Genomic DNA, 72,089 nt, shown 5'->3' with positions numbered 1-72,089 from the left:
TCCTTTCGTAGTAAGCTATGGATACATTTCCTTTCATATTCAGTTTATATAAAATTTTAACTAAATTTCAATTTCAATATGCTTTATATTAAAATGGATCAAAATGAGTTTTTTCTTTTCAAGGTAACTAAAAAAATCGACTTAGCTGAAGTTAATTTCTTTTCATATTATGGAAATTTTCATAACTAATCATAAATTACCATTTCATATTTTCCTTAAGATATGTTGCAACATTTATATAATTGTTAGATGAAATTCTATGTTATTTATATGATTTTTAGATGAAATTCCATGTAAAATTAAACGCAAGCAACACCCAAACAGCAAATGATAACTAACTCTCATAACGAACATTTATATGCTCCTACAACCGCCCACTATCATTCTGAGTTGTAATATATTTTTTCATTTTGTGTTTATGTATGTGTGTGTTTTATATTATTTTACTTTTTTATTTTAAATAAAAGAATGGTATTACCATGTATGATTTTTGTTTTCTTAAGTCTATTAACACTTTTATATTTTATTGTATAACATGATAATTTTATCATTAATCTTTATTTGAAAAACATTACTAATGTTTTGATACCATTTTATATGTTAATAAAAAATAACGATGATCGTCTTACGAACAAAACATCTAATGTTGTATGAAAATAATTATTTACAAGTTTATGATTGATGATTATGATATTTATAATCTTTATAATATTTTACCTTGTCAACCGTGTAGCACGCGGGTTATAACCTAGTGATAATATAAACATTCATTAACTTATTATTTTTTACATTAAATTTGATGGGAAGAATAGAATGCCAAATTTGGTGTTAAAGTTTTATTCGTTTTTTAGTTTAAGTTTTAATTTACGTATTTTAAGTAATTTAATTGTATAATTATATTTTAAATGCAATTTCAAATATATTTAAATGTTTTTTAATGTAACTTTTTTGTTTAATTAAAGAATATTATCACCAATACAACGATTAACTATAACTAATTATATACGAAATATTTGTTTGATTATACTTATTTAATGATATAATTTTTAAAGTTACTGTAACATGAGATGTAAGAAAATTTTAGAAAAAGATTTTATAAAATCTAAATAATTATTATATATATATTAAAGTTGTGGAAGAAAGAAATAGTAAAGTTGACATACTTTGTCCACGTTTGGCCCTTGATTTACATATCCGGTCCCTGTACTTCTTTAATTAATTTATTCATGTCCTTTTGTTTGTGTTCCATTCAACTTCCCATTTTTTTGGCAGAATTGGTCCCTGTATTATTGTTGGAAGTTAGGAATACTAAATTTGGATGTTTTTTGACAACTTTGCTCATTATTCTTTACCCATTTTGACATTTTTGGTCCTTGCAATCAATATTTTTACACTTTTTTGGAACCTTTTAATATTTAAAGTTTGGCCACAAAACTTTAACGGTTTGACAACTTTGATCCCTTTTCTAAAAAGTTGCTAATTCCTACCCCTTTAATTCTTTAGCCATTTTCACACTTTTGGTCCTTGCAGTCAAAACTTTCAAAACTTTTACATTTTTTGTCCGGGGCAAAGCCCGGACTTTTCATCATTGCACTTTCTATGTCTGTCATATTTATCAATTCGGAAACAACATTGAAAGCTTCTGGCCCCCGCGTAGCGGGGGTAACCTTTCTAGTTTATAGAAAAATAATATATATATATATATATATATATATATATATATATATATATATATATATATATATATATATATATATATTTGTTATAAAAAAAGTGCAATAAATAATAGAGAACGCATGGTCGGGCACAAGATTTCATAGTAGGTATGACACGAGAAATTTAAGTAGTGACACGATAGTTGAAAAAAAAATCGAAATTTTTTGCACTGCATAAAGAAATATCAGGCGTTGCCGGTGCCACTACGGACGCCATAACAAAACCGCCCCTGAACGGGATGAATAATAATTCCCATATTTTTTACAAAAGTTGTGCTCGGATTGGTGGCGGTTATGGTTCCATGAAATATTAACAATACAAAATCAGTTTGGGTTTATATTTGCATGAATTATAACAGCATCAATATGTTAAAGAAAAGTTTAATCGTTATGTTTTATTTAAATAATATGGACTAATAAATTGACTAAAGTCATGAGAGACGACTATAAATTTCATATTTACACTATTTGGTTTCATAGGCTTTATCAAAGGTAAGTGTAAGGAACATGTTATGCATCGACTATTCCTGCCGATTGCCATGGTCAATATTAAACAAATTAGAAAATTCAAGGCTTCTAGAATCAAACGATTTTATTGTTTTCAAGCTTTGAAATTAAATCTTTTTAAAGGTCAAATAATTTTATATATCTTCTCCAATTTACTTCACATATGAAGAATCATATTTAAACAAGTTCGAATAATGTAAGCAAACTTAGTTAGCAACGATTTTGATGGTTTCAATCGCAAAGTGGCCATCTATTTATGGAAGTTTATTGGGAGATGGTGTGATGTTTACATTCTTAGCTTTGTCCTCGTGGATGATGTTATTTCATGGATTGATTCTCTTCATAGTTCTATTGTTAAAATGATGGTTTTTGAGTCAACTGTGATGGTTGATTTGGACTTTCTGAAATGGTATTATTTTTCGGGATCCTACTTTTAAAATGAATTTGTTAATCGACAAATTGATTGACCATTCCTACAATTGGTTTGTTTTTAGAAATACTAAGATTAATATTAGTCTTTAAAATGAATTTGTTAATTGACAAATTGATCGACCATTCCTACAATTGGTTTGTTTTTACAAATACTAATATTAATATTAGTCAGATAGCGTGGTTTTTAAATCCTATTCTTTCGGTTTCTTTGTAATTCATTAACTCATTGCCAACTTTTTATTTATAAACATTTTAAGCTTATCAAAAAAATAAATAAAATAAAATTACATGTTAACAAAATGTAATAATTTAGAATCTTATAATCGATTATCAGATTATCAAACCAAAATTTATAGATTAAAAGTAAAAGGTCAAATTAAGAAATTTTAATAATAAGGGGTTGTTTGATGATACATCTTTTAATGAGTGGTAATAGTTAGGGACAACAATTTTCGACACGACCCGCGATACGACACGAACATAAATGAGTTTGTGGTGAGTTTTCTCTGACCCTCAAACTTGTTTATTATACGAATTGTGTTCGGATTTGCAAATAATTTGGTGGGTTGACCGTGAAGCCGTTTATATATATATATATATATATATATATATATATATATATATATATATATATATATATATATATATATATAGAGAGAGAGAGAGAGAGAGAGAGAGAGAGAGAGAAAGAGAGAGAGGTAAGTTCAATTGAGAAAATAAAAAAAATTGAGAATGGGAGAATCGTTCTCAGTCACTCATTTATTTTTTCCGCAAAAGCCTTTGTTGTACCAGCGGAAATGGATAAGGAATACACATGTGTTTCCAACAAAACATGTTTCTTTAAACTATGTTAATCATTACCTTAATATATACAAAAACATAGTTTTTTTTTGTTTTTTTAATTTTTAAGAAGCTATTTATATCGAAAAATGATTTTAAATATACCAAAATTTATGATTTTTTATTCTCTACAAATAGACATCCATAGTGATATACTTTTAAGATAAAATAAAAAATTTATTTTTTTTATATTTTCAGCTATCGTTATTCATAAGTGAATAAAAATGCATCAGATTTTTGCTACAGTACATTCGTTATTCACTTATGAATAAAAATATATAATTAATTTTTTTTACAGTTTAAGTATCATTTATACTACTTATTCATATATGAATAACAAATTAACTATAACAAAAATCTGATAAATGTTTTATTCATATATGGATATAAAATATGACGACAACTAATACACGTTTTATTCATATATAAATATAATATATGATGAAAGATGATGTAAAAAATATATTTTAAGTAAGAAAATTTTATTGCGTGTCATATTCATATATTAAAGGTACTTAAACTATAAAAAAAGTTATGCATACGTTTTATTCATAAGTGAATAACAAATATACTGTAATAAAAATCTGATAGATTTTTTTATTCACTTATGAATAACGAGAGCTGAAACTCTAAAAAAAATAATTTTTTTATTTTATCTTAAAAGTATATCAATATGGATGTTTATTTATAGAGAATAAAAAATTATGAATTTTGATATATTTAAAATAATTTTTCGATAATAATGGCTTTCTAAAAATAAAAAAAACGAAAAAAAATAGGTTTTTGTGTATATTAAGGTAATGATTAGCATAGTTTAAGGAAACATGTTTGGTTGGAAAACACATGTTTATCCGTTATCCATTTCTGACGGTACGTCTAAGTGTTTTGCGGCAAAATAAATGTGTGGCTGAGAATGATTCCCCCATTCTCAACTTTTTTTTTTTCAATTGAATATATATATATATATATATATATATATATATATATATATATATATATATATATATATATATATATATATATATATATATATGTTAAATAAAGTTGAAATTAAGGACTAATAAGTAAGTAAATATGTGATATTTAGACTTTTTTTTCGTGACCCACAAACCCGATTATAACCTACAAATCTGAAGTTGACTCAACAACCCGTAAATCCGTAAAATAAAACAAGTTACACAGGTTGACCCGTTTATGGCTAATCGAGGTTAGTGTTGAGCAAAATGACGCGAATATTCATATCGGTTGTATCCGGGTTGAGTTTTTTTAGACCCATCAAGCCGACCAGATAATAGATTGGGTATGACTTGATAAGCTTTTACTTAATCAGATTTAATTCAATTAACTCCGATTAAACGGCATAACAGAACTTCTTACAATATTTTAGAAGAGACTAAAACTTGGAAGTTGGAACTATTTAAAAGATCGTAGGTCCTTTTATTTTACACATTAATTTTCCCCATTAAAGAAGCCAACAAGAGTCAAACCAAACTCACGTAAAAGTCAAGATGCCGAACCATGAATTTTTCAAAACTAATTCCAAACCATATAACCGCCCCGCTTCTCTCTCTCCGTCTGTAATCAAGATTCTTGCCGAAGAAGAAGGCTCCAAATGCCGCGATTCGATCATCACAATATCATCCTCGTCATCACCATACTTTGTATATTCCAATTCTCAACATCTCTAAAGGTCTGTTTTGATTCTTCTCTTCATTTTTTTTAATTTCCCGAATTCATTCATGGCGCTAATTCCTCCACAATTTGGAACCAGATCGGAGAAACATGTTCCATGGACGACGACAAATGCGACGGCGGGTTGCGGTGTGGAACCTGCCCTGCGAGTGGCAATACCCGCCCTAGATGCACTCGAATCCAACCAATCAATCCTACTTCGAAGGTCTGGAAGTTAGTTTCTCTTTGTTAAACTCGTATTTGGGGAAGAATGAAGATGAACAGAGTCTCAAATCCGATTGTTGTTCTAGGGTTTTTGCGTAACTTTTTTAATTTTTGAACAGGTGAATGGGCTCCCGTTTAATCGGTATTCATGGCTGACGACTCATAATTCATTTGCGCTTTCCGGTTCAGAATCACCTACTGGTTCCCCTGTTCTTGGTCCCGCCAATCAGGAAGATGATGTTGCCTCTCAGTTACGCGTGAGTAAGATTTTAAAGCGAATTCCTTATAAAACTTATCTGGTTCATCTCTTCTTCATTCATTTGATGTGTTATTCGTCTACGTAGAATGGAGTTCGAGGATTAATGTTGGATATGTATGACTTCAACGACGATATCTGGATGTGTCATTCCTTTGGGGGAAAGTGCTATAATATCACAGCATATGTAAGCAAATCTTCTTCTTTCTATCGTTTGTATGATTCATGAATCATGTAGCTAGCTTCAGCTTCTTTATCGTTGTTCTTTTACTGTTAGCAACCAGCCATCAACGTGCTAAGAGAAATTCAAACGTTTTTAGAGGAAAATCCGAGTGAAATCATCACCATTTTCATCGAGGATTATGTGACATCAGAAGATGGATTGCCGAAGGTGTTTAATGCATCCGGGCTTAGTAAATACATGTTTCCTTTGAATCGAATGCCCAAAGAAGGTGGCGAATGGCCAATAATCACCGATATGATCTCCCGGAATCAGCGCCTGATTGTCTTCACCTCCAAATCTACAAAAGAAGCATCTGAAGGTTTCGCATATGAATGGACATACGTTGTAGAAAACCAATGTAAGTTTAGATAAATATCATTCATATTTTTTGATATCTGTTTTTTCATAGAAGATTGATCGAAGTTTTGCAAACCCTAATTTGGTCTTAGATGGAAACGAGGGTCAGATTGCTGGTTCATGCCCTAATCGATCTGAATCTTCTGCAATGAACACAACATCCCGAGCGTTGGTTCTTCAAAACTACTTTTCCACTAACCCTAATGTAACCGGAGCTTGTATCGATAACTCCGCTTCACTGATCTCGATGATGAACACATGCCAACAAGCAGCAGGCGGACGGTGGCCGAATTATATCGCGGTTGACTTTTACCAGAGGAATGACGGCGGAGGAGCAGCGGAAGCCGTTGATCAAGCAAATGGTCATATGACGTGTGGATGTCCGAATATTGCGTATTGCAGGGTGAATGCGACGTTTGGGAGTTGTGATATTCCGGTACTTTCACCGCCGCCACCAGCACAGCTGCCGCCGGACGAACCAATAGGAGGTTTTGGCGATGGTTTCTTAATAAGTGCAGCGGTTCAGCCACGGTGGTTCTACGGAGTATTTTTGTCTGCATTGTTGTTGTTGTTGGCGTTGTAAGTTTATGCACCACCAATGACTTAAATATTTGATGATTCATTCATGGCTTCTTTTTTCTTGTAGCGAGTTGTGTACATATATTCACTTCCTATCTGGTGACTGGTTATATTCGTCTCATTTATAACATCTCGACAAATTATTTTTAATGATGTAGTTTAATCAATATTTTATTATGCATTTATTATAAATAAAACTAATATACTAAAATAGTGGTATAAAATAAAATAATAAAAGAGAGGGTATATAGTGAAAATATTACGGCCACCGTCCAAGAATTTAAACCTCTTTGGATCCAACTACAATTTGATACTCATGTTAAAAAAATATAAATTCTAGGCTAATCAACTTTAGTAATCTAATTGTTGAATCAATTGACCCTTTATGATAATTCTTATACCCCATATTGCTTTAATCCTAATCTAATTGTTGAATCAATTGATCCTTTATGATAATTCTTATAACCCATATTGCTTTAATCCTCCCCATCACTATCATATTTGAATTCTTTGTTATGTTTGATATACTATTTGAAACGGTTATTTATTGATAAGTTATTTGATAAAAATAATGCGTGATAAAAATTAGTTGATATTTTTAATTGTATTATATATTTAACGTTGTTTGAGATCTTTTTAATGTTATAATATTATATCTCCTTTATCTTTGGCCAAGTCAAGTAATAAATGATATTATAAATGTTTGGATGCATCTAGTTTAAAATATACTTGTATTCGTTTTTATATAAAATGGAAAACAAATTTGATTTTGTTTGGACATAATTAATTTAAAATATATAATAAGTTTACTAAATAATAACAATAATAAGTAATTACTATTTTAATATTATTTTATAACTATTTATATTTAACTATTATTTATCTCAACAACAATAATTGTTTTTCAATAAAATGTTGAACTTATTATAAACACATAAAATATTTAGAGTATTAAAATCATCGGTACTTAAATATATAAGTAAGCTCTGATAAAAGAAGAATATGTTATGTTATTAAGTACAACCACCTAAACACCACATACGTTATTTAACAATTATGTGTGTTTTAAGTATTTTCACATTTTGACTTCTAATTCACACCTTAAGACCTAACAATTTTAGCATTAGAATATATGAAAACTTGTAACTAACCTTCTTTTTTTTTTTTTTTTTTGTTGAAGTTACGTTTTACTCATATATATATATATATATATATATATATATATATATATATATATATATATATATATATATATATATATATATATAAAGGTCCGGTTCCTGTGACTACTCATTTTAAAGTAAGTATTCGTGAATACACCTTAAAAAAATTTAAAAAAAATATAAAAAAAATACAAATCATAAAATCGAGCATAGATCTATGTCCGGTAGAAAAAAAAAATTAGAATTTTTTTTTTTGCATCATTAAAATTGTTCCATGATTCAATTTTAATTTTTTATTTTGCATCATTATGATCCATGATTCAATTTTAATGATCCAAATTTTTTTTCCAATTTTTTTCTCCTGGACATAGATCTATGTTCAATTTTATGATTTGTATTTTTTTTTAGATTTTTTTTCAATTTTTTTAAAATATTCTCACGATTCTTCACTTTAAAATAAGTCTTCACCCGATCTTATATATATATATATATATATATATATATATATATATATATATAATGAGTTTTTACCAAAATGTCCCCTTAACTCATATATGTGTATAAAATAGAATAATAGTTGAAAATACATATAAAAATATTAATTATATACAAAATTGTCGCCTTAAATCACGCCTTACAAACGACGTGGCTCGTCAAGGCTCGGAAAAACTTGAGGCTTGACATTGCCGTCAAATCACGCCTTACGTTATTTAGAACCGTGATATATATATATATATATATATATATATATATATATATATATATATATATATATATATATATATATATATATATAGGGTTCAGTTCCGGTGACGACTCTTTTTAAAGTGAGGACTCATGTGGACACCTTAAAAAATTGAAAAAAAATCTAAAAAAAATACAAATCATAAAATCGAGCATAGTACTATATCCGGGAGAAAAAAAAAATGATTTTTTTTTGCATCATTAAAATTGAATCATGGACCATTAAAGTTGAATCATGGATCATAAAAATGATTCATGCTTTAATTTTAATGATCCAATTTTTTTTCCAATTTTTTTTTCTCTCCGATATAGTATTATGTTCGATTTTATAAGTTGTATTTTTTTAGATTTTTTTAAGGTGTCCTCACGAGTCCTCACTTTAAAAAGAGTCGTCACCCGATCCTGTTTCTCTCTCTCTCTCTCTCTATATATATATATATATATATATATATATATATATATATATATATATATATATATATATATATATATATATATATATATGTGTGTGTGTGTGTGTGTGTGTGTGTGTGTAAAGTTTCAAATGAGAACCACTAAAAGTTAAGAAACCTAAGAACCACTAATTTTAACTAATCAGATCTGGTTCTAATTTCTCACCAACACAAAACATAAAGTTCTAAAGTCACTTTCTTTCTTCTGTACTTCTCACCTTGGATACCACCACCGTCAGCCACCATCGGCCACCGTCGGTTAATTAGCCCGACCACCACCTCCTTCCTCCGCGCCGATGTCTCTCCCCTCTCCATTCATTTATGGTTGTTCAGCGCTAGTTATTTCTCTCTTATATGTATGAAAACCAGCAGATTTGTTCATATCTGGTCAACTATCACCACCACAAACATCTGATGAGTTTCCTTCAAACTCTGGCGCATCAGATCTGTTACATGTTCGTTGCCTCCGTCGGTGGCACGCGATGAAACAACTCCGGACCTGATGTAAACTTGATGTGTTTCAGGTTAGATTTGCATCGTCCTCCTCCGCTCCTTACTGTCTTCATCTTCATATGACGAGCATCGATCATCGACCACATCAACTTTATTGACGACGAGACTTTTAGATCTGAAGTGTTTAGGTCCAGATCTATGTTCTCATGTGATAGATCTACGATCTCCGGTGGCAGATCTATGATTTTCGCCTCTATATCTACTATTTATGCCTTCAGATCTACGAGTTTCAGCGACATTGAGTGACCAGATCGAAAATCTCCATCAATTTCCATCGTCGTTGTTACCTTGTTGCTTCAGTGAAAGACTACTAACTCGTCTCCATCTCTTTCTCTCTGGTCTCCGGTAAAATACCAACATATCTATGCAGCAGGTATGTTGATTTTTTGTTTTTGTTTTTGTTTTTGTTTTTGTTTTTTTGTTTTTGTTTTTGTTTTTTTGTTTTTTTGTTTTTTTTGTTTTTTTTGCTTTTGTTAAGCTGTGAACTTAAGGTTTGAGTAAATTACACGAATGGCCGCTATGGTTTGGGGTAATTTGCATGCTTGGTCTCTAATTTGTTTTTGATGGGTTTTAGTATACTACAACATCCTATGGTGCACATACAACCCCAACACATATAAATATAACTAATTACCATAATTAGTCCCCATAGATTTAATTAGTCTCTTTTTGATCACTAAATTAATTCCAAATTAATTCTCTATAAATACTAATTAAAACATATAATTTCATATTAATATATTATAACTTATAATATATTAACAAATCATATATAACCTTCTCTCAAGAGTTCATCCTAACAAATTGTCCTGGTGTTATCCAACTCAAATGGACCATGCTACTCTTGGGTCGAGTACATACCAATAATAGTTATTTTTTATACTATTATTGCAAATATGACTCCAAGATCCCGACTAGCAATCGTAGCTCTTAAAAGTTGTTGTCAAACTCTGACCTAGTCAATGACGTGTCCATCAGATAAGGGATCATATATTCCTCAATTCTAGATATCATATGGACTGAGACATGGATTATAATCATTCTCTCTGTCTATTTGTTGTTTCCCGATTTCCAATTTATGACGACCGACTGATTGAACAAATTAAATCAGTCCAGGCCCGGCCGAGCACTTACGTTTGTCATCACTAAATCATCGAGGGGCCCACAAATATCGCTTTTATCCCTCTAATGATAAAAGGAATGGATAAACTTCGACTCATATGCTTCCTCTATATACGCACCAAATCACACACAAAAATGTGTTTTATAACACCAAGTTACTGGTGCGTTTTCACATAATCAATGTGTAACCGACTTGTAGACTGCAACTCATATCTCTTGGTTTGAAGAATATATAAGATATTATCGTCTCATGATCACTCGTGATAAAATCCATGAAGTGATTCAAATGAGCGTGGGTTTAATCCAATACTCGAATCTCATTCCAGGAGCACTCATGAATGTTGCAGCAGCTTTTGCTATGTCTAAACACTTTAGACATCTACAAACCCAATTCATGACAGTCTTGATTCATACCTACTTCCAACGTATCATTGGCTGTAGAGAGTTTGAATAACCTAGTTATTCGGGAAGTCAAAACATGCAAAGTGAAACACAAGAATAATACTAATCCTATATGGCCCCAACCACTTTTGAGAGTAAATAAAACACCTTTTATTTAAACACCATATTGATTACTCATTATTCATTGTATAATGTTTCGAATAATCAACTTTATACTTGAATCAAAACAATAGTCATGCCATGCTCCAAGCATGCACACTATGTTTGTCCAAACAATAGTTATGTCATACTCCAAGTATGCACACTATGTTTGACTATGATCCTTACTTTGTGGAATAGATCAATTGAACATAATTCCAATGATCCTCATTTCACAATCCCAAATCCTTATCGCAAATGTAAGAATTCTAAATTCCTGCCATTTACTGAAATCTGTTAGATTCTAAACTTATATGCATTGATCCTCTTGTAATGACTATGCACAAAAGTCACATAAGACTTGGCAACATACATTACAAAGTATTCCAATGGAGAGCAGTTCCATGGAAACGAAGTCTCACATTCAAAGTACATTCCTTTGAACATCCTTCCTGGATTAAGTTTTCTAATCTTACACAGATTTAAAGAATAACTTCCACTTATGGAAACATTTCCATATTCCCATTTTGACTATCACTTCTAAATAAGAGTTGCCTCTTTTTCAGAATATGTCAATATGGTCCTTCCAAAATTAACACTATACTTCCAATTGTCCATGAGCAACCAATCTTTGGTAAACCTCAAATTGTCCTCGACAATTGCTTAATCATTTTAGTCATATCCAGTTCTATTCCTTTTCCCTCTTAATGCCCTAGGCATTTGGAAAATTTAGAACGGATGAATATTATAACACATAAAATCGATCCTATATACGAAGCATATGGGACACTATTCATGATGTTTCACATAAAGACATGATACTAGACCAATCTTTTGCTACAATATTTTGTATTTGCCATGTTTTCATAATACGACTATGAAGAGGGATGCCGTAATCATAATCGAATTTTGAGAACGTAATATATATAGAATATCCTTATGTTGAACCATTCCAACGTAAAATTCATATATATATCCTTGATTAAAGATGATTAAAATCTCAATCTAAGCTTTTAGAATTGAAATGAAGTATAATTTCCTCTCCCTTAATTATAGCAAAACAACTTTTCAAACCCTACAACTTTGCAAATTGACACTTTTGTTTTCTATAATTAACATTGCTAACTTGCCACACCTAACATAATAATCATGCTCCCACTAACATGATAATTATTAGCATAACACTTATGCTCCCACTAGCTTTGACATGTATCCAGAAATCAGCTGGACTTCTAGAAATCAATACTTATTGACTTTCTTACAAAAGTTCAGATTTCTGATACGAGATGCTTTGATAAGACTTTATCAAACTCATACACCTTTTCTTAGATAGCTCACATGTGTGTCTAAACAATTTTTAGAACTATAAAAAGGAATGTCGTAATCATAGTCTCAATTGTTTAGACCTTTGTCATTTCTCACAAGTCCATGTTAGCGTGCCGGTTAACCACACACTCCACTAACGACTTTGAGAATGCAAATATCACAATTGCTATCTACTTAAAATCTACTTGGTGAAAGCGTTTCCTCACCATCATTTTCATGAATCGGAGAGAAACCTTATGACACTTAGATTTTATGGTGTATGCGTTCCTATCCATGTGAATTTGTCAAAACCATAATCACAAGACAATGTTAGTGACAAATCCAAACTCATATGGATTGAACTTGTGCAATCTTAATTTCTTGCCACTTGGCAGCACAAGGGCCTACCATTGCTTCCAGGTTGTTATGCAAACAATTGACAACTCATATAACTCACATACATAGTCAACTTTAACTGGAATGGGCATAGAAATAAGAATATGTCAACACGAAAGGTTGAAAACCTCAGGTCGTGTGCTAGCGATAAACAACAGGTTTTATTCTTGATTAGTTCTTGAAACTTTTTCAAGATCTTAAAGACTCCCACTGACCTCTTGACATATAAGATTCTCTTGTCAAGAACCATTCATTAACAAAACAAATATTCAAGAGTTAGTGCGGATTCTTATCAAGATAAACACTTTACTCAATTGGTCTTAATTGGTCTTTGTTTTATCCAAAACATCACAACTTACCAATTTCAAATGTACAAGAGTAAGAAAACATTTTACTCTACATTTGACAAGTGTTATAAACCTTCTAAGGATTATGTCACTCAAGTTACAATCTCTGAGTATGACTCTAAGACTCAATTTTGGAACGAAGTATGACTTTTCTTTTTAATTTAGCCAATTCAACAATTCACGATTCCTCTTCTTAGTCAAACAAATGCACTAAGATGTCCTTAGAGAATCAATTGTGACATGGTTTCATAACCACTAATATAATCATAAAACAAGATACTCAAGTACTCTCCCATCTTTTCAGATTGGATAAACTTTTATCTTTCTGCCTAATTTGATTCTTCTTGTTCGTTCTGCCTTACATTGAAACTTTTCCAATGTTTCAGAATTACACTTAAACTTGTAAGTATAACCATATTTACTAAACTTTATTAAATCATGACGAATAGTCTCATCCGTCTTTGTGGTGGACTTGATCAGCGCACAACCAAGTGTACCCGATCTCCTAGTCCTTCACTTGACTCACATATTCATGTGAACAAGGAATTAGTCTTAATTTCCCAAATATGAAAATTCTCATTCATCATACAATACAAATTGCATGATTCCAAGTTTCTATCCAACTGAAACTTGGGTGATGAGAATCTTTCCTTATTTGGTAAATTATGACACTACCACAAACGAAATAATCAAATCTATTTTCCAATATTGCTATCAATGGAATCATACAACAATTTTATCACAAATGCCATTGTAAGGATATTTAAAATAAATAAAAATTAAAACTTTTTTTCTTTTATTTTAAAACTTGCGAAAAAACTTATCCTTACAATGCAAATGCATATGAAAAATTGTTATTTATTCCTAGGCAATCTATCCCAACTCTTAAGCAATAGCTCAAAATTCTGATCACCGAACCATGCGATCGAAATCCATCTTCGCAATCAGAATCAGCATATTCTTCTTTTAAGCTTCCTTTCTTCGATTCTACAAAACATCAAAATGTGACCTAGTCACATCATGTAATAAGAATCTCCAAATAGGAACTTAATAGAGTTAGATAGTGGACTTACCTGAAGTAGAGTCATACATTCTGACTTTACAATCCTTATGATTCTTCAGGTAAATGGGCAGCTTCGCAACCAATGCCCCTTCTTATGTCATATGGACTATTTAGTAATGGTACATGGGACTATCTCAGACTTAGCCTTTCTCTTTACCATTTGGTCAACCGGGTTGACTATGGTTGATTCCTTTCCATTAGGAAGAGAAGACTTTTCTGGACTTCCAATGTTTCCATTGTCAATGTCCATGAATGTTTGGGAAGTAGATCTTCCAATCAAATTTGTTTTACCAGTGCCCTAAATCATTGCTGATTCAGCAGCATCAAGCAAATAGGTAAGATCATTAAGGTTCATGTCATGGTCTGTCATGTAGTAGTCCTAAAGGAACTCACTATGTGACTTAGAAAGTGATTGAAGAACCTAGTCAACAACCAACTTCCTCAAGACCTTGACACCCAACTCTCCCGGCTTGTCAATATGTCGCTTTATCTCCAAGATGTGAGCACACATAGACTTTGCTTGCCAATAGGGCTTGAGTGACCTTGAACTTTTCAAGAACTTGTGGGTTAGGGAGAATAATTGGAGGAGGTGGAGGAAGAGAAGTATGATTTCCATGATCCAATCGCAAGACATCATCTTCATTAGGAAAGCTTGTTCCAAGGGATTTGGGAAGATCATGATTGTCTGAACTAGACAATGGGAGAAATTCAAGTTAGTTGATTTAAGTCCTTAATATAACACCCAATATGAAATATTAAGGCTAGGACCCAGCACAATATTTTATAACTTGGAAGAGGGATGCCGTAATCCAAGCTATAAAATATTTGAAGGTAGACGAATGACGATTCACCAATTTCCACCACGAAAAACGAAATAGAATTTTAGGTCTTAAGTGAATTGAAACTCCTAGATCCTTTGAGATTCATTGAACTTTTCAATGGCATGTTTAAATCTCGATTGTGCCCTCTCAAGTTTGTGATTGTGATGCCGAGGATCACAAACAAGGTGTGAATAACCATGCAAATTAACTTGGTACCCTTAATATTTATCACCTAATCGATGTGCCAGTTACCCACACGCGCTCGACCGATCTATGATAAACATTAAGTGACCCTTTGCCACTCTTACTAGTCCATGTTAGTGTGCCAGTTACCCACACATGCTCCACCAACGACTTGGTTAGGTACAAAGTGTAATTTCATGGGTTAGCACCAAATTCACATTTTCCTAAGTAACTAAGATTGGGAATTTATAAGTGTTTAGTTACTTAGTATTTATCATTATACTTTTAATGAAGGGAGAATTATAGTCATGTCCTACCCGTTCGGCTAACGACTCTCCACCAGTCAAGGAAGCGGTGGGTGAGAGTGGACACCCATTAAACTGCCATTTTATAGGCAGTAATCTTATACCCCCCTTATAGACCGGATTCGTGAATGAGGCCTACTAACGGTAAGACTGACTTTGTTCTTATACATATATATATATATATATATATATATATATATATATATATATATATATATATATATATATATATATATATATATATATATATATATATAACTATTAATATTATAATAGTGTAAGGGTTAAATTTTAACTTTTAAAATTCTAAGGGTTTAACTTTGAATTAAAGTATTCATAGGGGGAAACTTTACAAATTCCAAAACCTAAGGGCAAGTTTTGAACAATTCAAGACTTTTGGTTTCCATAACTTATGAGTTTAAAGTAGTTTTAATGAAAAAACTCTTCAAGTTCCATAACTTGAGGACAAGTTATGGAAGACTTTAAAACATTAAAAGAATGAGACTCATCGTATTCATAACTTATGGAAATCTTATGAGTTTTAAAAATCATAAATGAGATTTTTCATATAACTTGAGGACAAGTTACAAAAACACATTTTATGAACAACTTTTAGATCAATTTGGATTGAAAACAAATTATCACATAATTTTTCTATTAATATAAACCAACTCATAAGAACAAGATAATTCAAATCAAACAATTTTCACGTAATTTGTCTAACCATTAAACTAATACTTCCTCCGGCCCAAAATTATTGTCCACGTTTGACTTTTTAAGTCTCTTTTGTTCAACTTTGACCTCAAATAATTTACTTATTGTTATATAATTTTTTTGTGAAAGATATATGAATAGATTGTTTTTAAATGTATTTTCATTGTTATAAGTTTCATCAAAAATTATATAACACAAATAAAGTTATTTATGGTCAAAGTTGTTATGGAAAGACTTAAAAAGTCAAATGTGGACAATAATTTTGGGACGGAGGGAGTACAAAACATGAATCAATTGACAATTATCTTTGAAATTGGATTAGCATGAACATTATCACATCAAAAACAGGTTTAAAAGTTTAAAAACAGCTTAGGGTAATGTTCATAGTCCAATTCCAGCCAAAAAAAAACCCGAAGATATGTTGTCAGGGGGTCCAACTCGCCGAGTGCAAGAACAAACTCGACGAGTTGGATGAGTTTGTACATGGACTCGTTGAGTCCCTTCACAGACTCGTCGAGTCCCCTGTCCAGACAGCAAAAAACTTCGATTTTCAGCTTTTTCCAGCAATTTGCATCAAGTATAATTGAAAACAAGCATTGGCTCTGATACCACTGATGGGTTTTAGTATACTACGACATCCTATGGTGCACATACAACCCTAAATACCTTGGATCTATGTTTTCACTAACTATACATGCAAATGGTTTCCAAGGCATTAAACTTATAACTAGCATGCACTTTGTCATAAACAATACAAGATACTAGTTAGAGTAACATACTTTTTATTTGGCTTGAAGTCTTGATGTATTTGGTGTTGCTTGAAAGACTTTGGCCTTTAAGAACTTAGTGCCCCAAGTGTTGCACCTCAAATGGAATCACAACTCACCTAGGACAAAGGTGACTCTTGAGAGAGAATTCCATGCACCAAAACACATCCATATTTCTCTAAGAAAATGAAGCACTTCAAGTGGCGATTTTGGGCAATAGAGTATGTATTTATATGTGGTATTTCAAGGGTCATGGATATAACCCAAATCCATACCCATGGGTATTATGATTCATGGTTCATGTGGCCCAACTCTTTATGTATCCATACATAAACTTGGTCCAACATGGATCATAAGCCAACACATATAAATATAACTAATTACCATAATTAGTCCTCATAGATTTAATTAGTCTCTTTTTTATCACTAAATTAATTCCAAATTAATTCTCGATCAATACTAATTAAAACATATGATTTCATATTAATATATTATAACTTATAATATATTAACAAATCATGTATAACCTTCTCTCAAGAGTTCGTCCTAACAAATTGTCTTGGTGTTATGCAACCCAAATGGACCATGCTACTCTTGGGTCGAGTACATACCAATAATAGTTATCGTCTTAGACATCTAATCCAACAGTTTTTTAACTCGGAAGGTCCCTACAGTTTATTTTTGTTGCGCGCTTGGTCCCTGTCTTACCTAAAAAGACTATTTTGCCCATTATTTTTTAATTTATTTAAATAAGGTGTGGTGGGTAAGGTAAGGCAAAATAGTATTTTTAGGTAAGACATGGACCAAGCGCGCGACAAAAACAAACAGTAGAGACCTTCTGAGTTAAAAAAAATAAGTTTGGAATCAAACGTGCAAATTACCCCAAACCATAGGGACCATTCGTGTAATTTACTCTTAAGGTTTTAATATCTCATGTGTAGTATACTTGTCTTAATATTAGATAATTAATAAATTATATAATACTAATAAATGTATTTTTTTTAACTATCCTGTATATCAACTTTATCGAAAATAATTTTTCATTAATCACGCAATACTTTTTTAAACCGCATTAACCAATCGTACTTTGTATACATGAAAAAACTATATGTTTTTATTTATTTATTTATTTAAATTAGTTATATTATTTTCTTAAATAATTTAATTAATCTTTGTTCTAGTTTTTTTATTATGATAACCGGTATAAAGTTTAATAATTTTTTTTAATATCACACAATCGATCTTTATGAGACATAATATCTTTTTCTAATAACCATTAATCATAAGGATCATTTGGACGCTTAGTTTTTTTCTCCAAATGGATAATTCATATAAAAAAGGTTTACAGGAAATGTTTTGGGATAAATTTAAATCATTTGTGAGTTTTTATCTTAAAAATATTGTTTTTTTTTTCTTTCTAAAATGATCCTTAATGTTTTATTATAATTTAAAATATTATATTATTAAATTAACAATGTTCATATACTTTTTTTATATAGTTATATATATAATAATATTAAATCTCAAACATTACTTTATATAATAAAAAACAAAGGTTGAATGAGTAGTAAAGTCTTTCATTTTGACTTTGGCTACAAAGTTTTTGTTTTTAGGACTTTAGCTGATTATGTTAGCAAATAAATCACTAAAGTTGTTCATATAGTTATAGAAAACGTATTTTTTCATAGAAATTGTTCATATGTTTAAAATTGACAAAAATGGTCTCTATATAATTAAAAATTTAAAAATGACAGAAATGATCCATATGTTAAACAAATTACAAATGGTCCCTATATAATTGAAAATTTAGAACAAACTATTGAAATCGTTCCTACGGTTTGCTAAATTTTCATGTTTAGTCCCTTTTTTTTGCATTGGGACCATCTTTATAGTATCATTTTGTTGCATTTGTCGTCCCTAACACATATAAAAAAGAATATATTGTCCTTATTTATTTATTATTAATTTATTAATTTTTAGTATAATTAAAAATATATTAAATAGAAAATATGATCCCACCTACATCATCTCCTCCCCTAAACCTACAATACCTCACCATCGCCCTCGATTATCTGGATCGTTTCTCACCTCCTTCCTCTCGTTGGAAATCTCTACACACAAAACTCCGACGACATCCAATGAAACATCCCAAAAATACAGCCCAAAAATTTCGTTTTAAACCATTAATAAAATCATAGTCATCGAACGTCATATAAAAATCATAAACAATGTATCTTAAAGTATCATAACAACTATCAAATATATCAGAGTATAAACATCCCAGGCTGAACAAATGATGTGTGCACTACAATCATCCCGAGCTCCTCTTTTGAAAACTGAAGTACCTGAAAGCAAAACTGAAAATTGTAAGCACGAAGCTTAGTGAGTCTCCCCAAACTACCACATACCATACACATAATCACAGAACTTGGGCCTAGCCCACTGCATCGGACCCCGCCGACATCAGACCGTAATCCGGTACTCACATAAACATATCAACAATGCATATAACATAAACACATAACATGAACATAACTTTGGGACACCGCCCAACTGCATCGGGGCTTACCCGACATCGAACTCCTGCCCAGCATCGGGCTCACCCCGACATCGGGCTTACACCGACATACACAACATAACATATATCATAAACATAATACATAAGCATATAACATACATCGGGCTTACCCCGACATCGAGCTTACCCCGGAACACATAACACATAACATATAAGCTAACATACATCGGGCTTACCCCGGAACACATAACATATAACATATACACTAACATACATCGGGCTTGTCCCGAAACACATAACACATAACATATAAGCTAACATACATCGGGCTTGCCCCGGAACACATAACACATAACATGCATGAATCACAAAGACATCAAGCATACATATACTCTTCTCGGTATCGTCCCGACATCGGACCGTAGTCCGGAGCTACTAACATCTAAACGGGCCGGCATTGTGGCCTTAGACCCGTTCCTACTGGAAGAGAACTCACCTCACACTGCTGAAGTCCCGCTGACAAAACCCTAGCTGTTGGGTGAAAGATCCCCAAATCTGTCAACATCAAAATAACACCCAATTAATAATTGGGTCCCAAACACATATCCATAAGTCCATGCTTGGGGTAAAAGACTAATTTACCCCTAAGTTAGCTTTACTCAAGCTCAAGGCCCAATCCAAAGCCCCAAAAGTCTAATAATGAACCAAGGCCCAACTATAGACCATTTATGGCGCAATTTTCCAAATTGGGCCCAAACCCTCATATGGGCCTTACCTTAAAGCCCAACTAAATATTCTAGTCCATATGATTATTCTTGGATGGCCCATTATTGGCCCAATTACTAAAACCCAATAGAAAGGCCCAACTCAAGGCCCAAGTGAAATTAGGGTTTTCACATAAAATGACGATTAGGGTTAAGTGTTTCTCACTTAACCCATTAAGGACTTAATCCATTAAGTCCATCACTCTACTAGATAAATCATATGGTGTGATTGGGTGTAATTCACAATTCCAATCCAATGGCCCAAATGTGGGTCCCAATAAGTCCAAGGCCCATAAATCCAATATTAGGGTTTTCTAAACCCTAATTAGGGTTTCCCACCCAATCATAGCCCAATAGGACCAAAACTAAATCTTTAAGCCCATTAGGGTTTCACTAGTCGGGCACCAACCTACTACCACCTCGGGTAGTGGTGGTCAACGGCAGCTCACGGTGGCGGCCACCACCTTACGGTGGTGGTTTTGAGTTTCTTTTCATTATTCTTTTTACTAATTACAATTACAATGCTTTAATCCAAAATAAACACACACTGACTAACATAAACACACACAGCCACCCGAGTGGTGGCCGGCGGTGGCACGTGGTGGTGGTGGCTGTTCTCGATTTTCTACCCATACAACCCAACCCTACATCAACCAGATAACACACACCCACACTCTATGCTCGGAACAGTAAAACAACCACCCATCAGGTGGCGTTTGGCGACGGCAGAACCATAGAGAGGCGGCAGCGGCAACAGAGAGTGGCAGCCACCACCTCACGGTGGTGGCGGTGGGGTTTTCCTTTCAGATATCCGGCCAATAATCGTTCCAGCAGCCTTATACCATCACAACATTCAAACACAAACACCATAAAGCACACACAACCACCCTTTCACGGTGGCTAGTGGCGGCAGAATAAGGTAACGAGCCCTCATACGCTTTGCTCTAGATCCAAAAGCAGCCACCCACCTGGTGGCATTTAACGAACGGCGACAACAGCACAAAAGGCAATGCAACGGCAGAAGAATGGACCCACTAGCGGTCATCCGCTGATCGGAATCGTGACGGCTCATCGTCTTCATCGACCCTCGGCGGTTCTCCGGCAGCACCGTCGCAATGGCAACCTTCGATGGCAGTGTAGCGGTCGGCGGTGCTCAATGGCGAGGCGACAGGCGTCCCCGTTTGATCGGAACAGCGAACAGAAGGGAGGTGGTGGCGGCTGACTTCACTCATGGTGGCTGGAACATCTCTTAGGTTTAGGGTTTGACATGGTGAGGGTGGCGGGTTATAACCCCGTCCACTTTAAATATTTTGCATAATTACAATTCTGGTCCATCCCCATAGGATCTTTCCAAAAAAGGTCTATAAATTACCATTTAAACCTTGCCCCTTGAATTCCTTTACAAATTAAGTCTGGATTTTACTAAACAACCCCTCCCTCAACAAATCCTTTTCGAATTGGTCCAGAGTTTACTCTGTAGCCCCTTATTCCATAAATCCTTTCATATTAGGTCCAAATGATACCAAACACCCCCTGTCTTCTAAGAATCTTTGCTAAATAAATCCTGGAACTTACACTTTTAACCCCCCCCTAACTTCTAAAACCGTGACAATTAGCTCCTCGAGGCCAACACCCTGCTATATAATTATTGATTTTTGGGCTACTACTCGTTCATTAATTAATTTATTTATTTATTTAATAAACGGGGTGTTACAACTCTCCCCCACTTAAATTAGATTTCGTCCTCGAAATCATTCCTTACCATTCCTTACATGCCCAACCACTCTAGTAACATGGTCACCATCCTGGGCACACCCTAACCTTCTCGGGGTAGCCGTGACCAATCTTCGCAAAACCCTAAAATTTGTTGTCTCAAGATGGCCTGATTCCCTAACAGCTCACTCATATTGAATCATTATCTTTGAATCCAGTCCACTTGTCTCTCAACTAAGTACTCAACTTCTGATAACTCGAGGTTGCCACTGGAAAACAGAACCATATATCTAATTATCCTTGCAGATCACTTATACTTGGCCTAGGCTCAGCTAATCCCGTTGTGAGTGACTTAGCATTACTCAACAATCGTTTGCTCTTACCATACATGAAATCCTAAAATACCATTATTGCTTGAGACCCAAACTGTCTGAAGCACTGATCTGCCTGAAACACCGAACTGACTGAAACAGTATGCAGCCGCATGGCTGCTTCCCAAAATCCATCGATACCTTCCTGGTCCCAGCTTATCTGAAATGCTAAAGTCCTGCCCGGTTGCCGAGCCAAGAGCAATCTCACAGTCGCCCCACGCGACTTCCGAACGAAATCCTTGTCTGTCAACAGTTGCCACTAAATATCTTGCCACTGTGGATCTAACGATCATCTAATCTAACTGATCGGGTCCATACATCGAGTCCTAACATCACCAAACCCTAGGCTAGAAGTGATTGCTACATGACCATTGGTAGCCTTGTATCACAAATGACCTTAAGCGGTCCCTTACTTCCTTAATCTCATGACTGTATGGCGTTCCCACTGTCTCATCACTAGTTCAAACAAGTCTAATTCATCTGGGGAAAACCGTAAACCAATTTGTGGATTTGCCACGCCCTCACTGCTGCACCTGAACTGGTGGGTACCACTATTCCTTTTGCGATCTAACAACACTTACATGCTATCTACCAACCTAGTGAATGCTACAACTACACCCGCAGACTCACAACACTCTAGCACTACCTGCCAACCTTGTGATTGCTACGGCTACGCGCGCAGACTTACAACACTTTCTCACACTACCTGGCTGCTAGTGGATGATACGGCTACACCCGCAGACTTACAACACTCTAACATTATCTGGCTGCTAGTGAATGCTACGGCTACACCCGCAGACTTACAACACTCTATCACTATCTGGCTGCTAGTGAATGTTACGGCTACACCCGCAGACTTACAACACTCTATCACTATCTGGTTCGAATGCGCGCTTGACCTAACACTCTACTGAACTCATGTCATGACTGGAATCCCCAATAGGATTCCCTAAGGCCTGCTATCACGTGACCCCGCTGCATCAGTACCGCACCCATGCCCGTGATCGAAGCATCACAATAACCCACAAAATCATCTACACCCTCTGGCAGGGTGAGAACTGGAGTCTCGCACAACCGCTGTCTGAGAGTCTCGAAGGCTGCCTGCTGCTCAGACCCCCAACGAAAGACCATCAACTTCTTGGTCAGTCGGGTCAAAGAAGCTGAAATCTTGGATAATTCCCGAATAAATCTCCGGTAATAACCCGCAAGACCCAGGAAACTCCGAATCTCAGTTGGAGACCTCGGAATCCCCCACTGCATCACGATCTCTATCTTGGTCGGATTGACCAGTATACCCATTCTGGTTGACAAGATGCTCAAGAAATTGCTCCTCGCGCAACCAGAACTCACATTTGGAGAACTTTGCAAAAAGTCCTTCCCTCCTCAAAGTCTCTAGCACCTCCCTCATGTGCTTTTCGTGCTGCTCCTCAGTCTTGGAATAAACCAAGATGACGTTGTACTCTCCCAATCCCGCAATTAGGGAAATGATCTTTCGATATCCGCTAATAATTCTCAATATGCAATTGGCATGTGACATCTCTTGAAAAAATATAATTCAAACACAGACAGAGGATAACCCAGAGTTACACTTACTCAAACCCTTGGGACGAAAGGCTCCCTTATGCAGTTTCCCGCAAGGGCTGCACCGAATTTGGTCCTGCTGGCCTCTCAAAAGCTAATCCTAAATCTTGGGTCTCCTCCCGAGACCCTTCGGTATAAGCAACCGATCTGATTCCCTCTTACCAATGTGCTATAAGTCCATATCCCATTCTCGAGCTCTATAAGTCATATCATTTAGGGTATTGCACCCCGAGATACTCACGATCTCCCTGCTATCATTCTACAGTATGTTCTGATACCTTACCTTCTTTATTTCCTCATCTGCTGCATATTGTGATACCATATAAGCTCTTTCACGAGACTTGGCAATGATCTCTGCCACAGTCTTAGTCGTCTGGTGGAAATCTAACAATTGTTGCGCCTCAATCTCCTGGGCACACTCTGCTCGAAATCTGGTCTAAAAGTCATCCCATGACGTAACATCAACCACATCATCACTCAACCTTCTACCAACCTCTTCCCATCAATCACGTGCTCTGTCCTTCGGGAGACAGGAAGTAAATCGAACCTTGTCCCTCTCGGGCAACGGCTGGTACGAAAAGCGTTGGCGACATCTGCCAACCATCTGCTGCTAACAATGGGGTCCCTAACCCCCATGACAATCTGGAGTTTCACAGGCTCTGAATTCCTGAAACATCAACGTGTGCATCCCTATCATGGCTGCTATCTCAGTGCAGAATGCACTCATCCTCTCATCACAAATCTCTAAAATGCCCTCCTTGATCATACTGAAAGATCACAGGAGTCTGATCAATGATACTGCGCGTACTCTCAGATGGAATGAACTCCCTCATCTGACCATCAAGCTGCCCAACTCTAGAGTCCGAGTCTGATCCCTCGCCGGCACCAGAACTGCCATCTGGTCTACCACGTAGCGTCACTATACTCGGTAATATACCATCACTAACATCATAATACTCATCATAACTCGAGGGATCTCACACACTCCAAGTTTCATGGATTCATCTCATCCTTCCTTGATTCGAGTACGGATCCTCTGCTTTCAGTAGTACGGGCCCATACTACCTTCCACATCTATCCGTACTTTCCTCAAGAACTGCCTTGACTCCACCAAGTCCCTTCTACTGCTACTGCTCTCTGCTACTCTCATCCTAGGCTTGCCCTGTAAAAACCGGTAAAATTCGGTCAGAGTTCGACGATCAAACCCCCGTGAGCCGTTATGCAATAAAGACCAATGGCACGTAAATTGGGGTCTATTAAGTATATGTGTTTGTATTTCTAATTTAACCAACCGAGATTTAACGAATTAATAAATGTTACGTCCTCATTATATATATAAGTTCAAATATATATATATATATATATATATATATATATATATATATATATATATATATATATAAATTATGTACATATATATATATATATATATATATATATATATATATATATATATATATATGTGTGTGTTAATTACTTTTGCAAAATATCTAAATACAAGTATGATATATGATGTATATATATTCGAAATAAATTATACACTAACAAATATATAACAAGTTACAATTATTCAAATATATAACCATTTACAATTATTCAAATATATAACCATTATCATTATACACTAACAAATATTTAACAAATTTACAAGTATTCAAATATATAGCAATTATGTGAGTTGTCAAATTGAGGCAACTGTAAATCATCTTCCGTGATTCCAGCACACTCAATTCTTTTTCTCCTTGTTTCTTGCAAACCATCAAACAAACCCAATTCATATTCTTTTCTTTCTATAACTCGTTTCCAGTAAGAACACTTGGTTCTTAAATTCGTGTATAACTTCAACTTATCTGTCAAATGAAACAACAAAACAATTGTTTTTCCCTTCTTCAATTTCTTTGAATCACCCAACCCCAAACAACCTAACAATTCCTGTCAACAACCAAACCCAAACATTTTTCCCTACATCGATTCTTATCAAAATAATCATCCCATTCATCAATTTTCAATAAAAATAACCAAGAACAAACATCTCAAATACCCCCCCCCCCCATCGATTTCAATCCACAACGGAAAAGAGAAAAAGAACTTTCTTTTACCTGTTAGCCACCGTCGACTGTTGCTGTTGCGGGTTGTTTCCGGTCTACTGCATCCAGAGAAGAGGAAGGAAGGGATTGCTACTATCGGTTATACTTATCCTTTCTCGAATCAGATGATGGATCAAAGACCCCACCCGATTGTCGCCTTCAATTTCAGTTTGTGTTCCTTCCTGATCAGACGAAGACGACGGCTCAATCAAATTAACGGATCGTCGGAGATTGCTATCCTCGTGTTCTCCCTTTTTCGCCGATCTCCTCCCTTCTCCGGCCAAATTAAGTACCGATAATAACTCTCCGATTCAACCCCTGCCCTTTTCCTTTCGGTGACCGCTTACCTAGTCGCTGCTTGCTTCCGTCCGTTCCAACCACACGCACAAAAGAAAGAAGACGCCGACGATCGCCATCGGCCAGCACCCCTACATGAGATTTGCTCGATCTTTCCCCGTCTCCTTGAACCTCGTCTGCGGCTGCTGCCTCGTTTCCTCGGGCCGAGATTTCCGACGATGGAGGTAGATCCTTCACAGGGACGTCGGAGCCGGGCGGCGATGGTGGTGATTCCGATGTTTTCGGTTTCTGTGTTCGGTCGCCTCCACTCCCGTTCATGTTGTCTCCATGTTGCAGTCCCGTGCACCCGAAGCTCCCGACTGGTTCTCTCTTTTGGAATCGATCGGGCAAAATAAGGGCAAAAGCCCCAAATTCTTTTGTTGTGAGAATTATCCACATCAGCCCCTACAAATGCCAAGTTATATCAAAATAAACCCCCATTTGTAAAAATTGATCAAATCTGGTCACCGGTGATTAAGGAAATTACTAAACAACCCCCATTTGTCAAATTACTTCCCTAAACAGCCCTACACTTGTCAAGAAATACCGAAACTGCCCTTTTTGTTAAAAATTAATACAAACGGTCCCCAGAGTGTTTCAAAGCTCAAGAATTACTAAATTACGATTCTCACGTGAAGCTTCACCAAAAAGAACCGGGATCGAGTTCACGCTACGACTGAAATATAAAGATACACGGTGAATCGTGGTACGAACGAAGAATGTCACATAACAAATCTCACGACAAGTTTCCCAAAAGAACCCGAATACCGTGCGAATCGAACTCACGCTTCAAGGGTGAGTTCATACCCCTACATTTACATGTTTTTCTTAAGTTTTAAGGGGGGAATACAAGTAAAATCATCAAGAACACAATTAAACTTTTTCTAACAGATTACATCAGAAAAGATGGACTTTAATCACGGACTGTTTTGGTCAACTTAAATATTTTAGTTTTCAAAACTGTTCCAGGTGCAAGTAGTTCAAACTCTTAGCTTTAAAATGGATACTTGCACATCTCCATATGATTTTTCTACAATTTATGGTGATTTTTACAAAACTGTATGTCATTTCAGAGGCAAACCCGGACCAGTCTGTGATTATGGACATTTTCACCTCTGTTAGAGATCACTAAAAATCTTGATAAAATTTACAAACAAACTAGACTCATATTCCAAACTCTCAAAATTTTCGGATTTGGATTTGGAGCTTTGATGATTTTTCTATAAATTTTCTAAAAACAGTAACAGAAACTGTTTTCAACAAAAAGTTGCTGTCAATTTCATTTCACCTTGTAACATGTTGAGCAAGGTGTATATCTTTATATGATTATATGTTATTGCAATATATGTCATTTTATCTTAATATATGGACACACATCAGTTTACAAATGGATTTGGACATATTGAATATAAAGAATAACAAGTGATTATAATCAAAGTACAACCGATATATTCAAACATTTAATAAACTATTTTAAATATAGTTTGCATACATTACTACGTACTACCCTTGGTTGATAAACTATAATAGGTATAGTTTATGATACATTACATAACACATACATTTAAAAAATGGTACATTTATACAAAGGATATTTTCATTAAGCAAGGTACGGCCATACGGTACCAAGTTTTCATAACACGTAATTCCGTTAATTACTTTGTGAGACATTTACTTCAAATTACCATTAAGTCCTGTATTGTAACCAGAGTCTCCTTGAGGGAGAGCGTGATACTTGTGTATAGATCTATATTGGGTTTGACAAACCCACACCTAAGCTGCATGCAACAGCTAGACCGGCAGGTCTGGGGTGACAAATGTCATAACATTTCCGACGCCTGAAGAACGTCGTTTCAGGCCAACTAGGTCATAGCATGGTTATAATAACTCACATAAAGTATTAATAAACATTGGAATTTACGTGAACTTCATTAAAATTTAACGAGTTTATGTCGATTTAAACTTGCATTGTTTTACTATAAATATGACAAATTACTTGTACATTTCGGTCTTTGGGTTTTAAGACTACATTTACACATTAAGGAAAATATTGAATTTTCTAACACAAATACTACTTTCACAAACGAAAGGCTTTAATAATACCAAACAAAAGCTTATGAACTCACCAACCTTTGTGTTGACACTTTTTCAAACAACTTGTATTCTCAGGAACTCATTAAACAGGTAATCAAGTGCTTTTGAGGATGGGACGCTAAGGCGTCTACTATTTCATATTTTGTCAACATATTGTAATTGATTCGTAAACATGTAATTCATACAATGATGTAACTTTTTCAATTATATATATGTTGGTTGTGTTTGCTTGACTTACTATTACAATTGTTGTTATGATACTATACATGAAGTCCTCCACCCCCGGACATTTCCGCCATCCTTAGTTTGGGGGTGTGACAGATTGGTATCAGAGCACAGTTTATAGTGAATTAAGTATATCAAACCACATAAGATATACAAACTATAAACACAATTGGGACTAATAGTCTCTGATTTGTGCATTTTTCAAATAAATATACTTTTAGAAAATAAATGATTTTTTTTATTAAAAGTATAAATACATGCATACATGCTCATATAGTGTCATAACTAGAAGAACATAAAATAAAAGAAAAGGAGTTGTACATTATGGGTATGCCTTGGTATATGTAAATCAAGTCTGGGAAGGATATAGCCTAATCAACTATATATGTCCGAGGAGTGACTTGCATATACTGGGGGATAGTCATAATGGACAACAAATCTATCAACCTAACTACACCCTACAGAGAATACTTTAAGAATCGAATCTAAACAGCTAAAAATACTATAGGAGTATTTGGTGATACTATAACCAACTTATGTGAAAACTAAAGACCTCTATTAGTAGGCCTATGATAACTGAGTGCATACGCCAAGGTTATGCATAATTAAAGATATTATAGACTCAGAATCTATGACTATTGCTCTACTTCCTGTTCCTTGTTTGGTTGTGGACTTAGAGTAGAGTCATTTATTCGAAAGTCTATTCTATCTCAAATTATGTATAACTGATATGCACTACGTGATTATAGACGTAACTAATAAGGATCACCCCTATAAGTAATTATAGGATTAGGTGTCTATTAATTATCTCTTCTACCCCTATTCTCATAGGAGTAACATGATGTGTAAATTTTAACGTCCGTACAAAACCTACTTCTACCCACTACCATAACTCCATCTCCAAGACGTTAACAGAAACACCAAGAATAGTTCACTAAAGTTCGAAATTATACATGTGTATATAAATGGTAAGAATATTTACTAAAAGGTTTATCAATGAAATAGGCATGCATTTTATTTCATTGAATCTCACTACTTGGTATTACAAACAATTTACAACTGGTAACTCTAAGATTCTTTAGGTGTACCTCGAAGTTATGTGTAATTAAGGAATGATTGACCTAGAAATGGTGAGTCCGCCTTAGGACCTGTTCCTTGTTTGGTTGTGGACTTAGGGTAGACTCATTAGGATCAACAGTCTAATAAAATTTTAATTACACATAACTGGGGGCATGTCAAGTGAATCTTAGGAGTGGATCAGACATGGAACAAATCACAAGATTATAATCAAGTTATTCCTACTAAATTCATAAGTCTATTTATATAGACCTCTGGTATAGAGTCGTCGGCGTAGTCATGTCGGCAATCTAAAATATGGCTAAATACATAATACAAACTATAATACCCAAATTATACAAAATTTTCTGCATTAAAAATCAATAGACAAATACATAAAATGAAACTAAAAAAAAGAGTATCAAACTATCAAGAAAAAAACACATACAATGTAGATTAAAATCCACGAATGATAACAAAATGGCTAAGGATTGTTAAGTCCTCTCTTCTTATAAATAGCTTTGAAGCAAGCTTGCCTAAGCTTCTTTGTTCTTTCTGTCAATTCCATACCTGACAATTTCTCCATCATCTTCTTGTGCCCTTCTAACGTCTCTATCTCCTCGTTTAATCCCAACTCCTAAATTTTTTTAAAGGTAGATACAATATATTTTTCATGTGAGTTCACAAAATTTACAATGAGTTAAGTTTATATAAATATAAATCAGGAGATCGTAGTAAATCAATTGATTTGATGTGGCATATGCCTAGGACCTATGTTTAGTTATAAAGAAGCTAACGATTAAAATTTTAGAAAATACCAAAACTACTTTGGTTACCAAGTGCATGAGTAATGTATAGAAGGTTATTATCATAATTTACCTTGGCATTTTCAATGAGGGATTGAAGGCTCTTAAGTTTTCTATGAGGCCATGTGTTTATGTTTAGCTCTCTGCATCTTTTCTTCAACACTGTTAAACTTATCCCTAGTTCCTTTGCTGCCATGATTATCGGCATCTCAAAGTACTTCTCTATCTCTTCAAACTCCAATGGTCTCAATCTCTTTGTTACCTTCCGGCCACCGTGATCAGTGGTGACAGCACTAGCACTACATGTAGCCTCACCACCGGATTTATAGTCTTCACTGAAACTAACCAATGGTAAATTACCATCCTCCCAACAATCCCATAAGCTTATATCTTCAAGGGGATCAAGATCGTGAAACTCATTTCTAGAAATGATGTTTTGATCCTTGTTAAGTACTGTGGAAACGTTCTGATCGAGCCCTTCATGCAATTTTTCCGACAACTCGTAATCATGATGGTTGAGCATGTCACCACTGCAAAAATCCAAAAAAAAAAAAAAAAAAAACTCAAGATAATCAAATCCAACACGATGAAATACTCTTTTTGATCACTACAAATCCAAACCATGTTTTGATAAATGTCGACAAAATCACTTTTCTGTGCGTAAGATGGTGTAATGAGTGACGTTTATATATACCTGAAAAGATCTTGATGATCAAAGTACTGAAACCAATCGAGGTCATCTATGGGGTTTTGATGATCTGCAGGTGGATTCATTTGTGAGGGAGAAGTTAAAAGTCGCGGTAAGAATGTGATGATTTATATAAGTAAAGTGGGAGAAGTAATTAATAAGCAAATTGTTGGGAATGCAACAAAACAAGTTAAGCACTTCTGAAAAATTGATAAATGATTTCGGTAACACTCGCGGAATATAAACTAGTGAAAATTACAAATGAAATAGAATATATATAGTCTATGATGTTATGGTTATTGTGTATCTAACAAATGAAGAGAAAATGAATATATATATATTCTTTGAGCCGTAACTTTCTTCTTCCATTCACACACGTATAAGTATATACTGCTAAAATCTTGACTTGTGTGCCACATGCATTTAATGCTTCACATGTCTACCCTGCAAATCCTTGACTTTGAAGCGACGTATCAGTTCCCATATACCTCAGATTAAATTCTTTTCACTGCATACTACAAGTCTTCAATCATGCAAAAGAAAACATGACTTGTCGTAGCTAAACTACTTACGTTCGTTATAATTATTTGACTCGTATAAACTTGGTTGCTATAAGCTGCTTTGTATGTGTATGCTAGTGTCAATTCATGAGGTCTTATCACATTTAAGTCCCTGGAATCAGTTCACACTAATCATTAACTCATTTGAGTATATGGTCATCATGGATAACGCTAGCCAGAAGTAGACAACTCCTCACTTGCACGATTCGCTTGAGTGCATTTTACCATTTTATACACTATGTTTTTGATACACATAGTAGTCACTAGGGCACAATTCGGTCATTAGGCTGGGGTTATGAACTCATGAATGGGGACTTGGTACATCTACGAGTCTTACATCACGTTTTATCAACAAATCTTGTATACTCATTTTAGCAACAAATCTGGTATCTCATTCTAGCAACAAATCGTGTATCTCATTTTAGCAACAAATCTTGTATCACGTTTTAGCAACAAACTTTGTTTCCCCTGAGAATATGACAGTTGCATCTCATTTGGGCAACATACTTCATCTCTCATGATAACAACAAGTCATTGTAATAAAATAAACTTGACATCATTAGTAGTTACGTCTCATATAACTTCTTTGTAAACATCATACTTTGACATTACTACCAATATTTATGTAAATTTCTTTTGTGTTTCAGAATTTTAAATTTATGTTTGAGTAAGAATTAGGTTTAGTGAGTTGCAGATTCATTAAGGAAGACAATCTAGTTTTATCATACATATATAACATCTGGAAGAGAAACATGTTTTGTATTCAGTTCCCTTCTCTGTTATAATTCTAACATTGTCATGCTTTAGCATTTTAAATTTACGAAGAAATGATTGAACCCTTAATTCCCATATCAGCAAAGTAGAATAAATCAATCATTCTCATCGCTATCAAACAACTTCATTCCACTAAATGTGAAAACCTAACAATATTGTAAACCATAAACAAGTCCATATATATTTTTCATCCATACAAAACTTATCTTGTAGTCGATTATCCCTAATCAAAGCATCGTATGTTCACCACGACGGTATACATCATTAACATCCTAAGTGGTTTTGACGGTTGATGATCAATCAAAATCTTTCGTATAGTAAACTAAGAATTTTAATTTCACCGATAAAATTAGCAAAGCTAAGTTTAATTTACACAACTCATTTGGTTGAAATAATTCCTCAAATCTGATAAATTCCTTTTGAACCTATACATATTTGTAAATTTTATATTACTCGTCATATAGTTTGAAAATAATTAGCAAACCCAATGGGGCAAATTTTCACAAAACTAGTCCAAACATATGTATCTAATATCGTAATAAATTAAAACTGGTACCGAAAACCCACAACTTTTCTCTTAAGGTACTCCTTTCTTAAATTTCGGGACGAAATTCCCTTCAACAGGGGGATAATGTAAAAACCGGTAAAATTCGGTCAGAGTTCGACGATCAAACCCCCGTGAGCCATTATGCAATAAAGACCAATGGCACGTAAATTGGGGTCTATTAAGTATATGTGTTTGTATTTCTAATTTAACCAACCGAGATTTAACGAATTAATAAATGTTACGTCCTCATTATATATATAAGTTCAAATATATATATATATATATATATATATATATATATATATATATATATATAAATTATGTACATATATATATATATGTGTGTGTTAATTACTTTTGCAAAATATCTAAATACAAGTATGATATATGATGTATATATATTCGAAATAAATTATACACTAACAAATATATAACAAGTTACAATTATTCAAATATATAACCATTTACAATTATTCAAATATATAACCATTATCATTATACACTAACAAATATTTAACAAATTTACAAGTATTCAAATATATAGCAATTATGTGAGCTGTCAAATTGAGGCAACTGTAAATCATCTTCCGTGATTCCAGCACACTCAATTCTTTTTCTCCTTGTTTCTTGCAAACCATCAAACAAACCCAATTCATATTCTTTTCTTTCTATAACTCGTTTCCAGTAAGAACACTTGGTTCTTAAATTCGTGTATAACTTCAACTTATCTGTCAAATGAAACAACAAAACAATTGTTTTTCCCTTCTTCAATTTCTTTGAATCACCCAACCCCAAACAACCTAACAATTCCTGTCAACAACCAAACCCAAACATTTTTCCCTACATCGATTCTTATCAAAATAATCATCCCATTCATCAATTTTCAATAAAAATAACCAAGAACAAACATCTCAAATACCCCCCCCCCCCCATCGATTTCAATCCACAACGGAAAAGAGAAAAAGAACTTTCTTTTACCTGTTAGCCACCGTCGACTGTTGCTGTTGCGGGTTGTTTCCGGTCTACTGCATCCAGAGAAGAGGAAGGAAGGGATTGCTACTATCGGTTATACTTATCCTTTCTCGAATCAGATGATGGATCAAAGACCCCACCCGATTGTCGCCTTCAATTTCAGTTTGTGTTCCTTCCTGATCAGACGAAGACGACGGCTCAATCAAATTAACGGATCGCCGGAGATTGCTATCCTCGTGTTCTCCCTTTTTCGCCGATCTCCTCCCTTCTCCGGCCAAATTAAGTACCGATAATAACTCTCCGATTCAACCCCTGCCCTTTTCCTTTCGGTGACCGCTTACCTAGTCGCTGCTTGCTTCCGTCCGTTCCAACCACACGCACAAAAGAAAGAAGACGCCGACGATCGCCATCGGCCAGCGCCCCTACATGAGATTTGCTCGATCTTTCCCCGTCTCCTTGAACCTCGTCTGCGGCTGCTGCCTCGTTTCCTCGGGCCGAGATTTCCGACGATGGAGGTAGATCCTTCACAGGGACGTCGGAGCCGGGCGGCGATCGTGGTGATTCCGATGTTTTCGGTTTCTGTGTTCGGTCACCTCCACTCCCGTTCATGTTGTCTCCATGTTGCAGTCCCGTGCACCCGAAGCTCCCGACTGGTTCTCTCTTTTGGAATCGATCGGGCAAAATAAGGGCAAAAGCCCCAAATTCTTTTGTTGTGAGAATTATCCACATCAGCCCCTACAAATGCCAAGTTATATCAAAATAAACCCCCATTTGTAAAAATTGATCAAATCTGGTCACCGGTGATTAAGGAAATTACTAAACAACCCCCATTTGTCAAATTACTTCCCTAAACAGCCCTACACTTGTCAAGAAATACCGAAACTGCCCTTTTTGTTAAAAATTAATACAAACGGTCCCCAGAGTGTTTCAAAGCTCAAGAATTACTAAATTACGATTCTCACGTGAAGCTTCACCAAAAAGAACCGGGATCGAGTTCACGCTACGACTGAAATATAAAGATACACGGTGAATCGTGGTACGAACGAAGAATGTCACATAACAAATCTCACGACAAGTTTCCCAAAAGAACCCGAATACCGTGCGAATCGAACTCACGCTTCAAGGGTGAGTTCATACCCCTACATTTACATGTTTTTCTTAAGTTTTAAGGGGGGAATACAAGTAAAATCATCAAGAACACAATTAAACTTTTTCTAACAGATTACATCAGAAAAGATGGACTTTAATCACAGACTGTTTTGGTCAACTTAAATATTTTAGTTTTCAAAACTGTTCCAGGTGCAAGTAGTTCAAACTCTTAGCTTTAAAATGGATACTTGCACATCTCCATATGATTTTTCTACAATTTATGGTGATTTTTACAAAACTGTATGTCATTTCAGAGGCAAACCCGGACCAGTCTGTGATTATGGACATTTTCACCTCTGTTAGAGATCACTAAAAATCTTGATAAAATTTACAAACAAACTAGACTCATATTCCAAACTCTCAAAATTTTCGGATTTGGATTTGGAGCTTTGATGATTTTTCTATAAATTTTCTAAAAACAGTAACAGAAACTGTTTTCAACAAAAAGTTGCTGTCAATTTCATTTCACCTTGTAACATGTTGAGCAAGGTGTATATCTTTATATGATTATATGTTATTGCAATATATGTCATTTTATCTTAATATATGGACACACATCAGTTTACAAATGGATTTGGACATATTGAATATAAAGAATAACAAGTGATTATAATCAAAGTACAACCGATATATTCAAACATTTAATAAACTATTTTAAATATAGTTTGCATACATTACTACGTACTACCCTTGGTTGATAAACTATAATAGGTATAGTTTATGATACATTACATAACACATACATTTAAAAAATGGTACATTTATACAAAGGATATTTTCATTAAGCAAGGTACGGCCATACGGTACCAAGTTTTCATAACACGTAATTCCGTTAATTACTTTGTGAGACATTTACTTCAAATTACCATTAAGTCCTGTATTGTAACCAGAGTCTCCTTGAGGGAGAGCGTGATACTTGTGTATAGATCTATATTGGGTTTGACAAACCCACACCTAAGCTGCATGCAACAGCTAGACCGGCAGGTCTGGGGTGACAAATGTCATAACATTTCCGACGCCTGAAGAACGTCGTTTCAGGCCAACTAGGTCATAGCATGGTTATAATAACTCACATAAAGTATTAATAAACATTGGAATTTACGTGAACTTCATTAAAATTTAACGAGTTTATGTCGATTTAAACTTGCATTGTTTTACTATAAATATGACAAATTACTTGTACATTTCGGTCTTTGGGTTTTAAGACTACATTTACACATTAAGGAAAATATTGAATTTTCTAACACAAATACTACTTTCACAAACGAAAGGCTTTAATAATACCAAACAAAAGCTTATGAACTCACCAACCTTTGTGTTGACACTTTTTCAAACAACTTGTATTCTCAGGAACTCATTAAACAGGTAATCAAGTGCTTTTGAGGATGGGACGCTAAGGCGTCTACTATTTCATATTTTGTCAACATATTGTAATTGATTCGTAAACATGTAATTCATACAATGATGTAACTTTTTCAATTATATATATGTTGGTTGTGTTTGCTTGAATTACTATTACAATTGTTGTTATGATACTATACATGAAGTCCTCCACCCCCGGACATTTCCGCCATCCTTGGTTTGGGGGTGTGACATGCCCTAGGGTAATCACCATCCCACTCTCCGCCATCAGCTGCATGAGAAGTCCTTGCTTTCTTCCCCTAACTAGGTCGCGGATACTATTACATATTACTCATACTAGATAATTCTTCGAATGAGAGATCCTACCCTACAACAGTTGGACTCAAATAAAAGCTGCGAAATAGAGGCAGACCTAACTTAACATATTCGTTTACTAGTTAGAAAAAGATAACTAAGACTCCTAAAAGCACAAAGCAAGCAACATTCGAGCATCGAGTAAATATAATCAAGCATATTTCTTTCAGGCTATCCCTGACTAATCTGTACTAGCATACATTTCATAAAGCTGAGATACATATAACAGGCACATAAGGCATCCTTCTTAGATCCTTAGTCATAAACTAGCATGCAATTCTCATAAAGCTGATACACATATAATAGGCACATAAGACATCCTTCCTAGATCCTTAGTCCTAATCTAGCATGTTGTTCTCATAAAGTTGATAATCATAACATAACATAAACTTGTATGGGTAATTTGGGAGTGCTTACTTGAGCTCGGCTGATTGCATGCACCACACCCTTTTCTCTTTTCAAAGTTCTTTTCTTTTTCAATATTATATTCTCATTTTAAAATTCTTTTTATAAAAATGTTTTTCTTTTGAAAATTTTTCATACCAAGTCCTTAGTTTGAGTCCAGACACACCCGAGAGTGTGACCGAATCCCTCAAACCATGGCTCTGATACCAAATTGAAACATCCCAAAAATACAGCCCAAAATTTTTGTTTTAAACCATTAATAAAACCATAGTCATCGAACGACATATAAAAATCATAAACAATGTATCTCAAAGTATCATAACAACTATCAAATATATCAGAGTATAAACATCCCAGGCTGAACAAATGGTGTGTGCACTACAATCATCCCGAGCTCCTCATTTGAAAACTGAAGTACCTGAAACCAAAACTGAAAACTGTAAGCACGAAGCTTAGTGAGTCTCCCCAAACTACCACATACCATACACATAATCACATAATTTGGGCCTAGCCCACTGCATCGGGCCCCGCCCGGCATCGGACCGTAATCCGGTACTCACATAAACATATCAACAATGCATATAACATAAACACATAACATGAACATAACTTTGGGACACCACCTAGCTGCATCGGGACGAACCCGACATTGGCTTACCCGACATCGGACTCCTGCCCGACATCGGGCTCACCCCGGCATCAGACCACGTCTGGCATCGGGCTCACCCCGGCATCAGACCACGTCTGGCATCGGGCTTACCCCGGCATACACAGCATAACATATATCATAAACATAATACATAAGCATATAACATACATCGGGTTTACCCCGGAACACATAACACATAACATATAAGCTAACATGCATCGGGCTTACCCCGGAACACATAACATATAACAGATACACTAACATACATCGGGTTTTCCCTGGCATCGGGCTTGCCCCGGAATACATAACACATAACATATAAGCTAACATACATCAGGCTTGCCCCGACATCGGGTTTGCCCCGAAACACATAACACATAACCTGCATGAATCACAAAGACAACAAGCATATATACACTCTTCTCGGGACCGTCCCGGCATCGGAACGTAGTCTGGAACTACAAACATCTAAACGGGCCGACATTGTGGCCTTAGACCCGTTTCTACTGGAAGAGAACTCACCTCACACTGCTGAAGTCCCGCTGACAAAACCCTAGCTGCTGGGTGATAGATTCCCGAATCTATCAACATCAAAATAACACCCAATTAATAATTGGGTCCCCAACACATATCCATAAGTCCATGCTTGGGGTAAAAGACTACTTTACCCCTAAGTTAGCTTTAATCAAGCTCAAGGCCCAATCCAAAGCCCCAAAAGTCTAATAATGAACCAAGGCCCAACTATGGCCCATCTATGGCCCAATTTCCCAAATTGGGCCAAAACCTTCATATGGGCCTTACCCGAAATCCCAACTAAATATTCTAGTCCATATAATCATTCTTGGATGGCCCATTATTGGTCCAATTACTAAAACCCAATAGAAAGGCCCAACTCAATGCCCAAGTGAAATTAGGATTTTCACATAAAATGACAATTAGGGTTAAGTGTTTCTCACTTAACCCATTAAGGACTTAATCCATTAAGTCAATCACTCTACTAGATAAATCATATGGTGTGATTGGGTGTAATTCACAATTCCAATCCAATGGCCCAAATGTGGGCCCCAATAAGTCCAAGGCCCATAAATCCAATATTAGGGTTTTCTAAACCCTAATTAGGGTTTCCCACCCAATCATAGCCCAATAGGCCCAAAACTAAATCTTTAAGCATATTAGGGTTTCACTAGGCCCCTTAGGGTTTCACTAGTTGGGCACCACCCACTACCACCTCGGGTAGTGGTGGTCAACGGCGGCTCACGGCGGTGGCCACCACCTTACGGTGGTGGTTTTGAGTTTCTTTTCATTATTCTTTTTGCTAATTACAATTACAATGCTTTAATCCAAAATAAACACACACACTAACTAACATAAACACACATACAACCACCCGAGTGATGGCCGACGGTGACACGTGGTGGCAGCCACCACCTCACGGTGGTGGTGGTGGCTATTCTTGATTTTCCAGCCACACAACCCAACCCCACATCAACCAAATAACACACACCCACACTCTATGTTCGGAACAGTAACACAACCATCTATCAGGTGGCGTTTGGCGACGGCAGAACCACGAAGAGGCGGCAACGGCAACAGGGAGTGGCAGCCACCACCTCACGGTGGTGGCAGTGGGGTTTTCCTTCGGATCTCCGGCCAAGAATCGTTCGAGCAGCCTTATACCATCACAACATTCGAACACAAACACCACAAAGCACACACAACCACCCTTTCACGGTGGCTGGTGGCGGCAGAATAAGGTAACGAGCCCTCATACGCTTTGCTCTAGATCCGAAAGCAGCCACCCACCTGGTGGCATTTAACGAACGACGACAGCATCACAAAAGGCAATGCAGCGGCAGAAGAACGGACCCACTAGCGGTCATCCGCTGATCGGAATGGTGACAACTCATCATCTTCATCGACCCTCAACGGTTCTCCGGTAGCAGCGTCCGAATGGCGACCTTCAATGGCAGTGTAGCGGTCGGCGGTGCTCAATGGTGAGGCGGCAGGCGTCCCCGTTTGATCGGAACAACGAACAGAAGGGAGGTGGTGGTGGCTGGAACATCTCTTAGGTTTAGGGTTTGACATGGTGAGGGTGGCGGGTTATAACCCCGTCCACTTTAAATCTTTTGCATAATTATAATTTTGGTCCCTCCCCATAGGATCTTTCCAAAAGAGGCCTATAAATTACCATTTAAACCCTGCCCCTTGAATTCCTTTACAAATTATGTCCAGATTTTACTAAACAGCCCCTACCTTAACAAATCCTTTTTAAATTGGTCCAGAATTTACTCTTTAGCCCCTTCTTCCATAAATCATTTCATATTAGGTCCAAATGATACCAAACACCCCCTGTCTTCTAAGAATCTTTGCTAAATAAATCCCGAAACTTACACTTTAAACCCCCCCCCCCCAACTTCTAAAATTGTGACAATTAGCTCCTCGAGGCCAACACCCTGCTATATAATTATTGATTTTTGGGCTACTACCCGTTCATTAATTTATTTATTAAATAAACAGGGTGTTACATCAAACGCCTACCTACTCTGCCACCATCACCTTTGTTCATGGAGGCAGAGACGAAGATGGCTTTGCATTTATCTGATTAAACTCAACGGTGACAAATTTCGACATGTGCAATCACCGCCTCCTCCACTGGTATTCATCTCTTGCGGTCACCATCCATGTACTATTTCCCAACATACCTGCACCACGACTTCCATCTCATTTAAAACCTACATACTCTCTCTACAACTCACATCTCCTCTCGCTGGCTAATCCAACCTCTTCGCTAGGGTGGCGACCTTTGCTTCATCCTTCAAATTCTTCTTCGTGTGAGACCCTAACCACCGAATCACTCCACTGCTTCCCCCTCCTCCGTCACTGCCAACATATCAGGTTTAGATTAGGGGGTGGGGGTTGTTGATTTGTTTTTGTTTTTAGGGTTTGATTTGTTTATGAAATTCAAAATACGAACTCAATTGGTGCATAAGCTCCTCCGATATGCTCTTTTTTACAATCTTTCCGTCGTCCTCACCACTAACTTGTTCTTTTTGTTTACCGTTTTTTTGGAACCATCAATAAAGCACGAGAAGGGGATGATGTTGAGTAGACCAACGAGATCAATATAGCACTATTGATTGTGTTTTGATATTGGTTTATTGCAATTTTAGTTTTAGGTGGTTGTTTAGGTTAAATTCAGGAATTATATTTGGTGGTTTATGGTGGCTAGTGGTCACTGGTGGTGGTTTCCAATGGTGGATGGTGGTTATCAATGGTAGTTTTCAGTGTCTGGTGGGTTTCCGATGGTGGTAGGCGGTGGCTGGAATTGATTGGTGGTGGTGAGACCTATGTATATTAATATATTTTCATTAATTTATAAACAATAACAAAATAATAATAAAAATGAAAATGTGAATGTCATTATAGTCTTTTTTATGTCAATGAGGGACCAAAAAGACAAACGAAACCAAACAATAAGTACGGTCTGAGTGCAAAAGAAAAGTGAGGGACCAAACACATAATTTTGATAAATTATAGGGGCGATTTCAGTAATTTGTTCGAAAATTTCAAGATTACGAGTGTAAATTCGAGTTTCTTTACGTCTCGACGTAAATTTTGTGTGGGTTTTCGTGTTTATTTTTATGTACATTTTTTTCGTATAACTTTGGTCATATATAATACGTTTTCATACGACAATATAAATTGAAGTTAGACATGTAAACCGAAAGAATAACATGATGAACCAAAGAGTTTCTAAAACTAAACCTGACAATGGATGAACACATTTACGTCCTCCGTGAAATGGGAAGTTGGCAACTTCTAGTTTTTATATGAAAACGAAGGATAGAATTAATGATTGAGACCAATTGTTTTAATTTCACGTATTGTATTGTAGATCACAATATATTTATATTATTACACGTTATTAGTAAAATATTATCCCGGATCGCGTAATAGGGATTTCGCCAATTTATTTTTGGCGCCAAAACGTTCTTCCCGCTATTTCAGACATCTCTTTCTCCCCCTTTCTAGTATCAACCCTATCGACCAAACCCTCCATAGATCGATCCAACAAAATCAAAGAATAAGCAAGCCAAGTCCGTGCGAGATCGAAATGGAAGACGATCAGCGGAGACAAAGGAGAAAAACCAGAGGAATGCAGTCTGAGGAGCGCGCTGAAGCACTCCGCAAGCTCAAAATCCGCAGACAAGGCGGCGGCGCCGACATTGGCGAAGAACGTTACAAAATAAAGATCGATGAGCCAATCTACGATACTGTCGATGACGATGAGTACGAGAACCTCGTGGCCCAACGCCGTGAAGATTTTAAAGGGTTTATCGTGGACGACGACGGCCTTGGTTACGGGGACGAAGGCGAAGAAGTTGATTGGACTAAATCCGGCGTAATTCCGTCCTCAGAAGAGGAATCAGAAGGTGAATTGGAGAAAAAGAAACCTAAGAAGAAAACGGAAAAGAAGGAACATAAGAAGCCCTCTTTTGAAGCTGCAGCTGCTTTAATGGGTAAGCAAAGGATATCTAACTTGTTTACTTCTGCCGTTTTCAATAAGAGTAAGCCTTCAGTGGCGTCTTCCGATAGTGTTCTTGATGATGTGCTTGCTGAATTTGCACCGGACGAGAATGATAAAGAGAAACGGAGACGAGGAAACAAAAGATCATCCCAGAATGGCACAGTTTTAGCACCAGCTGCTTTGATTACCTCGATTAAGACCGAAAATACACCTGCAAGTGTGGTGCCTGTGAATACTCTATCGTCAAATAGTTTGCATAAACACGACGTAATAGAAGAAGGGAAGGAAGTGCTAGAATTTTCTAAAAATGAAACAGATTTGGGTGTTGTGGAGGAGCCACCGGTGGTGACAAGTGAAGTTGAAGCATCTAAGGATACTGGCGAACTGAAAGTTGAGCCAGTGATGAAGGAGGCCGATGGTTGGACTTTAAATGCTAAAATTAAAGTGGAAAAGGATCCAACTTTCAGTGCAACAGCAGGATTGCAGACGAACATAAGCTCTGATTTGAATGCTGAGATGGGTCCTGGTGTATATTCTGATGAAAAACCACCATTCGTGGTGGAACTTGATGGATCTCTTCCTTTCTACATGCTCGATGCATATGAGGAGTTTTCTGGTTCTAATGCTGGCAATATCTATCTATTTGGGAAGGTATTTTAGCTAATTCAGTTACATGTCAGTTGACCCTGTTCATTTGCATTCTAACGCTTGATTAATTATATAAGACTCACTGTTTTATCATTCTTACCGAGATAAAGATTGATCTTGATCTTTAAAAACTTTCATTTGAATCAAGGTGAAAGCAGGAAGTACTTATCACAGCTGTTGTGTGGTCGTGAAGAATATGCAAAGATGCATGTATGCTATCCCAAACGGTCCTGTTTTTGAAGACTCTGTCATTATGAATCTTGAGAAAGATGTTGAAGAGTCAAAAATAACACCTACAGCTTTTCACACCAAGCTTCATGTAATACACCTCTTGCCTTTGGTCTCTTTTAATTTACAATCATCACATTGGTTGTATTATTAGTACTATTCAGTTATTGTTGACAATCACTGTTTAATTATTTTATTTTATTAGGAGATGGCATCTGGATTGAAGGCCAACATAAAGAAACAATTGCTTGATCGAAATGTTTCAAACTTTAGCATGAAACCTGTCAAGGTCCGGTTCTTAGTCTAATTAGCTTCAAAAATCAATGAATATATATATATATATATATATATATATATATTGTGCTTAAACTGATTTATTTATTTATTTTCAGAGAAATTATGCATTTGAAAGATCCGACATAGAGCGCAAAGAGAATTATGTACTCAAAATCAGCTATCCATTTAAGGTATTTCACACCTTTAACAAAGAAGATTAATCATGCTACATTTCACAAAGAAGATTCATTAAGTGTTTACTGATGTTGTATATATTGTAATTGCAGGATCCACCACTTCCTTCAGATCTTAAAGGAGAAACCTTTCGTGCTTTGCTTGGAACACATAGCAGGTATAAAAGTTGCTGATAAATTTTTATTCATTTCACAAGAATCTGAAAACTAATATTTTGTTTCATTTAGTGCTTTGGAGCTTTTTCTTATCAAAAGAAAGATAAAGGGACCTTCATGGCTATCACTTTCAAAATTTACCACCTATTCTACTGCTCAACGTGTAAGCCTTTAAATTTTACATTTACAGTTAAGATCTTAACAAAATGCTCAAATTACTTTCTTACCCCTTGATCAGGTAAGCTGGTGTAAGTTTGAGGTTACAGTGGATTCCCCTAAGTACATTAAAATTGCAACCTCTTCAAAAAACACCGGAGAAATTCCTCCTGTAGTTGTTACTGCAATCAATCTGAAAACTGTAATAAATCAAAAACAAAACATAAACGAAATTGCATCTGCATCTGTCATCTGCTGTCATAAGGCCAAGGTACTTTCACATTCTTTCTTAAAATCTTGTTTGTAACATTACTGATAACATTAAATATAAATACTTTACATTTATTTTTTTCAGATTGATACACCAATGTTGGCTTCAGAATGGACAAAACCTGGAATGTTGAGTCATTTCACAGTTGTACGTAAGCTTGAAGATGGTTTATTTCCAATGGGATTTAACAAAGAAGCAGCAGATAAAAACTTAAAAGCTGGATCAAACATCATTAGCATGGAAAGCAGTGAAAGAGCTTTATTAAATCGGTTAATGATTGAATTACACAAATTAGATAGTGATATTCTTGTTGGCCACAACATATCTGGATTTGACCTTGATGTTCTTCTCAACAGAGTCAAGGTTTTTACAATACTAACAAACTTATTGATTTAATGAATTTAATGTGATCATTTGTATTTGTATTACCATTTTTAATAATAATGTTTTGCAGGCTTGCAAAGTTCCTAATAGCATGTGGTCAAAAATAGGAAGACTTAAGAGGTCTGAGATGCCTAGACTTAATAAAGGAAATACAGTTTTTGGGTCAGGGGCAAGTCCGGGAATTATGTCTTGCATTGCTGGCAGGCTTTTATGTGATACCTTTTTGTGTTCTCGTGATCTTTTAAAGGAGGTAATATTAATATTACTATTAATATAGTATAATAACAAGTTAAGTGTTTATATTTAGTTTCTAACAATTTTTTTTTTGGTTTCAGGTTAGTTATTCATTGACAGAACTTGCAAAGACTCAGTTAAGTAAGAATCGAAAAGAGATTGCTCCACATGATATTCCTGGAATGTTCCAAAGTTCTCAAACCCTAATGGAACTTGTATGTTCTACTTCTCAACTTTTTTAATTTTTATTTTGTTTTTATTTTTTATTTTCTTGATATTGTTAACACTCTGGATTTGCAGATTGAAATTGGGGAGACAGATGCATGGTTGTCAATGGAGCTCATGTTTCATTTGAGTGTTCTTCCTCTCACACGACAACTGACTAATATTAGTGGCAATTTATGGGGAAAAACTCTTCAGGTAAACTAATGAAAAGTTAAAAAAATCATCCACTAAATGTGTTTTTTTATTATTTTTTTTTTATGAAATAACTTATTATGTGAATGATTTCAGGGTGCTAGAGCTCAAAGAGTGGAATATCTCTTGTTGCATGCATTCCATGCTAAAAAATTTATGGTACCTGATAGGTTTTATACTCCAAAAGAAAACAAAACAGTAAAACGTAAATCAGATGGTCCAGAAGACAAAGTAAACAACGATTTGGGTGAAAATGACGAAATCGCCCCTCCAGGAAATGAGCCTGTAAAATCCAAAAAAGCAGCTTCATATGCAGGTGGGCTTGTGTTGGAACCCAAAAAAGGTTTATATGATAAATACATTTTACTTCTGGATTTCAACAGTCTCTACCCTTCCATTATCCAGGTTTGTCATATCTCCACCATACTTTTTAAATTTAAACACTTTCTACCCTTCTCTCTTATCTTTTTTCTGTGTTTTTTTTCTTCAATCAGGAGTACAATATCTGCTTTACAACAGTAGAGAGATCTGAAGATGGTTTAGTTCCTCGATTACCATCTGCAAAAGCAACTGGAGTTTTACCCGAGGTTAGATTTTAACCATAGTTAAATTGATTACACTGGTTTAATGTTTGTATAAGTCTTTCATATGGTGTTACTTACTTTTTGTAGTTACTCAAAAATCTGGTTGAAAGAAGGAAACATGTAAAAAGATTATTAAAGACAGCATCAGGCCTCAAGTATCAACAATTTGACATACAACAACAAGCATTGAAACTAACAGCCAACAGTATGTATGGATGCCTTGGTTTTTCCAGTTCAAGATTCTATGCAAAGCCACTTGCAGAACTTATAACACTACAAGTAAGAAAGATTTTAATAAAAAAAATATATATGGAAAAGTATTACAACTTATTTATTTACAGGGGAGAGAGATTTTACAAAGCACTGTTGATCTTGTTCGCAACAATCTAAACTTTGATGTGATTTATGGTGACACTGATTCAATCATGATATATACTGGACTTGATGATATCAATAAAGCCAAATCAATCGCAGGAAATATCATCAAAGAGGTAGTTTTTTACAGTTTTATAAATAGTTTTGAGATTATAATAGTGAAAAGTTGGTGAATTGAGTTTTTGGTTTTGATTTAATGTTAGGTGAACAAGAGATACAAGAGATTAGAAATTGATCTTGATGGTGTATACAAGAGAATGCTGTTGCTTAAAAAGAAGAAGTATGCAGCTGTGAAAGAGCAAATAAGAGATGGGAAAATTTATAAAGTTATAGAGAGGAAAGGTCTGGATATGGTCAGACGTGACTGGAGTTTGTTATCAAAGGAGACTGGAGATTTCTGTCTTGAACAAATATTATCTGAGCTGTATGTCTTCTTCTCTTAATAATCATCATCATTACTTTCTGAAATTTTAATTTTAATTTTAATTTTATTATAATTTATAATGACAGGTCATGTGAAGAAGTTGTTGAAGCAATACACAACAAACTCAGAAAGGTACAAGAGGATATGAGGAAGGGAGAAATAGGTTTGGAGAAATATATCATTACAAAAACGTTGACTAGACCTCCTGAAGCCTACCCAGATGCCAAAAGTCAACCTCATGTTGAAGTAAATATTTTGACCTTTTTTTGTATTTAATAATTTATGGGTTTTATTTATTAATACATAAACATATCTACTTATAGGTAGCACTCAGGCTGAGGAAACTAGGGTACACCAGTGGTTGCTCTGCTGGAGATACAGTTCCTTATATAATTTGCTGTGAGAAGGTTTGTGATTAAGCTTTTATTTTTATTTCTAATTTTACTTTTTCACATTTATTTATCTCTAATTTGCATTTTTTTTAATAAATTTCACAGGGGAATGGTTTGAGTACATCAGTAGGGATTGCTCAACGTGCAAGACATCCAGATGAACTCACAAAGGATAATGAGAATTTGATGATTGACATTGACTATTATCTAGCACAACAGGTACCTTTTTTTGGTAATTTTTAATTTTTTAATTATATTATCTAAATACTTAAAATCATTTATTTTGGGTACATTCAGATTCATCCAGTAGTATCGCGTCTATGTGCATCAATTGAGGGTACAAGCCCAGCTACTTTAGCTGATTGTTTAGGGCTTGATCCTTCCAAGGTATCTATATTCTAATATTCTATAACCTATTATTTCCAAATATGTTTTATAACATTGATGAGTTAACTAATAAAATTAATAACGATTTTGTTTTCAGTTTCAAAGCAAATCAAGTGAAGTCGCAAACAATGATCATTCTGGCTCTGTTATTTGCATGACAGATGATGAAGAGAGGTAGTTACTAATTCTCTTCTGAAATTTTCACCTGTTGGGGTTATATATATATATATATATATATATATATACATTTTTTAAACTTTTGCGATGTTTGATTATTGCAGATACAGGGGGTGTGAGGCTTTAAATATATCATGTCCTGATTGCTGTGTTAGTTTTAAGTGTCCATCTGTACTGAGTTACATACAAACAGTAGCCCTTGAAAAGCCACAAGACTTGCAAGATGAATCAACCAACACCACCACTACCTTTTGGCAGAAATTCTGTTGCCCTAAATGTCAAGTGGAACTCCCTCCAGCATCATTAGCCAATCAGGTTTTCAATTTTAACTAAATTTAATTTGTTTTTGCTTCAAATGGAAAGAAATAAAGTGAGTAAATTATTGGTGGAATGGAATCAGGTAAAAAGACGAGCTGAATTGTTCATATCCACATACTACAAAGGATTTATGACGGTATGCAAACAAATGCTATTATGATTTTCATACAAGAATTCCATTAAATTTTTTTTTTACTGAAATTGGATGTAAAATTTCAGTGTGATGATGAAACATGTGACTACACAACACGGAGTTTAAACTTGCGTGTTGTTGGTGAATCTGAGAGAGGAACAGTATGCCCAAATTACCCTCACTGTAATGGCCGTCTTGTGAGACAGGTTGGTTTTCATCTCTTCAACTCTCAAAGTCAAAAACACTATTTTTGTCATTACCCTTCATTCAACAACAATTACTGAAACTTTATTTTTGATTAGTATTCGGAGGCTGATGTGTACAAACAACTCTCTTACTTCTGTTATCTCCTGGATGCCGATCGCTGCATTGACAAGGTTATTTTTGTCATTAGTTAAAAATTTCAGATATTGATATGAATTGTTTTGTAATTAGTTAATGTATTTCAGGTTGATGCTAAGTTGAAGGCTGCAGTTGAGAAAGAGGTTGGTAGGATAAGAGGTTTGGTTGGATTAGCTTTTTCCACAGCACAGAAGGTTAGGGACAGGTGTGATTATGGTTGGGTCAAACTTAATGATCTTTTCGCCTCAATTTAGTAAAACAAGGGATTAGAGTTGATTAAAATTCAAATCCCATTTAAAGAATACAAATTGGCTTTCAAATCATGATGAAGAAGCTAAGCTAACAGAGTTGTGGATGAAGATCTTAACAAGTATTGGGATTGGTAAGTCAATGATGTATGTATGTGTGGTACCTAGTTATTTTATGCAAAAAGAGTTTTTAGTTATAATGGACATGATCAATTTTGTATTTATTGGTGTTGTGTTTACTCTAGTTTATAGTTTACTTTTAAAAGGAAGATTTAATGTGCTAGTAAGTTCTATTCTTTTATCATGTGAGTTAATCCTAAATCCATGTTCATTTCAAGTAGTGGTTAACAAGATCTAATACTCTTCATTTACCATAAATGCCTAATTAAAATAACTTCTTTAATTTGACACAACTTTACCAACTTCATCTAAACTAGGTCTTAACTAAGTTGGAAATTTGCATGAAGCTTTATGTAAATGCTCCCAACACTCGGCTCCTTTCATAAATCGATGGAGTAAAAGTGTACAATCCATGTAAACAATCAACAATGACAATAAATCCTTTCACATAACCATTTTGTTGTTTGTTACTAGTTGTCATTCTTTAAAACAATTAAAACAAACAAAAAAAAAAACTAGAATTCATCTAGTTCTAATGGCCAACTAAAACTAAATGAGAAGTCATTTGGATAAAACAAAACGTGAATTGCAAATAAACGGATTTGAGTCGTAGATTCCAATCTTTTTAATTAAACGAGTTGACATGATACGACACCAAAATTAAACGGCTAAGGTTAGGGTCCAAACTTTCAACATGAAAATGACAAGAAAATTACCTGTTTATTTATATGCAATTTCTTTTAATCTTTTAAGTGAACAGGGCATGTACAAAACCAAAATCAAATGTAAAAGAAAACTTTATGTTGAATTGTTTTGTAATCTATAAGCCATTAATTAGCCGCTCAGTTGATACTTATTTTTTGTTTTTCAAATTTTCATTACTATTCCACAATCTCATTTTCCCATTTTTTTTTTCAATGTGACTTCACTCCTCTAAACTTATTGTGGATTTCACTTCTTTGCCTTCCAAACTACTACTCCTTCATGTTTTTCACATTTTCTTTTCCACCTCTCTAACTCCCTTTCTTTCAACCAATTTAATGTTTCAATCTAGCACGACACGTCATAATTATAAGATCTAAATTCTAAACCATACACCCGACACAATAAGATACAATACGTTTGTCATACAAAAAAATTGCCAGATACAATTACAATCAACATAACGGATACAAACATTTATTAATGTATATGATATAAGCATGTCAAAATATATAACAAACCAAAAAAAAAAAAAACCTTCACACAAATAAAAATAAAAAATTATTATGTTTTTGAGTAAAGACATCTTGAATGAGTATGATGTCATGTGTATTTTACTATTAATGTAGTAGCAACAGCATGTTACTGCAACTCCCCAACAGGTGCTTCATTCAGCCATAAAAAATGAATGAACTCATACAGCTTTGTGCTTACACTAACCTACTCCACCAAGGAATTTCATTCAGCCATAAGAAATAAATAAAAAAGAGTATCAAGGAATTTAAAAGGTTGATACGTTAATTTGTGTGAGTTAATCAATAAAAAAAATTCAAATTAATGTGGTAAAAGATAATAATTTTTCTTGAATGACCTCTTTTATAAGACAGAATAGAAATAGATATGGGATAACAGATAGATTATTAATAGATACTAATATTTTATTTTTGTTTTAACTTTTAATACATACCTTGTAGGGGGTTGGATTCAATCTTCTCATATGATCTGTCCTCATTTGCTCCAATTGCTTCATACAATGATCTCTAATCTCCACAAGTGTTGGCAATTCTTCTCTTTCTTTCTCTTCACATATTTATTATATAAATATTATTATTATTTTTTTTCATAAATAAAAAAATAAAATTAATATTATCTAATCAAAATCTCACACCTGCACTTCCAGGCCAATAACACTTGATAAGATCCTCAACACGTTGTGGCACCACATAAGCTCTCTTCGATTCATTAAACGGATGTCTACATAAAATCCTTTGCCCTGCCTGTGTATTTATTATTTTATTTTTCAACAAAAAAAAAAAAAATACTAATCCATTCATTCATTTTATATATGGGTATTTTTGTCATTTTCTACATACCTTTGGAGGTGGTTCATTTTCACCTGACATTATATCTACAAGTGCATAACCTTCCTTCCCATACAATCTATAAGACCTCTTTTTACACGGAATCGATACCTAAAAACCAAAAAAATTAAAAAATCACCATTCTTTTTTAACAAATTTTATAAAATATACCGATTCCAAACCTTTGAGACATCTTCTGATAATTTTATACGCGGCTGGTTATTAATCTCAACAAGCTTAAACACACAGCCTAAAGCAGGTTGAGCAAAACATGTCACCAAATTTGTTCCAATTCCAAATGAATCCACCTCATGCCCCTAATCAACCATTTAAAAAAAAAATGTTAATAACAATTTCAATAGTCAATAATTTTATAAAAAATTTAAAAAGTCACACCTGTTTGTTTAGAGCATCTAATGTTTCCTCATTAAGATCATTGCTAGCAGTGATTCCAGTGTTTCCAAAATCAGGAATCTGAAATTCCTTTTCAATGGTTTGAAAAAACTTTCTTGTTTCACATGACAGGTAAGCAAGGTCACCAGAGTCTAATCTAATTCCCTTTGCTCTATATCTACAAACATTTTAAATAATAAAAAATTATATATAGATAGTTAAAATGTTAAAAAGAAAAAAAAAACATACCCCATATCGTTTAGTGCTAGAGCTACAGCACAAAAATTAGGGACACCACTCCTCATCACCTAAACATATCGAATTTTAAATATTAAATGAGAAAAAGAAGATATTGAAGTTTTATTTTTTAGTTTTTTTGACTTACATCATATGTGTCCACAAGAGCAAGAAAGTTGTTGGGAAACGCAAGGGCGTATGAAACGAAAGCTGCCAGCTCACTTTGATTGGTTTCGCCAAAAACGCCCTCTGATGAACTTAATCTCTGTTTATATACAATTTTTAAAGTGATACAAATGATAAATTATGGGAATATAAATGTAATTATTATAATAAGTATACCTTTAATTTGCTTAACCATGTCTGTGTGAGACTCACAAAATCTTTGCATACTTTTGATCCATCTTGACTTTTGAGAGACTTTTCTGTAATCTCATCAGGTCCCTAAATATCAACAGATTGATTATTATAATAAGTCATAGGAAAATATTAATAATGAAAAATAAAAAGTTTATATTATATATATGACACCAACCGTGAAGGAGCTGACAAAAGCATGAGAATGGGTCCCACGAAGTGGTATTCCAAATAACTTTCCAGCTGCACAATTGCTATTCACACAAAAAATAATTACTAAATGACCATTTTAAGGCATTAAGTCATTTTGTCCAAATTAAATGCTTAAAGCATTAAAAGCTCATTAAGTAAAAAAGAAACAGATCACCTTGTTGCATCAAATCCTCCCATGTAGCAATACCTTGATGCCCCTACACCACCATCTGGGCCCTACACATGAAAGAAACAAAAGATTTAAAAAAAATATTATAGCCCATGAAAACCGTTAATAATTAAAAAAAAAAAAAAAAACTGTCTAAAACCTGGGCCCGCCGAAGCCCAAACTCAAGAAGAAGTTTATTTTTTCCAGCAACAAAACGGTGTCTTGCAGCATTTGTAGTGACTAAAGAAGCAAAATTTATAAGATTCACAAAAGGAGTTTCCAAAAGTTGAACCACCTGAAATAACAACAATACATATACAACTTTCAAAGATTCGATCTTTTTGTCTAAATGTTTCCAAAAATGCCCTGCATGTCAGAAAACAAAACTTACAGCCACAGGGCCTTCAATCCTCATCAAGGGTACTTTAGGGAATACGACAGATCCCTCAGCAATAGCATATACTTCAACATCAGAACAATCGATTCCTCCAAGATACTCGAAGAAGCCATCCTACACCCATCATCAAAAGGTTAGTGAATGACCATTTTACCCTTCACAACTGTATTTGACAGAATCATTACTTGTGAATCTTGTTGAGTTGAAAGTTAGTTACACTTACCTCACATGTAGGAGATAAACATTCTCGAATAAAGGCAATGTCTTCTTTTGATAACTTAAAGTTTGCAATGAATCTTATGCATTCTTCTAGACCTGCAAAAACTGTATATTCACCACCAAATGGGTTCCTTCTGAAATATAAGTCAAACCTGAAACAAAATCATGACAATAAGCAATCTAAATAGATTCTAATATAGTTGTAAATTCTTAAAGGTTTTAATTAAACTAGTATTAATATGAAGAATTACTAAACCCAATAGACAACAAAGATGCTTCCAATTCATGATTTAAAGATTTTATTTTACAGAAACACATAATAATTATCTTAAAACACAAAAAGTATAATCAGTTACAATTACAAATCACAATCTCAAATGATATCAAATTTGGAATGGATGCATAGAATACATCAAGCAAAGGCTGATTTATTACTCTTTTTACATTACTCTTCTAATGTTCAGTGTAATCCTTTCCTGTTGAAGACCCTACTTCCTTAATGATTGCATGCACTCTGTCTCCTTAATCTTAAGGATTTAAACGCTATCATTCTCGATAAATCTTATACCTGATTCCAGAATAGCATTTGTGCATAATTTACCTCTTAGAACTTCATATAAATACAGTAATCAGAACTTATTCAGCCTTAAAAACGCCAGTATCTAGGGAACTTCATAATTCCATATCCAAACGGCTAAAATTTCCTAATTTGTTCCAATGACGGCTGAAAACAATCCACTGTTTTGGTATATGACAATTAGGAATCACGAATTACAACTTAAAGCAATTCTATTTACCTATAGTTTTTACATTTCTCGTGAATAATACGCTTCGCAGACGAATTATATTATCTGAGTAAACAAAAAGGAATTTGAAGACAAAGAATTTTACACCACATACATCGAATTATACAAAAAACATAGAAATTAAGCAAGATTATAAAAATGAAAAACAGGAATTGAGAAACTAACACGGCGCGGTCTTTATGCTTGCCGGCTTTCCAATAAGCATAAGCCATGGTGAACTGATAAAGATCTGTAAGGAGTGGCGTAACCATTGGATTGGTAGGACCATGGATTGCCGGCATACGGCGGTTCTGTTTTCCATCTTTTACGCCGCCGTTAACCTTTGGTTTCGCTTCCATTATATCTAACACAATTACAAGAAAAACAAAAGAATTTCTCTAGGGTTTCCTAATCTTATTCCGAGTATGACGGATATACGAATGGGAGAATGATGCTACTGTATATGCATTGACAACGAGAATGGAGTTTTTACACGAGGAAGAAGAAGAATGGGCATCGCAAGATATATACTCCCTTCCACACTTTCCATTTTACCAATTTACACTTACACGAAAATATTATATGATAATATAATATTGTATTACTTTTTATTTATTTTATTCAAAACAGATATATAGAGTATTATTTAAGTTTATTATGTATCATTTATCAAGTAGATATAAATTTCTAAACCAAAATTGGAAACTAAAAGCTTATAAAGATTTGAATGATATTTATGCCTAATAGTTATTTATTTCTATTAATCGCATTCAAATAAGAAATAATATTATTTTAAATAAAAAGACTCAATTTTCAAACTATAAATTCTATGTCGTATGACTTGGGGGTTTTAAGGTTTTCTATTTTATCATATTAAAAAGACTTGTAAATATTATATTAATAATCTTGAAAGCTAAATAACACTTGACATGGTTTTTAGCGTTGTGTGCAATAAAAAACAATGTTTCAAGAAAAACAAAAAACAATTTCTTAATATATGTGGGTTACATCTACAAGGAAAAAGTTTGTATAACTTATATGTATTGAACTACTAAAAAATCATATATATTTGGTTACTAATATAAAAGCTCTCATTGAACTACTAGTTTACTGGATGGGATAATGACTTAAAAGGGTAACATATTCTTTGATTTGTACACATTAAGTCATTGAATTTTTTTTTTGTCCACATTTTCCCATTGAACTGTTCAAAAAACATCCTTATGACCTGCTATTGGAGGTTTAGCCGGTTTCCGGCGTATTTGACAGCTCCGGTCATCTTCTCCGGCGTTCCTGATTTTTCCGGCGAACTCAAAAACTCCGACATTCATGATTTTCCATCAGATCACTGTTCATCGTCTTCAACCTCCAGCCATAGTGTTCTTAAGCAAACCTGAAACAATTTCTTGAGCCTAGGATCGTGTTCTGATGTAACCCACATATACACACACTCAAATCTGATAAATCATTTATAGAAAATCTGTCAAAAAACGAAATCATACACACATCCAGATATGGGTTCGTGTTCTGAACAAACACATACACTCAAATATAAAGAAGCTCTCAAGAACACGATGAACAACCCTGATGAACTAGATAAAGATCTGAAACACAATATGAACAAATCCATCCGAAAAACTCTAGATTTCGAGTTTATTTTAGAAGAATCCATCTGGAAACGATTTCCAACACACACCTGCTTGTTTTTTTAGATCCGACATACACTCCATGGATGAAATCGATTTGAAGGTCAGATCTGGAAAATAGGTTTGAAGCTACATCGTGTTTTGAAATCTGAGTGTTGTTCCATATATGATGTTCATCATCTTCAAACTCCAACCCATATATGATGTTTATTGTCTTCAACCCAGATCTGATGCTCGAAGCTTCCCTTGAAAACCTTCAAACATGGTGTGTTTATCGATTTTCAGTAAGGTGTTCGTCTTCATCATGTTCATCTTCTTCCCAAAAAAAAAAGAGCTCCAGAAGTGTTCAGATCTGAAATCAAATGATGTTTAAGGTTTGTAGCGATTTTTAGATCTCTTCATTCGAGTTTAAACCCAAATCTCTTCATTCGATTTTCAGATCTCCAAACATCTTCGTTTGATTTTCTGATAAAAAAACCTCTTTGTTCTCGTTTCGATTTATGAACCCAAAACTCGAATCTAAAAACACACACACACACACATTAACTTAAATCTGAAATCGAGTTCAAGAAATCGAGCTTTGGGATTTCTAATAGTGCTAGATCTGGGTTTTTATGGTTTTTGTGTTCAACTTCACAGTCCCTTCATCTTCATAGCCCTCTTCTTTTGAAATCGAAATATGAGTTCTTGGGTTCTTGTAACCAAGAACACCAGATCTGCTATGGTCTTTTTCTTTCTTAAAAACCCACGAATTTGGAACCTTTCAAACTTGTTGGTTTCTGGAGATGACAAAGTTGCCGGAAAAATTAATGTTTGGCTGGAGAAGATGACCGGAGACTCGCCGGAACTCACAAGAACGCCGGAAAACCAGCTAAACCTCCTATAGCAAGTCATAAGGATGTTTTTTGAACAGTTCAACAAGTTCAATGGTAAAATATGAACAAAAAAAAAACTTAGTGACTAAATGTGTACAAATCGAAAAATATGTTACCCTTTTAAGTCTAGATGCTATAATTTTAAGGGTCAATATTTTATTTTGTAACGGACTTGCTTGTTTTTATTTTTATTTTTTTATAAAGAAGAAGGAAGGAAGAGAAGACCACCTTGAAGGAGTGAAGCTTTCTAGATCCAGGATCACACCACCCTTTGACATCATTTTGAGGTATCAAGTTCTGAACTTGGTGTAGTTTCTTGTAGATCTTGTTTTGGGTTAGTTTTAGGTTCTTTTTGTCCCATATGTGGTGTTTCATGAACAAAGCATGTTCTTGACCCATTAAGTTGTCCTTTCAGACCCTTGGGGGTGTCTTGAGTCATGAAAATGGGTTTCAAATGGTTGGTTTTGCTCCATGCATCTTGTAGAATGTCTTAATGGATTAAGAAGTTGAGATAAACACTTAATGGGCATGTAAAGTCATAAAGTTGTAAATTTTATGACTCTAGAGTATATTTTAGCCTTGGATCTGAAATATGGACGCAAGTGCTTAAGCCATTAAGCACTTAATGAGTTTTGAAGTTTGCGAGAGTACGCCCCGCGTACTCAGAGTACGCCTTGCGTACGAGGTCAACCACCTCGTTGGTGGTCAACATGCGAAGACTCGTGTACGCCCAGCGTACCTTTGGAGTACGCCTCGCATACTCGCACTGGGTCAATCCGGTTGAGTTGACTCGGTTGGGTTGACTCGGCGGGTTGACTTAGTTGACTTAGTTGGTTTGACCGGTTGACTTTGACTTTGACCAAGTTTGAGCTTAAGGGTATTTTGTGAATTCTAATTGAGATTGGTCATTTGGTTGGAATAGGAGGCGGTTGGAGCTGAGATTCAGAGTTGAGACCTCATCAGCTTTTGTCCAGTTTGCGAGGTGAGTTTTCCTCATTGTACTTACGGGTTGAAGGCACCAAGGCCAACCCATTGGTTTGATATTCAATGATATGATGAGTATGGGATAGATATGCATGTTTATGCTAGTTTGGTAAATCTGTAGGACTACCTGTGATTCTGTTGCATGATTATCTGTATATGTTTATTATCTGGTATATGTCGACATATTGTGTTGGGTTGAGGCTGTATTGCTCCGTACGGTAGCCAACAAACCCTAGAGCATTCCAAATATGAGCTAATGGCGGGGTAGGGCATGCCAGACTCATACTGAGGGCTCATGAGCATTCCAGATACGAGATGAGGACCGGGTGGTATGCCAGACTCGTACTGAGGACTTGATGGTATCCAGTCCGAGGACTGATCTGGTCGGGGAGCAAGCCATATATAAGCTGTGGGCTCCGAGGGCAAGCCAGACTTATGCTGTGGGTTCAGGGGTAATCCAGTCTTTTAGCTGTGGACCCATTGCATGTTGCTATTGTATAAGTTATTGTTTATGTGTTGGTACTTTGGGGGAACTCACTAAGCGTTGACTTACAATTTTAGGTTATGTTTCAGGTATTTCGGATGACCATGGGAAGGCAAAGGCGTAACCGTACACATCTTCTTGTTATGATCTAAGATTTTGGGAAAACTATGATGTTGGAAATGTTTTGAAAACTGTTTTGTAAACACTTTATAGTTTTGGGTTATATTTAAAAAGTTTAAATTTATCATGATTTTTTATGAGTGTTACAGTGAAGATGGCCTTGGAATTAGGGCTACAAAACCCATAATTTATAGATTTTTTGCCTCCACGGCGTGGCAATAGCCTTGCCACGACTTGGCAATGGGTTTCTTTGCCGCACACGAACTCGTAGATCGACATGGGGATTTTTGGATCCGTCATGCTGTGGTAATGCCTTTTCCACGCTGTGGGAACTGGGAATCATAATTTTGCTCAAACACGAAAGTCGTCTGAAATTTTGTCTAGTTTCCAGAACATCTTCAATCTCATCAATCGGAGTTACGAGTCATTAGAGATGACCAAAACACCGAAGATAAGTCAATCTGTCAACCAACATCTTTTCTGCGTCTTTTTAGCTCTGTTGTCTTTCTTTTGCATCTTAGCTTCATTTTAACTGTAATTTAGCATTTTCAAGCATATTAAGTATCATATATCTAAAAATATAATATTTTAATCAAATATATTAAGAATATGGCAAAAAATATATGTATAAATATGACAATATCAATTTCTGATATAAACTATTCTTAATATTTCGTACTAATTTATCGTTGAGCTAATCAAAAGATCCAAGAGATTAACTTAAATTTCCGCGCCATAATCTCAAGCTTAAGTTCTTCTCTCGTTCCAATGTAACTTTGTATGGTTATCTGTTTCATAACTTTCTTATCCAATTGAGGAGTTGTATGAGGAAAGAACCTGTTTTGAAACATACAAATTTTTTACATATACCATATTTTCTCTCTTCTTGATCAATTTTCTATGCCTAAAATCTTGATTGTTCATTTGAGGATTATCCAATGTCGAATTCCTCGTAACCAAAGCACATGAGAGAAATATCGATTCAGAAAGTGAATCGACACGATCCTTAAAGAATACAGTGATTATCTATTTATGTTTCTATCCTATTTTCTAGCATAGTTAAAGTTACTATTAGTTATCCAATGTATTTGATTATATACATCCAAGTTTACATCTAATTACAACCAAGATTAATATTTTATATATTATTTATGAACGAGGTGCTCCCTCACATGGCATTGTTCATTTGGTTCTATATTTTTTACTCCTAAAACTTTATTTGGTTGTATATTTTTTACCCTTAAACTAATTTTAACCTAACATTTTTCGTCCTTCATAAATTTAAAATTAAATTATTGGTATTTTGTAAGTTGTAATTTTGATCATTTACTATATTTTAAAATTACATTTTTAGTTCCTTACATAATTTGTTTTTATAGTTTTTGTTTTTATTAATATTACTTTTTATTATTATATTTTTTAATTAATTGTCATTTGTGTATTGTATCAATCAAGATACATTTTCAAACATTATTTTTGCCTTCCTTCTCCATACATAATTATTTGGATCAAAACTTTATTTTCATATTTTTGTGGTCCATTTTGCAAAATAGTTTTCCACCGCAACACGCAAGATGACTAAATATTAGGTATAGATAATTTTAAAAAAATATGCTTCAAATTCGATAAATCCAATTGGAAAACAACGAGATTGTATGTTAGTTGGACTGGATTTAGTCTCACAGAAATTAATTGGATTCGATTGATTTTATTGGATATAAATTGTTATCCAAAAACCGATTGAATCCATTTTAGTATTAAATTACTGAAACTTATATTATAAAATTGCAATATTTTGATTTTATTGAATTAATCAGTTTAATTTGAATCTATACTTTTTCACACATCTACTAAGACCAGGAGGCGTGGTCATGACATATGCTCGACATTTGTTTGACACTTTCCGGCATACACCATCCCCCAAAGGTAGCATGCCGATTAAACCATGGTCAAACGACATTATTGTGTCAAGGTGAGAGAAAGAAAATAGTGTGTGAGGTTAGGCTATTTTTTTTTATTACCTTTTTGACCCACTCTAAAATGACATGTCATACATGTCTTGTGGTAAAAATGACATATGAATGAGATGGCTACGAAAAGACTAATACAGACCTACATGTCATACACATTCTTTCCGGTCTAACAATCACAAAATAAAAGGAAAGAAGTTGCATGATTTCAAAGTCATGGTCGTGGAGGAAGACAAATTGAAGTCCAATATGAGTCTCCATTCATATCAACCAATCACTTTTGCATATATCTTCTCCTTCTAATCGGAGAAAATTTGACCATTTTTTTTATGATATAGTCATAAAACAGATCTATATTTTTTGGTTTGTTAGAATAAATAATTGTTATTTACAAATAAATGATCATTATATTTACAAAAAAATTTATGTTAGGGATAATTTGTAAGATCAGATAATATATATATATATATATATATATATATATATTATGTTATTAAATTTGAAATTATTAAAGAAATTAACCTAATAAATGTATATATTATGTTATTATTAAATTTGAAATTATTAATAAAAACTATTTGAAGTTATTGATGGATTGGTTTTAAAAACTAGATCTAATTAGTGTTTATATTGTTACTCAGGGATTTAGAGAGTTTTTGACCTGCTCATCAATCTGAAAATTTCAATGGAAGCAAGTATGTGATCTTTCTTATTTTGTTTAGTTTCTTTTAACTAGATTTGAGATCAAGATAAGTTTAAGCTTCTACTTTTCAGATCTAATTATCAAAATAACTAACAATTGATATCCCAGTCTAATCCAATATATTACTAAAAACTTTTTTGAGTTGATTTAAAATATTAAAACGTGCCTAGTTTTCAATATCTTTAAATACGTTAAAACATTATCTCACTATGCAGATAAAGAAAATGTTATTGGTTTGTTTGTTTTTTGTTGAACGATGCTTCTTTTTTGATTTTTTCTTTTGAACATGTTATACACGGGATGAAAAAGTTTTTCTTTCTTCTTCTTGCCATTGACGAAAGAGAAGGTGAGATAAGACTATAGACTTAATTTGTGCATGAACCACTCTTGAACACAATGACTATAAAATTGTCATTTTCTTGACAAAAGAAAAGTTGTACGTTGGAACTTGACCACACAATAAAACATTTTCCGTTGTCAGTAGATTCTCATTGTTCCTTTATATATATATATATATATATATATATATATATATATATATATATATATATATATATAGGGTTGAGTTCATGTGAGACAATGATATTTTGTGAGACATGGGGACAAAATCTGGACCATTCATCTACCATGATCTATGGGTGGGATTAAATCAAATTAGAACAATATAGAGGCGGTGACATTTTTGAAATTCTATTAAACTTTGGGATTAATGAAAGACATGGAGGGGTAGTATCGTAACTTTGTTTTTAATTGATCTGCAATCGTGAGTCAAACAGATTCATTCATTCTTCACGCATCAGAAAACTCTCGCCCTCCAACAAACCCTAAAAACCATCATTTTTCCTGATCTGCAATCTTGATCGAAGAACTTACCTGGATTCGATCTCTTTTCATTTTGATTCTGCTTCACATTGCTCTTCCTAAAATCACTGAATCGATTCGATTTTGATTATGAAATGTTTCTTCAAAAACCCTAAGAATCGATTATGATTCATTCTCGTTTTGATTTTTAGTGTTCTGATTCAGATTCTAAATCATGATTACGTTTTTCTTTCATCAATTCAAAGTTCGTTCGCAGTAAAATTTTGTTTCAAATCTCTCAAGAATAACCCGAAGAAACTAATTCTGATTCTCATTCTGAAAACCACAATTTCATTCTACCACAAATCAAAGGTCGGATACATCTGATTTTGAATATCTTGATTCTGATTTTGATCATATTGTTCAACAATCAGGTTAGATGACACTAATATCTCATCTAGTTTGTTTTTATGATTTTGATTTCGATTCTGATTCTGGATATTATATGATAATGATTTATAAAACACTATTGTGAAATTATGTACTATAGTAATTTACTTGTTTACTACACCTATGGTTAGTATTTGATCCAACTTACTGTAGCTAGGGTTAGCAATCAATTTCAGAATTTCAGAATCTTTGATACCAAATGTCTTATATAACTTTATTGTAGTCAAAGTTATCAATAAACTTGTTTATTGTAGGTAGGTTTATAGTTTTTTTTATAAAATTTATTTACTGCAACTAGGTTTATTTTGATTGTTATGATGTTGTTCTAAGTGATAATGTTTGTTGTTAACTTAAGATATTTTATAAAAGAATGTTTACTTATTAATGTTTTAGCTTGCTGTAATTGTTTAAAATTTAATGTTAACTTAAGATACTTTAAAATAAGTACAGTAGTTTAAAAAAATATATTACTCTATAGTAGAATAAATTAGTTGATAATGTTACGAGTGATTGATGTTTGTTGTTCTAAACTAGTTTAAGATAGTTTGTAACATAATCTTCTTAATCAAAACAGAGGCTTGTTAGTGAACTTTACAGTCTTCTTAATCAAGTGAACTCTGTAGAAGTCCAAGATGATGTAAAGCTCCCTGATAACTTCACACATCTTGTCACAAAAATGAAAAGCAACAAGTATGATGCAAAGGAATTTGCTTTTATATTGAAAGGAATGATATGTCTACTCACCATTTATCCATGTTTTTGGCTTATGTTATCATTGGCTTGTTTCTGGGCATTTTTGTAATGAAGTGTACTTGGTAATGTTATGTGTTGTTTGTTATAAAAAATGATTTTTATGTGTTGTTTAGAATTTAAGTCGTAATTCAAGCTAAATTTTATAAGTAGAGTGTATGATGTTTAAAATTATTGGAATTATTTTTAGGTACTATGTTTTCAAGTACCAGTAATCCAGAAAATGAAAAAGAGTGGGTTGGATTTAAAGAAACTCAGAAACAAGGAACATCGGAAAGGGTTGAAAGCTGAAGATGGCAACCAAGTGAGTAATTTTGATTTTGTTGATGTAGGTTGATGAAATAAAGAATTGAAGCAAGGGATGCACTAGAAAGGAGTGAAAAGTAGAATTGTTGCAAGTTTGAATGTTTGGAAATATGGTTATCTAACATGAAAACATCTTTTTTAATGTTTTTTTGAATAAATTAGATATTAATGATTGCTTAATGTTTTGTAAATCAGTTGGTATGGTTGATTATATGATGACTACTTAATTATATGTTTGGTAATATGATGACTGCTTAATAGAATGGTTGGAAATATGATTAGTTCTAATCTACATGTGTATTGTTCTAAAACAAATAATATACATGTTTTCTATACATATAGATTGTTCTTACATAATAATATTATAGTCTAATTGTTAACATGTATAAAATTAGAATATTCTAAAAGAATAAAATATGTACATATAGAATATTTTTACAAAATAATGTTATAGTTTGACTGGTAACATGTATAGAACTATAATATTACAATTAGAATATTCAAATTTGTAAAAGCTGATTTGTTTTAAGTTGATTATTATGAATATTTTGGTTTCATTTAATTACTTGATATTATACTTATTATGATTTATTTTTTAATTTAATTATTCTAATTATTATGATATCTTTTAATAAGTTATATTCATAAAGAATAATGCTATAGCTTGGATACTAATATGTATAGAAGTAGAATATTCTAAAAGAATGATATGCATGTTGAATGTACATATAGAATATTCTTGTAGAATAATGTTATAGGTTGAGTACTAACATGAATAAAAGTATAATATTATAATTAGAATACTCTGATTTTGGAAAGGTGAATTGTTTTAAGTTGATTATTCTGAATATTATGATTTCATTTAAATTTATATGTACTGTTAATAAGACATAATGAATGTGTATATATAGAATATTCTAATTGAATAATTTTGTACTTTGTCTGTTCATTTAGAATAATATGCATAATGTTCTATGATAATCTAAGTTATATATATGTAAAATATTCTAATAGAATAATGCCTTACTAAATTTAGGCTTTTTTTTAACACTCATTGATGTGTTATAATTCTAGTTATTCTAGATGTTCAAAATTTAATATTGTATTGTTAATATTTAATATTATGAAATTGTGTGTGATTTGATATTAAAGTGTAATATTCTAAAATTAGGTTCTACTGTGTAAAATAAACTTATATTATATAAGATATTAATAATATATGTAATATTCTAAATTTAAAACTTATAATGTAACGCGAATATCTAGAATTATTTATAGGAAATCTAAATAATTAACATATTTTTTTTCTTCTAATTTTAATGTATAATATTACAAAATTATGTATAATATTATGATATTAATGCGTAATGTTATGAAATTATATTATAAGGTGTGATATTCTAGTATATGGTGTAATATTTTAATTCGGAATTGATGATGGATTGCAGAAAATAAATGTCGAAATCTAGAAATTCCTTATGTAATATTCTAGCCATTCTGTTTAGTATCATGCTCATTCCCATTTTTATCATGAATTGCTGAAAACCGATTGCCGATGAGTTGATAATCTTATGTAACAACGAAGTTTATGATAAATTATTAAATTGTTGAAAATTGAACCTTGCTTATAATCCTTCAGTAATAGCAAAATTATTTGATGATGAATTGCTAAAAATCGATGTTCTGATATGAAATTATATAGAATCTATAGGTAATCAATCCTTTATGATAATCCTTCAGCGGTAGAGAAATCGAAGATGAATTGTTGAAAATTAATGTTGAAATATCGAAATTCCTTATCGATGTCTGTAATAGAGAAACCGATGATGAATTTTAGAACATTGATGTTTAGTACAATATTTTAGTCATTCTGATTTTATATATCATATTATTCTAGTCATTTTGATTTGTGTAGTAAAATATTCTTGGAATTAATTTTTATATATTAGCTTTTAGTAGAATATTCTAGCCTTTCTGATTTAGTATATTAGAGTTAGTATCCTGTTCATTCCCATTTTAATAATGCATTGCTGAAAATCAACCCTTCTTGATAATACTTTAGTAATAGCAAAATTATGTGATGATGAATTGTTAGAAACCGACGTTGTGATATGAAATATAGAAAATAGATGTCTGTAATGGAGAAATTGATGATGAATTTTCTGAAAATTGATGTCTACATGGCTAATCGACAGAAGATGTAAATATCATACCTTGAAACCAGTTATCTCTATAATTAGGTTAATTATTCTCAATATTCTATGGATAAAAATTTGTTTTAAATTATTTATTCCAAATATTCTAAGAAACTGTCAAATCCTTTGTTCTGTTGTCATTTAGCAGTCGTAGGCTGAATGTGAGTATTTAATTAAACTTGCTAAACCTCATATGGAGAACTCATTTTTAACTGATAATATCAAGATGTAATCTAACACTTATTATCACATTACAAGGTTCAAGTTACATATTGCTTATATTGGTTAGGAAATGAAAGTATGTTGCTACAATGAGTAAGAAGTAAAGTACATTGTTTATAGTAGTAGAAAGATTAAAGTATGTTGCTATTTTCTGTAATTCTAGATATTATGATATGACATGCTTATGGTTCATAACTGATATTCTACTATTCTGATATGATATTGATGGGTTTTAGCCATAAGAACATCCTATGTGCTCATGCAAACCCTAATGCTTGGATCTAGGTTTCTCTATTGTACATGCATTCATCCAAGACTTTAAACCCTAGATCTAGCATGTGATAATCAATATTAACATATGAATTAGGGTTTAGATCATACCTTGATTGTTATGTAGCAACAACAATCTCAAACCCTCCTTGTAATGGCTTTAAAAAGCTTAGAGTCACAAGTGTCACTCCTCTAATGGCTCACAAACACCAAGAGCAAGAGGATGAAGAATAAGGAGAGAGGAGGCTGCCCAAAACGTCCAGAAACCCTAGTAGAACTCTTCTCCACGTTTTTGGGGCTTAAGTGTACTATATATACATGTAGGCTATTAGGGTTTTTAACTAGGAAACCCTAATCTGACTGCTTAAGCCCTAAGCAGCCCATGGACCCTTTTAGAATATCCCTTGGACGATTTCTAATGGGTTTGCCCATAGAATTCATCCAACCTATTATTCCAAGGTGATCCATAGCCCAAATGCAATTATCTTATAATTACAGTTCCAGTCCCTTAAGTTTAATTAATCTCTTTTAGCCATAAAATTAATTATCAATTAATTCTTGACTAATATTAATTAAACAATATGATTTCTCCTTTAATATATTATTCTCATAATATATTAATAAATCATAATTAATCCTTTCTCTCCATAGTTCATCCTATCAAGTTGCTTTGGTGAAGGCAACCCAAAAGGACCATGCACCATCGGGTCAAGTACATACCAAAATAGTTATGGGCTTAGACACTAATCCAACAGATATATCGTATGTTACTTCATAACTTATTATTCAACTGAATATTATGATTTCATTTAATAAGTTATACTTATAATTCTAGTGCCTTATTGTTTTTCAAGAACATGAAGAAATGTTTGAAAAGGTCTTCAAGAAAGTTTTTGTAGAAAAAGAGAATATGGAAGAAATTGTTTCTAATTGTATATCGATGTTTCCAAATGAAAATAGAACATGGAATTGGCAAAGAAGTTCAATAACTTGTTTTCGGGTACTATTTTTTGAAGTACCGATGAGCCAGAAAATGAAAAAGCGCAAGTTGGAGTTGAAGAAATTCAAAAACAATGGACAGCAGAAAGGGTTGAGACCGAAGATGGTGAAATAGAGGAGAATGATCAAAGTTCTTAAAATCAACATTTATGGATACATTTGTGAAATTAAATGGGAAACTCACTTTGGAGCATAATTTTTTTTCAAATTCTAATTAGATGTCGAAAGGATAAAAACATAATGTAATTAGATGTACACAACATTGTTCAATTATTCTAGTATGAAATATATATATATATATATATATATATATATATATATATATATATATATATATATATATATATAGACAACATTGTGCAAACTATTCCTTGAAAATTTTGTTCATTGTTAAAGATTTCCTTGTATCATGACCTTACATGCCACATATTTTGCATGATCTTGATTTCTGTTGACCTTGAACGGTAGTCTTCTCAAGGATAATCTTTAACCATCTTTCGGTTCCACAACCTTTATTCCTCATTGCATGCAGATTTTCTTCATTGTGATGAATAACTCCTAGATAATAACACCATGTAATGAAATATGAGTGATGGTATATAATAATTATAATCAGGATAATATGCATGTATAGATAACATTACCTTTAATTCCTAAATGTTTAAATTTATTGTGATTAATCCTTGAATTATACATATATACAATCATAATTGATGTTACTGTATGTATGTACAATATTCTATAAGAATAATACACAATGTTTTATGTCCATATTGAAGTAGTGATTTCCTTAATTATGATGAATCTCTGATAGATACTCACACAATGTAATGACATATGGGTAATGATATACGATTAATATAACCAGAAGAATTTCATTACAAAATAAGATTTAAACAAAACCATGTCATTGTATTAAAGATTGGTTTCTATAAAAGATCAGATAAAAGAAAAATGAAAAACATTAAACATAATAATGATGTCAATTATTATAAGAACAAAGTCAACAATGCATTATTTTTCACTAATTGTGACTCATATTTTGGAAATATACTCATATTCTTAAAGAAGAATTTAGTCATGAGAAGGGGTGATACATTTGACTCTTTTTTCATTCAGGACTTTCATCAAACAAGTAGAATGCATGTATAGTTTATGTGAATTTGTTGAATAACAATAATTACTTTGCACATACCTTGTCAATTTTACAAAACACATTGCTTGAAAAGTGTTGAAAATCAAACCTTAAAAGTGCTCAAAGTCAAACCTTGACAAATTGTAAGAATCATAAATATGATAAATAGAAATTGAATCTAGAAAGTGCTCAAAATATATGTAAAACAGCTAAACGAATGTGATTTGATGAAGAATTGTTGAAACTAAAGATCAATGAAGAAAAACTAACCCTCTTTGTTGAAAGTGGATGATTATGGTGCTAAAAATCGATTAGATTTTGACGGTGATAGATGAATTTCACCCCCAGATGTCGATAGATGAAAATCAACCCCCAGATGTCGATAGATGAATTTCAACCCAATCAATCCGATTATCAATTGCAGATGTAGAGAACGAAGAAGATGAACTCGAAAAACACAAAAATCATGAATTTAGAAGCTATGATTTAGATAGGATACGATCATTCTTCGATCAATCAATCTCAAAATCAGATGATGATATGGTTGAAATAAGTGAAGAATTAAGGAGATTGAAGATCGATTACAAGAGAAGATTAAGGAATGTTGATGACATAGGAGTGATAGTTTTGGTAGAAGAAACGAAGTAGATGATGATGTTCTTGAAGACGACGTGAATATGACGCTAATTGTGTATCCGATCTGGTAGTGATATTATATTTAACTTAGTGACTAATCTGCCCTTAATTAACTAATCAGTTAGATTAATTAGTGTTAATATGTTTTTTTAAAAGCCACAAGATCAAATTTGATGAAAGGCTAAGATTTGGTCCCCATGTCTCACAAAATATAGGTGGTCTCAAATGAACCTCTACCTATATATATATATATATATATATATATATATATATATATATATATATATATATATATATATATATATAAGGCTAGGTTATTTTGTTTCTTATATTTATTGTGTGCTATAATCCACCAATAGGATTTTAGTAAATTACATAATTATTTAATTAAATAAATATAGATATTAAATGATTTCCACAATTATATGTATATTAAATGATATCCATAATTATAATTCGCTTTTTATGGAAACTAATTAAATCCGTCATTAATGTCAACAATAACATTATTTCAGAATGAATTCGCATCTAGGTTTTTATATATGAATTCGTATTTTGTTTCAGGACTCACTCACTTAAAATACAATAAAATTGCATTGAATATGAAGAACGAGAGTGTATTCTACTAGAATACACTCTCATTCTGCTGAAATTAAGGATGAGCATTAGAACCGCCGGAACCGGAACCGAACCGGAACCGGAATTGGTAGCATGGTCCGGTTACCGGTTCTCTATTTTATGAAAACCGGTCCCGGTTCTAAAAACCGGAACCGGTTTGACTTTTTTCCCGTTTTTTAAAATGCGCATAACTCACTCATATGAAGTCGGAATTATTTGATTTCCAACATGTAATTTGGAGTTTGTAATTCACTTTTTACTGTACAAACAAATGTTTTGGTTAAATATTGTATCAGACACACGCCCCATAGAATTCATCCAACCTATTATTCCAAGGTGATCCATAGCCCAAATGCAATTATCTTATAATTACAGTTCCAGTCCCTTAAGTTTAATTAATCTCTTTTAGCCACAAAATTAATTATCAATTAATTCTTGACTAATATTAATTAAACAATATGATTTCTCCTTTAATATATTATTCTCATAATATATTAATAAATCATAATTAATCCTTTCTCTCCATAGTTCATCCTATCAAGTTGCTTTGGTGAAGGCAACCCAAAAGGACCATGCACCATCGGGTCAAGTACATACCAAAATAGTTATGGGCTTAGACACTAATCCAACAGTCTCCCACTTGGATAAGTCTAATAACTATTCCGCGTATGACTTCAGATCCTGATCTGCAATCGTAGCTTTCAAAAACCGCTGTCAACTCTGATCCTATCAGAAGCGCGTCCTTTAGATAAGGGATCATATATTCCTCCATTCTAGATATCGTATAGACTGAGACATGGATTTAAATCATTCTCTTTGTCTATGTGTTGTTTCCCGATTTCCGATTTATGACGACTGACAACAGACTACAATTGAACACATCAAATTAGTCCCGGCTTGGCCAAGCGCTTAGTTGTCATCACTAAATCATCGAGGGGCCCACAGATATCGCTTTCATCCTACTTTGGATAAAAGGAACGGATAAACTTTGATTCAATGCTTGCTTGTACTCACTCACCAAATAACACACAACAATATGTTTTATAACACCAAGTTACTGGTGCGTTTACATATTATCAATGTGTAACCGACTCGCAAGATACAACTCATATATCTCGGTTTCAAGAATATAAGATGTTATCGTCTCACCAATCACTCGTGATAAAATCCATGAAGTGATCCAAGTGAGCGTGGGTTTATTCCAATGCTCAAATCATATTCATAAGCACTCATGAACGTTGCAGCAAACATTTGCTTATGTCTAATACACTTTAGACAATCCACACACCAATTCATGACAGTCTTCATTCATACCTACTTCCAACATATGAACGACTGTGGACCGTTCGAATAATTTGATTGTTCTGAACCAATTTAATTATTCAGGAAGTCAAAACATGCAAAGTGAAACACAAGAATAATACTAATCCTATATGGTCCCAAACCTTTGAGTATAAATAAAACACCTTTTATTTATCACCATATCGATTACTCATTATTTGTTGTTTCGGGTAATCAACTTCTTACTTGAATTATTACTACACTTGTCCCATGCTCTCAGTATGCACACAATGTTTACCTACGGTCCTTACTTTGTGAAATAGATAAATGAACACATTTCCAATCATACTCATTTCACAACTCCCAATCCTTATCATAAGTAAAAGAATATGAAATTCTTGTTACTTATGCTAAATTCTAACATTTTATGCAATGATTCTTTCGGAAAGTTATAGCTCAAAATCATCAAGACTTGGCCAATCTCTATCAGAAACAATTCTATAGATATGATGTCTCTCACTCAAAGTACATTCCTTTGAACATCCTTCTTGCATAAAAGTTTCTAATCTAGATACAGATTCTCAATATCCAACTCCCAATATGGAAACATTTCCATATTTGCCATATGACAATTCATTCTTAATAGAATCTTATCTATTCATAATAATGTCATCCAATACCATACTTCCAACTACTCACAAGCGATCAATCCTCAACGAGCTTTGGATCGTCCTTTGGTAATTGTTTAATTATTTTAGTCAAAACCGATTCTAGTCCTTTTTCCCTCTAAATGTGCTACACATTTGGAAAATTTTAGAATGGTCAAATATAATAGCACTAGCAATCAATCCTATACCCTAAGCGTATGGGACACGATGCATAATGTCTTACATAAAGATATGATACTTTATCAATCTTCTGTCATAATTATTTTATGTGTCTCGTTCTTACAATTCGAACTATGAAGAGGGATACCGTAATCATAATCGAAATTTAAGAACACACTATGTATCCTTTGACTAAATTTATTAAAATTTCTCAATCTAAGCTTTAGATATTGAAACGAAGTACAATATTCTCTCCCTTAATTATAGCAAAACAACTATTCAACCCTTACGACTTTGCAAAGTATAACTCTTGTTTTCTATAATTAATATTGCTAACTTGCAATACTTGACTTAATAATCATACAAGCACAACATTTATGCTCCCAGTATCATGATGATTATTATCATATAAGCATAACACTTATGCTCCCACTAGCTTTGACATGTTTTAGAAAACAACTGAACTTCCAGAAAACAATACTTATTGAATTTCTGAAGTTCATATTTCTAATACCTAATGCTTTGATAATCCTTTATCTAAGCTTCTTAAACTTATACACCTTTGCCTTAGATAGCTCATATGTGTGTCTAAACAATCCAGACTAATTGCCAAATCTCACAATCGAATTATGGAAAGGGATGCCGTAATCATAATCGAATTCGAGAATACAATTTCACAATCACTATCTTCTTAAAATCTCTCTTAGTGAAAGCATTTCCTCACAGTCATTTTCATGAAGGAGGGAATCTTATGACACTTAG

General features: G+C 33.8%; 3 protein-coding genes across 3 annotated transcripts; 2 read left to right on the top strand and 1 right to left on the bottom strand.

Annotated features, from left to right (window-relative positions):
• Positions 1 to 5,040: 5,040 nt before the first annotated feature.
• LOC145160339 (PLC-like phosphodiesterases superfamily protein) lies at positions 5,041 to 6,917 on the top strand. The gene is made up of 6 exons (XM_079079487.1): positions 5,041 to 5,184; positions 5,266 to 5,391; positions 5,510 to 5,647; positions 5,735 to 5,833; positions 5,924 to 6,227; positions 6,319 to 6,917. Exons 1-6 carry the CDS (start codon positions 5,107 to 5,109, stop codon positions 6,807 to 6,809), a joined length of 1,236 nt encoding a protein of 411 aa, XP_078935613.1. The 5' UTR covers positions 5,041 to 5,106; the 3' UTR covers positions 6,810 to 6,917.
• Positions 6,918 to 42,228: 35,311 nt separating this feature from the next.
• ICU2 (DNA-directed DNA polymerase) lies at positions 42,229 to 49,444 on the top strand. The gene is made up of 26 exons (XM_079079485.1): positions 42,229 to 43,430; positions 43,576 to 43,746; positions 43,861 to 43,944; positions 44,048 to 44,122; positions 44,219 to 44,283; positions 44,354 to 44,444; positions 44,520 to 44,708; positions 44,793 to 45,071; positions 45,163 to 45,342; positions 45,428 to 45,541; positions 45,627 to 45,746; positions 45,840 to 46,148; positions 46,238 to 46,330; positions 46,415 to 46,606; positions 46,669 to 46,818; positions 46,906 to 47,126; positions 47,213 to 47,372; positions 47,450 to 47,533; positions 47,624 to 47,737; positions 47,816 to 47,905; positions 48,003 to 48,079; positions 48,187 to 48,397; positions 48,483 to 48,536; positions 48,620 to 48,739; positions 48,836 to 48,910; positions 48,983 to 49,444. The coding sequence occupies exons 1-26, from the start codon at positions 42,366 to 42,368 to the stop codon at positions 49,127 to 49,129; spliced, it is 4,530 nt and encodes a 1,509-aa protein (XP_078935611.1). The 5' UTR covers positions 42,229 to 42,365; the 3' UTR covers positions 49,130 to 49,444.
• A 920-nt stretch (positions 49,445 to 50,364) lies between these two features.
• Positions 50,365 to 54,600, bottom strand: LOC145160336 (nicotinate phosphoribosyltransferase 1-like). The gene is made up of 15 exons (XM_079079484.1): positions 54,242 to 54,600; positions 53,275 to 53,422; positions 53,046 to 53,165; positions 52,815 to 52,949; positions 52,661 to 52,722; positions 52,472 to 52,547; positions 52,279 to 52,380; positions 52,085 to 52,201; positions 51,949 to 52,007; positions 51,703 to 51,877; positions 51,489 to 51,623; positions 51,319 to 51,417; positions 51,114 to 51,222; positions 50,913 to 51,025; positions 50,365 to 50,665 (listed from the first exon to the last, which is right to left on the bottom strand). Exons 1-15 carry the CDS (start codon positions 54,412 to 54,414, stop codon positions 50,588 to 50,590), a joined length of 1,701 nt encoding a protein of 566 aa, XP_078935610.1. The 5' UTR covers positions 54,415 to 54,600; the 3' UTR covers positions 50,365 to 50,587.
• Between the last annotated feature and the right edge of the window lie 17,489 nt (positions 54,601 to 72,089).

Source organism: Lactuca virosa, chromosome 2 (assembly GCF_052849685.1).
Source record: "Lactuca virosa cultivar CGN04683 chromosome 2, Lactuca_virosa_CGN04683_v6, whole genome shotgun sequence".
NCBI classification, from domain to species: domain Eukaryota; kingdom Viridiplantae; phylum Streptophyta; class Magnoliopsida; order Asterales; family Asteraceae; genus Lactuca; species Lactuca virosa.
Note: the sequence above shows the minus strand (reverse complement) of the source record. Positions and strands in the feature narration are given on the sequence as shown.

Excerpts from the sequence above, each read along its gene's own strand:
- LOC145160339 (XM_079079487.1), top strand. The coding sequence starts at position 5,107 with ATGCCGCGATTCGATCATCACAATATCATCCTCGTCATCACCATACTT. Across the intron at positions 5,392-5,509 it reads CAATCAATCCTACTTCGAAG|GTGAATGGGCTCCCGTTTAA; the intron begins GTCTGGAAGTTA and ends ATTTTTGAACAG. Across the intron at positions 6,228-6,318 it reads ATACGTTGTAGAAAACCAAT|ATGGAAACGAGGGTCAGATT; the intron begins GTAAGTTTAGAT and ends ATTTGGTCTTAG.
- ICU2 (XM_079079485.1), top strand. The coding sequence starts at position 42,366 with ATGGAAGACGATCAGCGGAGACAAAGGAGAAAAACCAGAGGAATGCAG. Across the intron at positions 47,534-47,623 it reads ATATAATTTGCTGTGAGAAG|GGGAATGGTTTGAGTACATC; the intron begins GTTTGTGATTAA and ends TAAATTTCACAG. Across the intron at positions 48,911-48,982 it reads CCGATCGCTGCATTGACAAG|GTTGATGCTAAGTTGAAGGC; the intron begins GTTATTTTTGTC and ends AATGTATTTCAG.
- LOC145160336 (XM_079079484.1), bottom strand. The coding sequence starts at position 54,414 with ATGGAAGCGAAACCAAAGGTTAACGGCGGCGTAAAAGATGGAAAACAG. Across the intron at positions 53,423-54,241 it reads AAGCATAAAGACCGCGCCGT|GTTTGACTTATATTTCAGAA; the intron begins GTTAGTTTCTCA and ends ATTTTGTTTCAG. Across the intron at positions 52,381-52,471 it reads CTTTTGTCAGCTCCTTCACG|GGACCTGATGAGATTACAGA; the intron begins GTTGGTGTCATA and ends GTTGATATTTAG.